Source organism: Sinohyriopsis cumingii, chromosome 6, assembly GCF_028554795.1.
Source record: "Sinohyriopsis cumingii isolate HCF-2022 chromosome 6, ASM2855479v2, whole genome shotgun sequence".
In the NCBI taxonomy this organism is placed as follows: domain Eukaryota; kingdom Metazoa; phylum Mollusca; class Bivalvia; order Unionida; family Unionidae; genus Sinohyriopsis; species Sinohyriopsis cumingii.
Window position 1 is genome coordinate 84,672,095 of NC_142966.1, and position 72,089 is coordinate 84,744,183.

General features: G+C 36.6%; 1 long non-coding RNA gene across 1 annotated transcript; it reads left to right on the plus strand.

Moving 5' to 3' along the window:
• Positions 1 to 29,835: 29,835 nt before the first annotated feature.
• Positions 29,836 to 52,333, plus strand: LOC149797358 (uncharacterized). The gene is made up of 5 exons (XR_016421800.1): positions 29,836 to 30,865; positions 31,385 to 31,506; positions 42,228 to 42,342; positions 51,664 to 51,770; positions 52,223 to 52,333. It is a non-coding gene; the product is annotated as an uncharacterized LOC149797358 (long non-coding RNA).
• The last annotated feature ends 19,756 nt before the right edge of the window (positions 52,334 to 72,089 follow it).

The window sequence follows — 72,089 nt, forward strand, 5'->3', positions numbered from 1 at the left end:
ACATTTTATACATACGTAGTTTATGTTTATCTTTTGTACTCTTTTGGTTGCCGAAGCCAGGACCTCAACATTTCTACCATAGGTTCAGGTTATTTACGTTCAAAATATTTGGAGAAAATCATTATATATTTTAATCTCGTTGTCATTGTGCTCGTACGTCCAACACATTTTTTGAAAACGCAAGATAAATTGTTAAATTTCATGCGACAGAAGTTACATCAGGGTACGTGCAGGATTTCTCAGCGGGGTGTATATTTGCTGTAATGGTTACTACGTTCTACATAACCCAGGGGCCTCAAAGCAAGATCAAAGGTCAACAGTATTTACAGTGCTTTATTTAGTATGTTCATTATCCTTTTCATCTTTTGGGGCCCATGATCAATGGACCAGTATGGAATTATAGTATACATGATATGTCTTAAAGCATTTAAGAAATGTGCCAAAAGGACATAAACATCTAAAAAGCAGAGAAAATGGCAGAGATGCACTTTGGAACTCATAACACTGCTCATAGGTTTTAAGTAGTGTAGACAAGATTGGGGGAGTATACTGTGCGTATGTGCAGGAGAGTAGATGTGGAGATGTGCTGTATTGTTCTACCTAAATATTACTTCAGAATGATTTCAGTCTGAACCGAACCATACAATATTCGTTAAAACCTGACATTGGCATGACGTTGATTTCCTTCTAGTTGTTATTTTTATTATTATTATTATTATTATTATTACTGTCACTCTTATCGTCCTCCTCCTTCTTCTGTTCATCCTCTTTCTTCTTCTTCTTCTTCTTCTTCTTCTTCTTCTTCTTCTTCTTGTTTTTCAATTAGGCAAAGAGACTTAACAAGGAAAATTAGTGTGTGTGTGTGTGCTTTGGATTTTTAACGTAGCTTTAACAATTTTTCAGTCATATCTCTACGATGTCTTCATTGTGGCAATTTGCAGTGATGTCTAGCACTGGGCATTATGCAGCAGACATGTAGCATGATGTACCACACAGTCACATTATCTTGACATCAGGCCGACCAGTCCTAACACTAACATCTTAATGCTGAGCGCCAAGCAAGGCAGCTGTTAGCACATTTTTGTAAGTCATTGGTATGAGCGGTCTGGAAAAATTAGTGAATATGACCAAAATTATAACCAGATTTAAATCGCCAAATCTGCTGGTTTCCTTATTTAAGTTATTATTATTATTATTATTATTATTATTATTGTTGTTGTTGTTGTTGTTGTTGTTAGCAGTAGTAGTAGTAGTAGTAGTAGTAGTAGCAACAACAGCAGCTGAAGCACTAGAAATGGTAGTACATGAAATATGAACATCAATGGAAGATATTGTTGAATTGATTTACGACGATGTAACAGAGTTATCAGTTTGGACGAAAACACTAAACCAGGTGCGCTGATGGGTATTGACCGGCTTTATTATTTATGTGCTTAGCCGGTGTCAGCAGTAGTGTACGCACTCTACATTTTAAATGATCCTGGTATTAGTGCTCTTGCCCCGATGCGTGATGCAAGTACCAATTCTGCTGCCTTGGCGACAGCCACGTTAAATTATGTGGCTTAACGTGTCTGAGTTGCTGTTGTTGTAGAGTTTAACGCCATTATTTCAACACAAGATATACATGGCGACCAGGATAAATGGTTGAGGAAGAACCCAGGAAAACCCCGGAAAGAACCACAGACCCACGAGAAGCTACTGGCAAGCTTTCTCATATAGACCGAACCTGAGACTCAAACCCACGCAGACAGATGTGAGATGGCTATGATCCGTAACGGTGAGCTCTTTATGAGGAAATGGACTTACAGAATCACAAATAAAATAAATAAATGATTGGGAGGAGTTTCTTGTCAACGGAGCTAAAATAAATGCTGCATTAGAAAAACGATTAAAATTTCCACTCGTGGTACAAACAATAACCGATGATGTTTTGTATAATTCAGGTAGTTATCTTGCTAAGGGTATTCCAATAGCGATTATGGATCATAACAATGACGCGTTGATTGAAGCCGTAACAAAATTTCAACGAGAGGGAACAACCAGATTTTATAACGGTCATATTTTTTGAGAAAAATTACAATATTAGGAAGCGCGACCCTGTTTCAGTCTGGCTATTTCACAGTAACGGATTGGACGGTGAATCATTATTTGATCAGTTTGTGCTACAGTCGGGTAAACGTTTTCGGAAGGAATCTCTCTAATGTATTATGAAGGAAGTGGCCTTAAAATACACCAAAAACAGATCCATCGGATTAGACAATAACATAGATAAATTATTCAGTAAGTGTTTTGCAATATCGACTGTGGTTGCACATATAGAACAACAATAAAAAATGTATGGCGTCCAACTCCAAAATAATTTATCGACGATATTTCTCGTTCATGTGTTGATGATGGATACGGTAACCTTTGGAACACAAAATATAATCCATCCGACTTGATTTTTTTATCTGGCCAGTTTCCTTGGGTATGGTGATGATAATAATTATTTTGAACGATTCTCTCATCCAACACACGAAATGACCAGAGTAGCAATAAACGGCGCACTGCCTGTCAACTACGATCTGTTTGGATTTGCGGAGATCAAGTCATTTGCGTTTTCAACAAATACTCATCCGGTTGCACCTATTTGGTTCGGTCGACATTTAATTAAACCAGATACCAGTGTTAATTTACCGCGAGATGATAAAGATATGTGCAGAAAAATTATCGGTAAGTTTTCATCTGTTTTGTCGTCTAATAGTAAACGCCACTGTACAAGACTAATTATGGACCCGACAGAACTTAATTTTGTGATCTCAATCAATGTGGCAAAAGGAGTATTGATGTCACGAAGATGTGCAAATTTACACGATCAACATATTTTCAAATAACGCTCTTAGTGTCGCCAATGGTTCTTTTGATATAAGTCGATCAAAAATGGATCTTGTGAAATCATTTATCGACACAGTTACACTGCGTCCGGACGCTACTGCTGACTTAGACAACCCTCGTTGGGATTATTGGAGTATGGCACGCTTGATCAATCGCATTTCTTTCAACTTCACCTGGTTTGGGTTGATTCTTTTCGTGAAGTCTGTTATGAAGCCGGATTCCAAGACCATAACAATTATATACCGGAAGATGTTTCTCGCCAGGATACTTAGCCCATGGAGTTCCTGGTAATTTTCCAAGTGTCGCAGTAATATCACCTCCAGTCACTGTTGGTCCAAACTTATATCTTTTTCCCACATTTTACACACTCGCCTGAAAGTGCTCGCCTGTTATGTTTCGCGGTTTTTGCTCTTAACCGAACTGTACTTGTGACCGTCTTGCATCGAACAAAATATAAACTCATGATTATAAATACAATATATTTCTACAATATGAACGTGATTGCCTTTTCAGTGACACGTGAGCCAGCACCGGTTTAACATCATCCGGCGTTATTAAAATCTATTCGAGCTATCTTCATTGGTCCATCTGGGTCTGGAAAAACTCAGTTGTTGCTCAAATGAGACAAAATGTATTTATTGGCACAATCTTTATGCTATAATGTTCTTAAGGAATTCAATGCAATGAAAATGCAAAGTATAACGAGAACAATGTTATTGAATGTATTACTGACATCGATGATGCACCATCCATCGAAGATACTGATGGGTCGGGTGAGTGGGTCAATAATTGTGTGGTTTACGACGATATCATGCTGGACAAACAAACAAATCCGGCCATAATATTTTCACGGGGCACACATAAAAACACAGCTGTTATTTACGTTACACACCGGTATACTCAAATCCCAAATGTGATCAGAGATACTTCTAATGTTTCGGTTGACACACATACGCTGTGAATTGTTGATAATTTGCCCACCCACCACGTCGAGGCGCAGGGTATTCGTTTTTGAACCCCAGGGTTTCGCCTTGGGGGGAGTGCAGAAAAAATTTCAATGATCAGTACAGATAATGAGCTAGTGGAAATGACTGCTTGGACAACCTTATGGACTTCTAGAATTTCGTTTAGCTATCTAGGAGTTCGCCGGGGTGTGTCAATGACCATGATGCGAAAAGATCCCTAAGTCTCATGAAATAAAGACAGTAACGCTAAGATAGAAATATAAAAGCTTTATTGTAATGTACCCCATGAAGGGACACCATGGAGCGGCAACAGAAAACTGGCAAAATAAAAGCATCATTGAAGTATCCTCCATGAAGGGACAATATGGAACGGCAAAACTTCTCGGCCGTTACTGTATATTATTTGCTACATATAATGAACCAGGAAAATATTAACAAGATTATTTCTGAGATTGAACTATTACAAGATTGTCTTAAGGTTAAACTTGACGTTGAAAGAATCAATGATGATTTCGAAATGATACAGCAGCGACGGGAAGAGGGTAGATATACACTAGAGGCAGAATATCAGATTACTCCAACGCGAAATGGAATTGTTATTGGCTATGTTGCCGAACACCCATGAACTCGAGATAGCTAAATTGTTCCACTGGCAAGCTCCTTTGAGAACATTCGATCAGAGCTATCTAGGCAATATGAAACTCGAGCTGCTGTACGTGAGCGTGCGAGACAGCTAAGAAAACTTGCGTTGGAATCCACCAATGATTTCGAAACCTAGGCTGAATAGGAACGTCCCCCAGTACCCAAAAACAGGAAGAGAGTGAAAAACATTTACGACAAAAATGATACTTTTTTTGTGTTGTTGGTGGCGGAATACGCTATTTTTTTTTTTTCTTGGTCTCTGGCCATTTGATCGTTGGCCGTTTATTGTCATGCAGATACAAAGCAACAGTAATTCTTTATCGCACGTGTCCAATAAATTACCATCCAGGTCGGTTAGACGAAAACGTATTCGTGACAGTCATAGATTATGACATCGTAACTAAACATGATTAACGGGTAATGACACAACCAGGTGGGACCTCCGGGGAAAACTTGTTAATAAAACTTATTACTGTTAGGCCTGCCCCGTCTGTGGTCCAGAAGCGGTATAGTTACTGTCGACTGCATCACACACAAGATTTACATAAATCAATGACGTAATAATAACTATACCTGGCGATACATGGCGACCACCGCCCGTTAGATCGCTATTATGTCAGAGAACATATGTAGGTTCTTTTATTTTCTGCCATGCCGCATAGATCTTAGGAAAATATTCGACAATTATGTTATTGACATCACGCAGCATTCCATCTGTCTCCAACATGGGTAGTTTGAATGTGCTCAGTTGGTCTTAGGTGGTCTTAAAATATTCAAGAAATGACTTTTATGATCGGGATCACTATGGGCTATTCTGACAATATATCTTATTGAAATTGAAGCATCGAGATTCACCATTATCAGATGTTTTAATGTCTTAATATTTTTTTGGTTAAGATCATCATTCGGATATTCAATCACATACTGCTCAAAAAGCGATCGTAGATGCGTTATATATCTATATGTTCTCATGCAATCGCTTCGGTGATTTCGTCTACTTGAGAAGCTACTTATCCAGATAAAACCGTCAAGAGGAGGGTCTCAGGTAATCTGGTTCTCTCATTAAACCAAATTCTCTCGGTAAACAATCATATCGCGTTGGTAGTGGGGGTAAATTATAAAGAGGTACTCTGCGCAGACACCCCAATACAGTTCTGATCGACGACTTATATGTATGTATGTATGTATGTATGTATGTATGTATGTATGTATGTATGCATGTATGTACGATCCTATGTATGCATGTATGTATATATGTATGTATGTATGTATGTATGTATGTATGTATGTATGTACGTACATATGTATGTATGTATGGATGAATGTATATATACATTCTTCTATAGAATTCAGGGATAGCACTTTCCGTTCTTTCAGGAATATATTTTTAATTCTCTATAATCAATTCTATATACCTTGATTTATTTCATAGGAATCCGTAATGACCTGGGTATGAATCTCATTAGAGTACGAATTAAAAGTTCTCTAACCTGCATGATAGTATTGTTTGTATCAAAATATTAATTCTGACTACTATTATCAACCAATCTTCTATAGAATCCAGAGATAGCATTTTCCGTTCTGTCTGGTGTATATTTATAATTCTCTATGCATGTGTGTATATATATATATATATATATATATATATATATGGCAGCCAGTATAACTGCTGGAGGAAGAAACCTAGAAAACCCTTGTAAGAACCACTGACCCCACCAGTTACTACTGGCAGCTTTCTCACCTACCCACATTGTCTATGTCCTAGACTCGAACCCACACATACAGAGGTAACATGGCAGGCAGTGATTTTAGTAGCTCTGATTTATTTACCAGTATATATATATATATATATATATATATATATATATATATATATATATATATATATATATAGCTGCGGAGTTGTTAGTTTTTTGAGTTTTCATTTTAATTCTATACATATTGCCCAAACCTCGTCCTTCAATATACATCTATATTTCCTCCAAATCTACTCAATTTCCTTTTCTTTTCTGCAGTTGTAATACTGCTCATAAACAAATTAAAGCAATAATACGACTAACTTGGCATCATAAGAATCCTTTCATAGAAAATCCCATGCTGATTCATTCCGGTGTGTATTGTCACGATTACAACTGTAGTGAAAATAGTGAATATTCAAGCAGTACCAATTTCACTAAAGAAAAACCAGAAATCAGAAGAAACGATTTAGTAAAACCCCATGCTGATATGACCATTCATTCTAGATAAGTAGGAATACCACGAGTTTCAAGATTGCAATACGATTCCGAAGAAAGGGAAACTAAATATCTTCCCAAGGCCAAACCTGGCTGACTTCGGCTGGTATTAATCTCGCAACTTCATGGATTATGAATCAGAAAACAGACTATCCAGTAAGCTCTGATCATCTATAACCAGTAATACTAAAATAAATAATGCTTTTCCTGGAACAGACGGTGCATAAGAAAGATGATTTAATATACAGTTTAAAAACTATAAGAATCCAGCACCTTATAAAGAAGAGTCAGTAGAGCCTGAACTCTACATTATCCAAATACGAAGTTGTCAAAATGAAACTAAAACAGAGATAGTAGAATGGATGAACAAAAAGTCAGCTAATAAACTGATATTAAACGATTTTTGTCAAAGGAATAACGAGAACGCTTACAACATAGCAGACTCTGGATACACTAGACTATTTATATACTATACCTTGAATGCACTAGATTCTATATACCATGCTAATTCTACATCCTGTATACTAAACTCAAACTACTCTGTATATACTAGACTCTGTATATACTGGATATTGTATATACTAGACTTTATATATACAAGTACCTGTATATACTAGAGTATATATATATATATATATATACTATTATTTAAGGTGGGTCGTGGGCAGTTTTGTCGTCCTCAGACGGTTTCGTGGGCAGATAAAAGTTCGTGGGCAGATTTCCATCTGCCCACGAAGCACGTCGTCCTTTTCTGCACTCTTGCCACAAATATCAATAAAATAAATGCATATTTATGCTGCTGAATGTTAAATATTCGATAAATATTCATCTGCAAAATAAATAATTGCCTTTTTACCTATTTATTTCCATTTTTTCATTAATGAATTGAATTGAATAGCACAACATGAGTTACCTCCCATTATGTACTAGTATATATTGCACCTTAAAAATAGATTGACCCGGAAGTAGTATGTTTCAAATTTACTGCCCATGATGACAGGGGGTCGTTACAAAGAAAATCAAGGGATGGGGTTCTAACCTGTAACAATATAATATGTTAATAGTGTTACAGGTTAGAACCCAAATCTGTTGATTTTCTTTGTAACGAGCCACTATGCCCGTGATTATTATTGTGAGAGATCAAAACTGCCCGGGAACCAGGATGTGGAGTGAATAATCTGCCAATGTCGCCAACAAGCACCATACATATATACTATTTATTTTGATATCTAAGAAGTTTTCAATAATGCTAATTAGTAACATTATAATGAGTGAGCTGTTATATGTCTTTCGAAATACCTCTATTCACTATTGCTGGTCTTGAGCCCAAACTAAGAGGATTGTGGCTGTCATTAGAAATACAAGTGATACCATTTATTTAAATCCAGGCTTAGTAAGTTCATAACTTCACTTAAGTTCATATTATATGCTGCTGCATTTTCTTCTCTCAGTCTACCATTAGCAACGACAACAAAAGAAAAATGGTGTTTACTCAGAATTTGTTCCTATATTTATCAAAAAATTTGTTTTGGAACAGATATTTTGTTGGAAAAGCTGAAAGAATAAAATTGGGGGAAAATCATGATGGTATAATAATACAATTGTTTACTTATAATAAAAGAATACTGGATTTAGTGTACAACATCCTTGCAATAATTAAATGGCATTGTGAATATGCAGAACCCCAATTCTTTAATGTACATGTACTGTTTAAGGTACAAAACTGTTTTGCATACTTCATAACTTATTTCTCTAATAGTGCAAATAATAGGAGACAGAAGACATTTAGAAAGAATTAATTTGTCAAAATAAGTTAAATATCAAGATTAGTTTAATGGACGTTTGAAAATTTACTATTAAAGTAAAATTGCCTATTTTTGAGAGAAACATCCTAATAGTAATACACGTAATTTTATTTAAATTAGCAGTAATGTAGAGGATGCTGATTTATTTATGAAATATACCATAAACGTGTGTTTCATGTTCATTACTCCAAAGTAAAATACCCAAGAACCACCTCAGAAAATCAGTAATGACATATTCACGTAAAATACAAAACACAATTCTAAAAAGGTGATGGAGATGCAGTTATCAGCTGTGAGTCACATAGCTAACACATGTTGAGTAGCAGACTGGATGATTGGTATGGAACGAATTGTATTTGCCTTGTCAGAATAGTTGGTAAAGATTTTAAGAGGACTTCCTGGTTGGAAAAAAGTGAATTGGAGAAATGTATTATTTTTTTCATCGTATGTGTCCTTGTTTCACTTCATTAATAATAATGATATGACTTTTGACAAATCTTTTTGTCCGAGTGACTCAATGCTGATAAGTGTAAAAGAATGTCGAGGCTGCGACAGATGTGTCCTCTGTAGAAATGGGTGTTTATTAAACTAGGTCAAAATTAGGTAGTGTAAAAATAGGAAGTGGAACAATACACAATATGGAAAACGCTCGCTGTGGAAGACATTGGGCGGACATACAGACACATCAAGATGTATTTAATAAGATTCATACACATATTATATACTGTTGTATAGCTCTCCTTGTATGCTTCAGATTTATACTATAAACATTGAAGTGTGTGATACCGAGACAAACGGCAATGGAAGATGCACGTATCAAGGTTATGAAGATTGTTAAATTCACAAGCGATACAGAGTCAAATATACCAAAACTTTCATATTGCATTTTCTTACATTTCTACTATCACAGATCGATTTAGACTGATGCGAAACCTATCAATTTATATCAAATTTGTCAAAATCGGGGTTTATTTACTATTGTTATGAGTTATTCACCTGTATGGAAAACGATCGTATAGGAAGACATTAGGCGAAATGACAGACAAAGGAAGATATACTTAATAAGATACATACACATACTATTTACAGTTGTACGGCTTTAATTATATGCTTTAGATATATAGCAATAGCATCGAAATATGTAGTACGATCGCAAAACGGCAATGGTAGATTCACGTAGCAAGGATATGCAGATCGGTAAAGTCGCACCCGATATTCAGTAAAAAGAACAAAACCTTCTATTTTGCATTTTCACACATGTCTATTGGCACAGATCGATTTAGTATGATTAGAAACATATAAATTAAAATCAAATTTGTCATCTGATATCAAATGTGTCAAAACCGTTGTTTTTGCGATTGTTATGACTTATTCGCCCATATGAAAAACTTTCGTATAGGTCGGATCTAGGCGCACGGACAGACAAATAAAGACGTGCTTATTAAGATATATACACACATTTTATAATATTGTATAGTTTTAATTCTATACTTCAGATCTCTAATATTAGCATCGAAGTATGTGCTACAATCACAAAACGGGAAGGGTGTATTAAAGTAGCAAGCATATGAAGATCGGTAAAGTCGCACCCGATATTCCGTAAAAAGTGGAACTTTTTTATTTTGTATTTTCACACACGTCTATTGGCACAAATCGATTTAGGCAGATGAGAACCTATATATTAATATGAAATTTGTCAAAAGCTGTGTTTGTTTACTATTGGTATAAATTATTCACCTATATGGAAACCGTTCGGATAGGAAGGCATCGGGTGCACAAACAGACATATGAAACCGTACTTAATAAGATACATACACATATTATTTAATGTTGTACATCTTAAATTATATGCTTCAAATCTATAGTATTAGCATCCAAGTATGTGCTACTATCGCAAAACGGGAAGGGTAGATGCACATATCAAGGATATGAAGATCGGTAAAGTCGCAAGCAATAATGAGTCATAAATACCAACTTTTTTATTATTAATTTTCTCGACTTTTTTTGGCACAGATCGATTTAAACTGATGAGGAACCTATACATTGATATTATATATGTCGAAATATATGGTTGTTTAAGATTGGTACAACTAATTTACCTATATGGAAAATCTTTGTGTTGGAAGGTATTTGGCGCACGGAAAGACAAATGAAGACGTACTTAATAATATATGTAAACATGTTATATGCTGTTGTTTAGCTTAATTTTATGCTTGAAATCAGTAGTATTAGCATCGAAGTATGTTGTAACCCCCCTCCCCTTAGTACGCTACTGCAAGCAGACTTTGTTAAATGCTAAGAGACACTAATTGCTCGAAAATTATAATTTAAAAATATTTATGTATTTATGGACTCGTATATTATAACCTTATAATGCGCCTTCATTTTCCATCAGGTAGGTCTCCAGGTCGAGTTGTCATGAAAAACAGGAACCAGTATCGTACATTCTTTACTAAGCGACTTCTCCGATGGTGCAATGTGTCTATAGAGCGTCCGCCTCGGATGCGAGGGGTCGCGTATTCAAACCCCGGCCGAATCATACTAAAGACATAAAAATGGTACTAGCAGCTGCCTCTTTTGGTGCCGATCATTAAGAGGTTAGTGTTCGGATTAGTCGGCCTGGTGTCAGGATAGTGTGACTGGGTGGGACAAGTTTGTCTTATGTCCGTTAAAATGCAAAAGCCTACTGAACCAAGTCGAACAGGTTACGTATTATACAACTTATTTTCGAGGTTTCAGCGCCCCCTCCCCCCTTAAATGCGTACATATATTATCAGTATACCTCCATGCTCAAGCCTATGCATTTGGGTTACCCCCACCCCCCACCCCTCTATGCGTACATACTAAATGGACGGCCCCTAACCATTCATGAGATGGTATTGATTCAAATTTACGAGTGCGATTGTGATGTACGCATTTCCCTACACAAACACGGGATGGTATTATTCAACCGTACATGTCCACAAAACTATATATATTTATAGATATATGTATACAACCATGGTACATCAATTAGGTATCTAATTACATAATGACAGTGTAGTGGTTAGCAAATTTGAGAAATATACTTTTTTATTCAGACACCATGCCAAAAGGAAAGAACTAACTTACAGTTTACGCTGAACTAAATTAAATTTACTATTTTTGTTTCCAGCATGGTCGGAATATGTTTACATGTTTCATATTAGGAAACAATTTGCATTATGGCTAAGTATATCTAAGAAGGAAATAAGATGTTCTTACAAACTCTTATTTTGTTGGTGTATTGGTTACCTCTCAACATATGAACCATTCTTTGCCATCTCACGATTATAATCCGTATGTACTTAAGCGTTGTCTCATTTGTAGTGTTAATTTTTAAATGTATACTTTGCTTGTAAAATGATCCCACTTTATATAAATGTACAAACACCGCAATCGTGATGTGCTTACAGGAATACATTCTTCTGAGTTCTACTGAAGTCAGTTATTCAGTATAATTTGTAAAACGATATGGACTGATTGATAAAAGTGACTGTTTTCTTTACTTTGGTTTGTCGCAATATTTTTCTAACACAGTACTAATATACACTGGTCACACATGATGCCCCAAAGAAGCAGTTGTAGTTAATTCTTTTTTACCTGTAGTAATGGGATTTTTACAATATATGGCTGTGGCAGATGTACGTCGATTATCAGACAATGGTCGGCTTTTGCACTATTCGCTTATTTCCCTACTTCGAGTGCGGACTGATTGACCGTTAAGCAAAATCTCAATTAATCTCTGCGATTTATGTGCAACGTACGATATTGTCCCCAGTGTTTATTTAATTCCATCATCGTTTAACAAAACTTCTTTTCTTATCCTCTCTAAATCAACTTTTGTTGACCAAAGACAATACATTTTATAAGCAAGGCAGAACGCAAAATCACATTACCCATCCACGAGTACAATGAAAATATGTAAACAAAAATAGTTAATAAAATTCCAAGGTATGTATAATATTGTAATATATTTTGGAGTATGCGCATTTGTTTACCGCTCTCCATTTTAAGGATTCCTTATATACTTGCTTGAATATGGGAAGTCGGTGCTGGGATTATAGTCTTTAGACCAAAATAATTAGCCAATTACTAGGGGCAAACGTTACGGAGTGAAGTGTAAGTGAGTTTCAAGATGACATGGTTTACTTTTGGTGAATTCAGGTAAGAGCCGCATGAGTATCCCTGTCACTCAGTAGTCCCTATTCAAATCTAATTGCGTGAATTGATCGTGTGACTCCAGGTGCAGTATTTATGACTGGAGATTGGTAAATTATACAATGGAATCAACAGAAAAGGACTGTTCCGCCGTCGGCGGGCGCCATTTATTGTTGCTGTGGTGGTAAATATGTTACAAAGTTACAGGCGAAATGAAGCTAAAAATCATGATTTAAAAGGCCTAAGGTGGCGTAGTAAAAACGGTTCCCTGTATTAGGTTGTTGAGTTGTATAGTTTCACGGCGTGAAATACTGGCGGTAAGTTACGGAAAGTTAACGAAGAGAAGCTTTGCAGTTGTGACATTGACATACAATTGGGAAGTTGGGATTTGTGGTCATGTATTAATTAGAGTAACATTACTGATAGATTGGACGCGTTGGACTTTCCAGTTTGCAGAAGTAGTTGTACAGGATTCCTTTGAATCGCGGAAACCTATGACTCGTAGCGGGATTCGCGCAAGGGCTTGACATCGCTCGGTCAAGAAACCCATTTGGTTGATACAATATTTCTTGCGTGAGCATAATGCAAATGTGTATATTGGCTTGCACTGTTTGCAGCTATGATGTACGATGTTAAGATCTCAGTCGGTCAGGATATTCTTTAACAACGGTATCTTTTATCCTAACACGTCTTTCAATACGGTACCATTTACCCCTTGCAATAAAGTATATCAGTTGGAGGTTGAGGATGAACTAATCGATATTGAATTTCTCTAAGTACTGTTTGGTCAATGTTCGGATCTCATTATCTTGTTATTGCAAAAAATATATATTGGTTATAATCAATTACACCTTTAGTTTTATGATTATTTAGACATTCTATATAAATCCAGCATGGTATCAGTTAATATTTCGACGATATTGTTATATGTGACCAGTACATTTGAACATGTATGATTATAAACAGTAAAATTAGGCATTTAAACTGTAGGAAAAAAAATTCTACTGAAAAATGTTTCATCAGCATAAAAAACTAAGGCTTGTCAAATCCGAGACTAGCAATATTTTATAGTACCTATATTTGCTCTTTTCAGGCCAAGTTCTCACGTAATGGCTTGTTTTAGTAAATTGCTTGTTTTTGTGTGGGTTTTTTTTTGGTGCTCCCACACAAAATGCGCATGCGCGGAATTTATTTTCCGTTGCCATGACGTATAAAAGTTACCGGCCATGCACCAACATTTTTCTTTATACATCAGATTTGCATAACATGATTAAAAGTAGTTATACTTGAACAAAAAGAACCAAAAAAAACCTATAAAGTGTACAGAAAAAATAATTTAATTTCTCGAAATAAAAGTATACATCACTGTTACTTAGATACGATTTTCCACCTATAGAGGACGCCAGCAGGAAATGACGTACATTTATCCCCACAAGACAAAGTACTGGGGGGGGGGGGCCGGCACCAGACAGACCCCCACCCCACTTTTCCAAAAAATTATAGTGTTTTATGTGTATTTATCCCCCCCCCCATGTGTTGTATGTTTTATATTATGCAAAAGAATTTAGGTCAAAAAAATTTAATTCTCCTTTTTAACGGGGTATTTCTTTTAAAACCTAGTTTTATCTATAGGGTTGTTTTTCCGAATAGGTTTCCATCTTTCCATCACCTGACTTGAAATCCCTTCCCTATACTCTTGGTTGACCTTGGCTAGAGGTCGCCTATATCCCGTGTGTGCTATATATATATATATGCTATAGTTTGTGTATGCTATATTTTGCTTCCATGTTGGGATAGCCTTTATTTTTTCCCAAATCTCCCCAGTAATCTTAGGACCTTATAATCGGATCAAGAAAAGGTTTATTTTTATTTATTTAATATATTTTTGAATTTTGGCTAAGTAACGGTGTATTATAATTTAATTAAGAAAAAAAAACTTAATGTGTTCTGTGTGCAAATATATTGTGTCATTATTCACATATTGGATTTGTAAATTGAAATCCGCTGTACTCGAGTTGGAGTCCATACACTTTTTTATTTGCTTGTATTTCTCCCACCTAGAGTTAGGCCGTCTCAAATTATTTATTGGATTTCTGCCAAAATCTCTAAAAATGGTTGTTCTTCCCACACACACACACACACACACACACACACACACATACACACACACAGTGGGGATTTACCGTGCAGTGCGAGAGCTGCACATTTTGAGCAAATAGAATTAGAAGAGAGACTTATTAGATCCTTTGTTTTCGTGTATGTATGTAAAGTTTCCTATATGAGGTGTTTTTCCCGACTCTTTCATAGCCCCATGACGTCATTATCTCGTTCTTTTCCCATATAGTTTCTCTGTCCCGATAATTAGGATTTGTGATAGTTTACGTAATATAATTAAAGTCTATTTAATTATTTAATTTTAATTGTAATGGATAATAAAAAGAAACTGAAGCTGTTTAGGAAAATTTATAAGAATCTAAAAGGGTGGCGGCTACAGCAGATTCCAATCCGGGGTGGGGGTATGAGGGCAAGGGTTCACTTTGTGATGGTCCCCTTTAAGGGGAGATTATCCATTGCCCCATCTCCCTCCCCTTCTTTTCACCCTTTGCAGCCCCGTCCCTCCCATTCACAAATCTTCCTAGAAGTTCTTTTTTCTAATTAATTTGAAAGGATTACAAAAAAATTTGCCTATTCATTTTTTTTATGTTTATGACTTGGTCACACGCCATCATGGTTTTAGTTATGTTATCTGTTATTTTTCCTATTAAAGTTTTGTTAAAGTTGCCGTCTTGATATAAAACTTGGTTTCTTCTGTATTTTTATTTCTTGGATATCTCCATAATTAATTGTATCCTGTCTTGTTTCCTAAACTCGCACTGTGCCATCGCATGATATTTTGTGAAGTTCGCACATTTGCACATGAGATAATTTACATGTATGCATATGTCGTGTAGATATTTGAATATCAAGCTTTGTATTTTTGGAGAGCCGATGTTGGTCCAGTACCTCTAAGGTCTGTCCCAATTAACCGAGATATTTCCTCCTCTACTTTATTTTTAATTTTAGAGGTTAAATTTTCCCTTATCCAATTATATGTTTCCTTAGTTTCAATTCCCCAAAGTTCCTCATTTTCCCTATATTTACATAAAAGTTCCTTTATACTTCTAAAGGTCCTTGTTGTTTCTAGTCTTTTTACCAGTTTATTATTTTTGTAGATGTCACTTATGTTTTTCATGCTAAAACCAAACCAGTAAATGTATAAAGCTTCCTAAGGGGTTTTGGGTTGGATATTTACTTCTTTTACATTATAAATTAAATACTAGAGAGGAGGCCTAACTCGAATCGGGAGAAACACAAATAAATAAAGAAAGAAAGTGCGGACCCTGACTCGAATACAGCCTACCTCATTTTGAAAATAGACTTTAATGTGAGAAACACCACACCATAGTCAATCACATAAAACAAAAGGTTTTATTTTAATTTCAAATGGTAGTATACCGTTCATCTCGCCGGAATTCTAAATTGCAAATTAATTCAAAAGCAACTAAATTTATACCAGGACAAACAAATAAATTTGAAAAGTCCATAGAAAAATATATATTAAGACAACAGAGACAAATTTGACATAGTATTGCTGTCCCTACACACAGACTATATAGCATACACACACCATAGCATTGATACACATAGCATACACGGAACATAGAAAATTCTTGACAAAGATCACTAAAAGTCAAGGATATGAAATCTGAAAATGGGAATAAGACCCATGTTTCAGACTACTACCCTTTAGAAAACACTAGGACTAATTATAAACTAAAAGTTTGATCAAAATTCCTTTTTTAAACTTTAAACAAGCACACACATCTTGGGGTATACAAGAGTACATGAAAACACTTTATTTTTTATGTGGTGGGGGTCATCTGTCTGGTGCCCCCCCCCCCCATGATACTTTCGTAACTCATACCTGCGAAAGATTATCATTTGCACTCACATTGTATGTTCTTTAAAATAATGATTTTTTTTTTTTATTTGCGAGATATCGTCGTATAGTTAACCTGGATACAATATAATCTTGGTCCGTTTGCACCTTGAAACTTATCATGCGTGAATGGCAGGCGCCTTCAAGCAATCTGGTGATATTTTCGTCTCTTTTGCGATATTTTTTTTATCTGACATTAGCGATACACACACAGTAAGGATGCATACTCATGCCGGCATCCGCTACATTTACGGAGTTCGTTGATATATTTTGTTCTGTAAATTTCGCATGATGAAAAAAGAAGGAATACATTATAACAATGCAAGGTTAGTTTCTTTTATTTTATTTTCAATCAAGTGTTTGTTTATTGTACCGTGCCGGGGCGGGGTGGGATGGGGGGGGGGGGGGGGGGCACAAATTCAACACAAAATTAGTTCCTTTCTTATCTGCATGGAATAATGGAGCAAATATGATTGACGATATTGACTGGTAATAACAAGCTTTCAATTTACGCGCGCACACACGAAGACAACTTGAAAAATAGAAACAAACAATAAAATTAACTGGTAACTTCGCACTTGCTCAAGGCTTTGTAGTTACAATGGGGGTGGGGGGGGGTCTGTGCTATTATCTGGTTAGGCATGACTATTTCGCAGAAATACAAACAAATCTTTTGAGATGAGCATAAAATACAATTATTTCTTTTCCTCCATACATTTACGATGCTCTCAAAGGACCCACATATTTAGGTAAAAGTATGACCGTTACCAGGCGTTACCGAGTTGAAAATATGCCGAGTAAACTTACGAATTACGCCACGTACAATGTATAAACAACACTTGGCAACTTTTAATGATAAAAGATGGTGTTTTTATTTATTTACTTATTTATTTAGTTATCAGAACTCTTTCAGAATAACAATGTAACTGCCGATTATACAGCTCGCCTCTAAGAAGATTTTCGTAGTTTCCAACTGCCATGCATAAAATAAGTTTATGCCAAAGTGATCGTGACCTACAAAATGTTGGCCATTGTCACAGGGCATAAAATTCATAAAACAATAAAGAACATTCCTTTTTGTTCTACCAAAGCAGCGGAACCATAATGAGTTGATAAAACACAAGGATATTTGTTGTTATTTTGCAAACCATTGCTAATAAAATCAGCTTCAGAAACTATTATTATTGTCCGCCCTAGAGGAAAGATTTTACAAGGTGGAAATCACTGACTGTCAGTATCCCTGGAATGACAACCAGTATGACAACTATAACTAGTTTGTGCATCAGTAAATAATCTTGAGTAGCCACTGCACCTGAAATGCGTGCAGTCCATTCATCGAATACCTCCTATTCATTCATTGTATAATACACATTTTACTTACTAAGAATACCCTATCACAGTATAAATGTTTAGTCATAAATCGGGAAAGTTTACAACTGTATATGCATATTTATTTCTATTTTAACCGTACTGTCATAAAGGTACTTCTGTGGAGGCTAGTGTGTATATGTCATGATGAAAGCTTATGTCATTAATAGTTTTCTTTCTTTGCTCTTTACAAAAAATCAAAATAATAAGACTTTCGTTATCTTTTGTCAGATTTCATATTTTCTTGAGAATTTTTTTAAAAATGTATCTGGAAAGTAAACATAAAAAATACGATAATTTAAAAAATGAAATTTGGGTCTCCATCTAAAGAATTTATATATTCTTAGTTACTACTCAGTAATTTTTAATTATTCATAAATGATTGTAAGATAAATTAGTTTTACAGTGTAAAAGTGCGAGTTTGCTCCATTTACAGAAGGGTTTACTTGCTATTCTCTTTGTATAATTCTCCCAGCTTTAAACTACAGATACAGAACATTACATAAGACAGCGAATTTCAGTCTTAACCTAAAGCTCGAGGCTGGAGAAGAGGTCACTAAATTACCGTTTCCATAGTTACACACTGGTCAGATAGAGCAGTCTCCCGCAGGTATCATTCCCTATAGATGAATTAGAGGCCAAGTAAACTGCCTTCATTTCATGAGCTATACTAGTGTAGTATAGATGAAATAAGTTTTAAATTGCAAAAGTTGTCTCTTTTGTAACCAAAGTGCAAATCAATAAAGAAATATAATGACATGTAAAATTACATGAACAGCAATGAAGGATCTTTTCACATGAGTCGCAAAAGATTGAAACTATTTAACGAATTTCATAAATTTCATTTTAAATAAACTTAAATGTAAGATTATGTTATGTGTATCACATGACAGAAATGATATTCAATAAAAAGCATAAAAATAGGTTACATAATTGACTTTAAATTGCATTCGTCATTACACCTTCAATTCATATGTCGTCATGCCGGCATTTGCTGAGTTACTGGGTGTTATTAAACGTATCATATAGTTACGTATGATACTGGAAAATATCATATGGGTATATTAATCTTAAGAGGAGCAACATTGGCTCAGTGGTTAGCGTCTCAGACCTGCGACCGAAAGGATGCAGGTTCAACCCCTGCCATCGGATCAAATCCTCGACCTTATTGGAAAATAATGAGATAACAAGTACATTCTACAAAGACATGGAACCTATTACCTCCACTGAAACGTACGAAATGATCATCTAAATTTGCAACAAGTGATCAGGAGAAGTGCGACCTGTTGAACTCGGAAGTTTGATATGTTACACGTTTAAAAAATTATGATAAACAGTTACCGCATTTTGAAGTTAGAAATGAAACTTTTATTTCTGCCATCATTATATATAAACAAGAAATTATAGATGTAGTAACTAGTCTTGACCTAAACAAAACCGCTGGAACCAATCCAATAAGTAATAAACTTGTACAAGTATAGTTGAAGAAATGTATGTTCCATTGCAAATACATTTAAATAAATCACTCCCAGCCAGCGTGTTCCTAACACAGTGCAAGCTAGCGTATGACATACCGATGTATAAGAAAGGAGATAAAACACTACCGTCTAAATGCAGACTAATTGTTGACTTCAGCTAAATTATATACACTATTCATAAGTCCAACCTTAGAATATACTTCTGGAGTCTGGGATAATTGTTCTATTGAAGATTCGGAAAGATCAGAATAAAGGGGGGAAAATCAGATGGAAGATGCACGGATCGTTCCAGATCTATACCCATTAATTCTTCTAGATAGTCTCTTTATGCGGAAACTGCTTGGTTTGCACAACGAAGGAAAAGGAAGAGATTATGCATTATGTATTCGATTATAAATACTCAAGTACCTAACTATTTAAACGAACTTCTTCCACAAAGGAGATATGAGGCATCTAATTATCGTCTACGTTACTCTCAAAGTATCACACCAATCTCAACCAAACTTTATATTTTCACACGACCTTTTACCATATACGATTCGTCTTTAGAACTCTCTGCCTGATGATATCCGAAATCCTCCAAATCTTTCTATTTTTAAGAAACGTTTCTCTAATTTAACTAACGGGTCATCACACAAGCAGAAAGACATCTTATTGTAGGTGAGTAGTCACGTCACTTTTCAATGATAAATCTAGACTTAACCAAGAAGTGTATTGAAAGGTAGAGCGAAAGAGCTGGGATCTTTGGCATTAGGTAAGGGGCAATAGACAAAGTGTTCAACTTCTTCATTATCATAAGCACATGCACACGTGAAAGAGTTAACTTAAATTCACCATGTAAAGGTCGGATTTCAGGAGACTACCTGCTTGTCTAAGTTTAGTATGTAGGATATTAAGGTGACATTTGTCAGTAGTGTAATTTTAGCGTGATGACCCGTTAGTTGAATTAGAAAAACGTTTCTTAAAAACAGAAAGATTTGGAGGATGAGAAACCTATAAACTAAATATCAAATGTGTTAACATCGGTGGTTCTTTACAATTGGCATGACTTATTTGGTTATATACAAACCATCAAAAAACGGCAAGGGTAGAAGCGGGTAGCAAAGATATGAAGATCGGTAAGTCGCAAGCAATACCGAGACAAAAAAGGCAACTTTCAAGGTAGCATTTTCACACATTTATATTGACACGGGTCGTTTTAGACTAATGAGAACCAATGACTGGATATCAAATAGGTCCAAATCTTTGTAAGCTTTTTTTACGATTAACATGACATATTTAGCCTTATAGAAAACGATCATGTTGCAAGGATATAGGCGCACGGACAGAGAAATGAAGATGTACTTAATAAGATACATACACATAATTTTTTACTGTTTTATTGCTTAAGTATATGCTTCATATCACTAGTATCAGCATCGAGGTATGTGATACCATCGCAAAACAGCAAATACTAGAGGCACGTAACAAGGATATGAAGATTGGTAATGGTAAAGTCGCAAAGGATACTGGGTAAAATATATAAACTTTTCTAGGTTGCATTTTCACACATTTCTGTAGGCATAGATCAATTTAGACTGATGAGAAACCTACCAAATAATACCAGATTTGTCAAAATCTGTGTGTGCTTACGATTGGTATGACTTATTCGACTCTAAGATAAACGTTCGTGTTGTAAAGATCTAGGAGCACTAACATTCAAATGATTATCATCGAATTATATGGTACCATCTCAAAGCGGCAAGGGTAGAGGCACGTAGGTAGAATATAGAATATGATGATCCGTTGATGATCCGTAATATCGCAAGCGACACCAAGTAAAAAATATCAACTTTTTTACTTGCATTTTCACACATTTAGATATTTCACAGATCAATTTAGACTGATGAGAAACCTATCAATTGATATCAAATTCGTCTAAATCGCGTTTTTAAAAATTACTAATGTTATAACTTATTTGCCTATATGGAAAACGCTCATTGAGGAAGACATTGAGCGGACATACAGACACACAAAGATGTACTTTATAAGATGCATACACATATTATATATTGTTGTATAACTTTCCTTATATGTTTGAGATCTATAATATTAAAATTGAAATATGTGGTACCGTGGCAAACTGCAATGGTAGAGGCACGTATAAGTCGCAACCGATATCGAGTCAAAAATACAAACTATTTTATTTTCATTTTCACACATTTCTGTTGGCACATATCGATTTAGACTGACGAGAAACCTAACAATTGATATCAAATTTTGCTAAATCGGTGTTTATTACTATTGTAATGACTTATTCACCTGTTTGTTAAACGATCGTATAGAAGACATTAGGAGAAAAGACAGACAAATGAAGACGTACTTAATAAGATACACACACATATTATTTACTGTTGTACAGCTTTAATTATATTCTTCAAATTTGTAGTATTAGTATCGAAATATGTGGTACAATCGCAAAACGGCAATGGTAGTTTCACGTACCAAGGATATGAAGATCGGTAATGTCGCACCCGATATTCAGTAAAAAGAACAATCTTTTTTATTTTGCATTTTCACACATGTCTATTGGCAGAGATCGACTTAGAATCATGAGAAACGTATCAATTGATATCAAACTTGTCAACATCGTTGGTTGTTTGCGATTGGTATGACTTATTCGCCTATATGGAAAATATTCGGTTAGGAAGGCACTAAACGCAAGGACGTACAAATGAAGACGTACTTCATAAGACGCATACACATTATTTACCGTTGAACAGCTTTTATTATATGTGTCAGGTTTATAGAATTAGCATCGAAAAAATGTGATACGATCGCAAAACGGGAATGGCAGATGGACGTAGCAAGGATACGATGATCGGTAACGTTGCAAGCGATACTGAGTGAAAAATACCAACTTTTCTATTTTGCATTTTCACCCATTTATATTGGCACAGATCTATTTAGACTGATAAAAATTTATCAACTGATATCAAACGTGTCAAAATCGTTCTTTGCGATTGGTATGACTTATTCGCCCATATGGAAAACTTTCGTATAGGTCAGATGTAGGCACACGGAAAGACAGATAAAGACGTGCTTAATAAGATACATACACATATTTTATAATTATGTACAGCTTTAATTCTATGCTTCAGATCTATAGTATTAGCATGGACGTATGTGCTACCATCGCAGAACGGGAACGGTATATGAACGTAGCAAGGATATGAAGATCAGTAAAGTCGAACCCAATATTCAGTAAAAAGTACACTTTTTTGTATTCTGCATGTTCACACATGTCTGTTGGCACAGATCGAGTTAGACAGATGAGAAACCTATATATTAATATGAAATTTGTCAAAATCGGTGTTTATTTACTATTGGTATGACTTATTCGTGTATATCGAAACCGTTCGTAGAGGAAGGCATTGGGCGCACGAACATACATTATGAAGACGTACTTAATAAGAAGATACATAAACATATTATTTACTGTTGTACAGCTTTAATTATATGCTTCAAATCTATAGTATTAGCATCCAAGTAGGTGCTACCATCCCTAAACGGGAAGGATGGAAGCATCAAGGATACGAAGATCGGTAAAGTCGCAAGCGACAATGAGTCGCAAATAGCAACTTTTTTATTATTCATTTTCACACATTTTTTTTAATTATTTTTTTTTTTTTTTTTTTTTTTGCACAGATCGATTTAAACTGATGAGAAACCTATAAATTGATATCATATATGTCGAAATCGGTGGTTGTTTACGATTGGTACAACTTATTTACCTATATGGAACATGTTCGTGTAGGAAGGCATTTTGGCGCACGGAAAGACAAATGAAGACGTATTTAATAAGATATATAAACATGTTATGCTGTTGTTTAGTTTTAATTTTATGCTTCAAATCAGTAGTCAGCATCGAAGTATGTTGTAAACTCCCCCTCCCCTTAGTATGCAACTGCAAGCACACTTTGTCAAATGCTAAAAGGCACTAACTTTCTTGAAAATTATAATAATCAAAAAAAATTCCGGATTCGTATATTATAACGTTATAATGCGCTTTCATTTTCCGTCAGGTGGGTCTCCAGGTCGAGTTGTTATGAACAACAGGAAACAGTATCGTACATTCTTTGCTAAGCGATCGCTCAGGTGGTGCAGTGTCTGTACAGAGCGTCCGCCTTGGATGCGAGAGGTCGCGGATTCAAACCCCTGCCGAATCACACTAAAGACATAAAAATGATACTAGCAGCTGCCTCTTTTGGCGCCCATCATTAAGATATTGGTGTGAGGATAATGTGACTGGGTGGGACAAAATGCTGTATGTTTGTGGCATGATGCCACATTGCTAGACATCATTATAAACTGTCACAATGCAGACATGGTAGCGATATGATTGCATTTTTTTTTAAAGCTACGTTAAAAATTACACACACACACACACACACACACACACACACACACACTTTGCTTAGTTATTTGCTATTTGAAGAGATGGAATATTGTTCATATTTCAACCGCTTTTTATTAATGATCATCGATGTGACCAACATATACGATAATAATACTCCCGATGATGATGATGATGGTTGTTGTTCTGATTTCTGTATTACTACTGCTCCATGGGTATATTATATATCGAACTTGAAAACAGAAGCACTACAAGCAATAAAGCAGCTTTGAAAACAAATCGCACTTAATCGATATCAATATATATTGACATCAAAATGAACGTCAAATGCTCTGTGCAACTGTATCGAAATGAACTATTACATGCTGGGTTTTTTTTCTTTTTTTTTTTGGGACAGTTTTAGACCGAAAAAAGTAGTACTTCAAGGCTCTGTCTATGGTATAAATATGTTCATGTACACTTTTCCATTGTAACTTTAAGTGTATAGACTGCAAATACGATGAAGCACAAATCGAGGACGTCGAGTGTTAGCATTGGAACAATGTTACTACTTCGGTCGAGAAGGATAACGACCTATATATGTATTCCTGCCCACTACCATGTAGGATGTATCAAACTGTATATTACTCAAGCGCTCTTTGTCGAGCGTGCTGGTGTGTGTGTACAAAAACAAATGGAATATAATAACTTTAACTGAAATATATACAATTAAATTCTATATAAAAGTGATGCGGCACCTGGGAGTAAAGCAAAAATGGAAGAAACAAATTTCCGGATCGCTACTATCAACAGCAATGGGATAGACAAAGCGAAAGCAGACAAAGTAGCCAAAGAAACAAACTTTGGTGTAATAATGATACAAGAAACACACTATAGAATTAAGCCAGAGTTCGAAATTTTAGTAGAAGACAAACTTAACGCAATAAAGATATGCAACAATTTTGCAAATAATGATATTAGAGTTGGTTGCAACAATAATATTTTTAAAAAGCTGGGAAAGGTTTGAGGAGGGGGGAATTTTTTAAGGGACGGTTGCTACGTGTTAAAATGTTTAATTGGCATATTATAAATGTGTACATGCCAGCTAATAGAAATAAGAAACTAATTTTAAAGAAAACTTATACACCTACCTACAACAATATTCGATGGAAAATCTAATCATAGGGGGAGATTTCAACTGGGTAACTATAAATTAAACCAGTCTAGCAGGATTGATAAATTTTACGGAAATTTTTATGATCCATTAATATATATTAATACTGCAATAACCAACCAAAAGCTATCAGACCATTTCATGCTCACTATTGACCTAAAAATGAAAAAAATAGAAAAATGTGGGTCAGGACTATGGAAACTAAATAATAAGATTTTAAATGACAAAGAATATGTCGAAATAATAATTAAAAAAAGAAATTGAAACCGTCAAAAATGAAGAAAATATTAATATAATAATTGATTGGGATGTTTTAAAAAACAAAATAAAAGGAATAAATATTCAGTACTCAAATAGAGGGCGGAAAAACCCCAGAAAAAAAAGACAAACACGAACTCAAATTAGAACTAAGCAAAACAACAAACGACGATGGAGAAAGAAAAAAAAAACGATTGACAGACAAAATTAAAATCGTTGAAGAAGACGAAAATCAGGGGAGAATAATAAGGGCGGGAAAATTTACAGAGATCTACAACGAGGCAAAAAACGTATATAAGCGAGAAGAATTTAGAAAAGGGGGTGATACAATTTTAAACAATATCAAAATAAACAATGTAACCCATACTGTAAAAGAAGATATCCTAAATAATATTTCCAAATATTATAAAGAACTATACACCACACACCACACAGAACATATACTTCAGCACAATCGACAGCTACTTAAAAAATGTCGACTGTGAGATGACATCAGCAGTACATAGAGACCAATGTGATGATGTCATCTCAGATGAAGAAATCACAAAAAGTATATCAACACTCACAAAAGTCACCAGGGAAAGATGGACTCATCGTGGAATTCTACCAAAAGTTCCACGGTGAACTGACGCCGATCTTAAACGCTTTGTATAATAATATAGTTTTAAGTAAAAATAAAATGACTAAATCTATGAGGGAGGGAGTTATCACAATTATATACAAAGGGAAAGGGAATAGAGACGAGATTAAAAACTGGAGGCCTATATCACTTTTAAACACGGACTATAAGATTTTAAGTAGGATTTTAACAAATACAGTAAAGGGTAGGATAAACAAGATAATTAATGTAAATCAAACTTGTGGGGGAGGGATATACAAAACAATATTTTAAACATTAAAACTATAATTAACTACATAAATGAAACTGGTATGATGAGTGCTATGGTACTCTTCGACCAGGAGAAAGCTTTCGACTGATTTGAACAAAACTGTATAAAGAATGTTTTTAAAAAATTTGGTTTCGGACCCAATTTCCAAAATGGACCAAAATCCTACACACTGGGATAATTAAACGGGAAATGCACGAAAGAATTTGAAATACAACGATCAGTGATACAAGGATGTCCACTATCAATGCTAGAATACGTAATGGCAATATAAATCCTACGTCACACGATAAGAAACAACCCAGATGTGCAAGCAGGGGCGTATTAACCATTAAGTAGACTAAGCACGTGCATAGGACACCAGGGCCAAAGGGGGCACCACAAAGTTGAGAAAAGGGTGAAAAGAAAGAAAGAAAAAAGAATGAAGATTTGTAAAAAAAAACTGATACAACTAGTGCAAATTGATCATGATGTTCTGTTTCTTGATCATGGTACACCCTAGGGTTATCTTCTCAGGTGTACGTGGAAAAGAGGGGCGCGCCAAGATTTGTCAGTGCTTAGGGCACCAGTGAGCCTTAATCCGCCCCTGATTATACAAGGCATACAAATACCAAACCTAAAAAAGAATTAAAAAATGCTCTAACATGCATATGATTGCAACATCTTTATAAGAGAGGGGAAATGCTATAAGCGTCGGGTTCCAAAATAAACCACAACAAGCACGAAATCTTAAAAATAGTTAACTGGAGGGGCAACCACCCTGGATTATCGCCCCCCCACACACACACACACACTTACTGAGAGACACTGTAAAGGCTCTAGGGGTTTACTTTGGTAATAAAAAAAAGAAGCTGTAGAAAATTATGAACATATTATCAATAAAATAAGAGAAAATGTGAAAATCTGGCCATGGCGCCATTACCTATCATGGAGCGGGCCCAAGTGGCCAAGACTTATTTATACTCAAATATTAACTACATAATTAAATCCATAGATATGGATAATACAATTTTAAACAAAACAGACAACGAAATAATAGATTATATATGGAATCATAAAATGCATCATGTAAAAAAAGAGACATTATATAGGGCCAAAAGTAGAGGGGGCTTGGGGTTGCCGAGCCCTCTACTACTATAATTAACTAACATAATCAATAGATTAAAAAAAAAATGCACTCAGACCCGGCTACAGCGTGAGAAGCACCGTACATCTACTGGTTCGGCTTCACCTTGAGAAACCGACCAGAGATATACAAAAATAACAAATTAATATAAAAAAATCGAAGTGCCACGCAAACATATGAGAACTAATTTTAAAATATAGAGACAAAACAGATTTATGCAAAATTTAATAAGTAAAAGTCACGCTTGGATTAGGGAGGAGGTAACCAAAAATATAAAATGTAGAGTAGAGCAGGACAACTGAGGGGGTAAATTGGACAAAAAATTGGAAAAATTGGGGAAAATAAGATCTGTCAAAACACAAAGTATAATTTTTAAATACCTGCACAACACCTGGCTAACAGGCGAAGAAACAATCAAACATCGTATGCTGAGGATAATGCCGAAATGCCCTTTATGTAAAACAGCGAACTTCACCAAACTACATACGATTGTCCAATGTGATAAATCTAAACATAATAGGATAAAGTTAATAATGAAAATTTGCAAAAAATATAAGTATAACAAAAATAACATTTTATTCATAGATTTAGACTACGAAAACAAAATCGTTCTAAAATGTATAGACTATATAGTAACTACGATGATATCCTGTGGACAGGTGATAAAGATTTTTAAATAAGATACGTGGTAAAAATAAGAATATTAACCACAACAAGAACTCAGTACGTCTTACGACGAATAGATACTTACCGTCAGGTTGATATAACGCAATTGATGTTGGAATTGGGGGAGAGAGGGGGAGGGAGGAATAGGTATTACAGACCGAAGGGTCGCGTAGCGCAATTGCGAGCTGATGCCATACCCATACCCCCTCCTCGCACCCCACAACAGCCATATTTCAAAGAAAATTTCAAATTCTATTTCAAATATTTCAAAGAAACCCATATAACTTTTTTTTTTAAAAGAGAAAAGGGAAGAAAGGAAGAAAGAAAAAAATAAAAGAATTTTGTAATTTAATTTTTTTTCTTCTTTCTCTGAAAGAAAATTCTAAAGACATATATAGGAAGGGATACAGGGAAAATATAAGGGGGAAGTAAATGGCGATGACATCATGGGGCTAAGTCACAGGACTCAGTGAAGTGCATAGGCCCATCATGAGTCTTTGAAAACACCCAATGTAGAACATAAACAGACAAAATAAAGACACAAATACATACTGTATAACACTTAGTTTAAAACCCTACTAACTTCTCCCGCACTGCATGGTTGACCACTATAGAATAATGTGGTCTCATAAATACGTTTGGATCTTTCAATAAAGCATAATCAGATAAACTAAATAAAGGAGGCCTAACGCGACCCAGGAAAAACACATAGAGAATAAAGAAGCGTGAACCTTGGATCGAGCGTAACCTACCTATCAACATCTTTAAAGACTATTATGAGGAACGACACATATTATCACTCGAATAATAAAATAGGAAATTATTTTTTTTAAACAAAGTCTAAATAGTACACCATTCCATCGTCAAAATTAGAAAACCATAAAACAAATTAAAAGATACAATATAACATCATAAAGGAAGAAATACAACTGGGAAAGATATTTGATCTATACTTGCTGTCTCAAACATAAAGAAAATATAGCATACACACAATATAACACCATTACATATAGCAAACACTGAGACCTAGGCGACATATAGCAAAGGTTACAAAACATTTCAAGGGAATGAACTTCGAGCAAGGTGAGGGAAACCAGACTCGGACGAACAACCCTTTAGATAACACTATGGAAACATAAATACCCCATCAAAAATTCTAAAAACTAAATTTTTTATATAAAATTTTGTTTTAATAAAACGTAGAACACATCTGAGGGGGAAATACACAAATATAAAATACTTTTTATTTTTTTTGGGAAATGGGGGCATCTGTCCGTTGCCCCCCCCCCCACTCCCAAAAAGTGTGTGTGTGTGTGTGTGTGTTATTATACCCATTACATTACTTGCAAAATATATATGGTGCTGACATTTTCGGCAAGAGGTAGACCTACCGATATTCTGCATATAATTATTTTAATGTTTTTCAGAGCGAGAGTATTGGGGCCTGATCTGTTCAATATATTTCTCAACTGATACAGCAGGTATAATCAGAGGCGTAGCGGGGGGGGGGGGGGGGGGGAAGGGGAGTACATATGTCCCCGGGCGCCAAGGTACAGGGGCGCCAAAATGAGGCTTACAACGTTACATTATAATAAGTAAACAAGGGTAATATTCAAAAATGCGATTAAACGGGGAGGGGGCTGGGGCGCCAATTTTATAGTTCGTCCCCGGGCGCAAAATATCATAGCTACGCCTCTGGGTATAATAGAGACCCCCCCCCCCCCCCCGAGTTTGCCACAGAGCGCTCGTGTAATATACGGTTTAATACAAAATACATGATTGTGGGCAGGAATATACAAAATTTGGTCGATATACATGATCGTTGGTATCTATTCAAACGAGGGCCATGAAATACATTAGCAAATTCCTACAGTATTTTAAGGCAGGCGATTACGAATTATTTAAACCACGTTTTTCATCTGTCACAGATTTTATAATCATTTTGAAGTGGCTGCTTTATCTCGAGGAAAACGAGCGGTAAGTGTTATACAAAACAAAATCTTAATAGCAATTTGATCACTTTTGCGTCATTTGACAGTAAGAATAGTAATAAATAGAGGATAATTTCTTTTCCTACGTTAGGCCTAATACCTGGTATGTTTTTTAGTGTGGTACACACACAAAAAACAACCCCAAAACAACACTAACAACATTTTAAAAAACCCACAAAAACGAGTGCCGTGCCGAAGCCACGGGCTAAAATGCTTTATTATCATTTTTTTTTTATTTATAGCATCAATCACAAATTGAAATATATACAGTATTAGCGTTGGAAAAGAAAGTTTTCTTTTTGTTATATTTTTTTTTTCTCACCCTAGCGAAACACTTTCTGCAAATGACCTTAATAAAGAAAAATAATAAATTAACCTAAACCACTTTGAATGTCGACCGTATCTTTTATTTACACGGCATCATGCGCGGAAGAAAATACCAACTGAACCGGGATTTCAGACAGCAGATGAATTGAAGTTGATTCATTGAACATCATTAGCAATTGTACAATCAAACAGATGCAACAATGAAAAGTGGAACTATGAAAAATCGAGAATGTTAGATTTGCGAAGGATTTATTCCGAATCATTGTCTGCTAATAGAGAATTCATGTCAGTTGCAGTGTCGGCGATGCCCACACAGCGCGCCGTCCAAATGTGAAGTTGCGTTTTGCTGACAGACATAACACTGTGCCATAATTTATCTGATGGCATGTAAAGAAGCTGCTTAAATTATAGTATTTAAAAGTTTCTTCATTTTGTAAGAGCTCAAGAAATTAATTCTGGTTTGAAAGACAAGATGACGGTAAAACTCAGAAGACGTAGCTGTACAGTACCGTTGGTGTTGGAGACGTCATAATAAAGGTAACTGCGTTAACTTCGCTTTTTGTTTGGTAATTTGTTGGATATTATCTTTTGCTGATCTTCTTTGAGCTTGGAGTAAATTTTACATTCTGAACATTTTTATTTGCACTTATCTGCTTAATATGTATTGCTGGGATATCATATAGAATATGAAGTCAGTATAATGGTACTATATTACATATTTGAATGATAAAAGACTGGTAAATGATATAATGATAAACTACAAAATAAATAATTTGCCCAATATCCCAAATATGTTAATTAAAACAAACATTGAATGTAAATTCAGATATAATGAGCAGTTGTAAGAAGTAAGAAATAACATTTTATCCATTGAACCAGTTATGTGTTATCATCATCAGTTTTAAAATAAACACATGGAGACAAGTTTGCTTAAATTCTAAAATTAACACACACACACACACACACACACACACACACACACACATATGGTATTTTAATCTAATACAGAAATGGTGACATTGATATATGCAGACCAATAGTTTTTTTCTTCTACAGATATAAATTAAAAAGCCTAATTCTGAGAGTTTCACCTACAACATTCATGATGGGAAAGGGCCACTAATTAAGAGCTGACATATGTGGAAGAAAAATACCATCCATGTTGAAAAGGGCTAGAGGTAATGTGAGAAAACATAATTTATCAATCTTATTTAACATTATTGTTGATATTTTATCTCAACTGGTCAAAAGGCTAAGTGGGTTTATGTAATGGTCCAGAGTGTGTTATTTATTTCACATCCCCTTCTGTCTTTCAACAGTAAGAAATTAGCTACTTTGGAGTCCATAGTTCTGATCAATTTGTTTATATAAAACTTGGTTTTGGGCTTAAATCAACATCTTGGATAAATCTAATAATGAGCAAAATCCAAGTATATACATGTGATCATGTATAAGATTAGTTGAGTTTTTTAACCAGCCTAAAAGCCATACTTCCACAATATAGGCTAAAATCATTAAGTTGTCCTTGAAGTTTGATGAGTGTTAACCATTAATAATAATAAGGTGATCTTTCATCTGAGTATGTTACCACCGCATGCAATATTTATACATGTAGTGCAGTTTTTACTAAACGTAGAATACATGCTTATATAAATGAGATCTAGATTGAAGAAGTGAAGATGCATACAAATACATGAGGTTATAACCACTACTGCTGATTCAAGTTTGATCATGCTTGGCCATTGGGCTTATAGAGTCAAGTTTCACAATGATGCTTATTATGAGTGTGATAAAGGTATGGTAGTGAAGTGACCTTGCATCTGATTGGCAGAGTTTCTTATGATTTGCACAACAGTGTTTATGATCCAATTTAGATCTGACTTGTTTAATTATTTGCTTGCATGTCTGAGGCTATAAGCAAAATCTATGCATATAATGTGGTGGTTCTACATCTCACTAGCCATTCTTGCTACTGCTCTTAAAACTATTTCTCATTAATTTCATCAGACTTGGTGAATAGATTTATCTCATCAAGATATAGCAAAAGAGCAATTTTGTAAAAAAAATATTCATTCATATTAAACTCAAATTCTGCATCTGATTGGTTGACCTTGCAAATACTATAAGGGCTCTATTTCTGACAAAAAGATTATTTTGATCTAATGTAGCAGAAATGCTTATATGATCAAAACATTGAACATATTTGATGACAAATAAGAAATAGTTTTTCATGCAAATTTGATAAACATTGATAAATCGGTTCATATCATTAAAAGCTTGGAAGAGTTTGATTACATGTGAGACCATCACATATTAATCATTCTTTATTTAGAGAATTATTTTTGTCAGGATTTAGTAAAATATGTAAAATCAATATGGACTGGTTTTGTTATGTACAGCAACACTAGTTGTTTACTGAGTACTGAGGGAATTGGAGTAAGGCAAGGGTACATTGCAGTAGGTAACCTGGTTGACTTGATAACAGGATTTTAACACAAACATTTTTATCAGGAGTCTAGCATACTAACCATTGATTCACTGCAGATCCTGCCCCCATTAGTTACCTTTTAATACATAAAGCATTTGGGTTTTTTATGTCACAAATCCCATAGGGATTAAAATTAACATCATAGGTCTCACTGGATAGTTTCGTATTTTGACATCCCTCTAATTTTTAAGGTAGAAGGCATGAACCTAATTATCACAAGCCTAGCATTTATAAATTTACACATAAGCTAAATCTATAATGTGGTTCAGATTTACTTTGAGTTAGGCATGGAAATAGGTTGGCTTGTTGGTGACTGCCTGTCACAGTTAGATGAGCATTGGAGATCATATGCGTAACTTAGTCTGCAAATGAGCTGCCGACTTTTATTTGTGTCTGCTACAGAGGTAAATATAAAAAAATCTTGATGGTAGAGGGGTGATGAAAAGTATGCTAATTTGTTATAGTACTAGTGAACTTTATTCATGCATAAGGCACATACCGATTCTTTTAGTTGCCTTGTCACAGAAAAATATTGAAAATAGCCATTTCTAGTAAAAAATGAATGTAAAATGTACCTGCATCCTTTGACCCTACCAGAACCAAACTAAAAGCTCAAATTTGTGCAGCTGCTTTTGCTCATCACAAACATAATTGGGAGTATAACTGCTAACCCTACCCTCTAGCACACATTTCATTCATTCATTGGATTAAAGTCACGTGCACCTTTCGGTATGTGCGACTGTTTAGTTTGTACACGTTTGTGTACTTTTTGAATTTAGCGATTAACTTATACAATGCCCCCAAGCAAGCAAGCCGAAGCCCAGGTGCCCCAAAAGGTCCCGCCCAGGCTCTCATCGCTGCAACCTTCTCCATCGTTGTACTCCGTTGGTGGTCTGTTTCTGCATCCTGCATCTCCTTCCTCTCTCATTTCAGGCAGTAACCGAAGCACACCAGCAGCAGTATTATGAAATTTTCGTTGCAATCAATGCCCAGTTCCCTATATTTATTGGGCTATTCCTGTACTATCTTGCCAAACATGTGATTGTCACATACGCTTCAGATATTCCTGAGTTGTGAATTTTCCTATCTTTTGTAAGGTCTATTAAATTTTGTGTACTTTGCGTACTTGAATTTTCCGAAAATTTTTTCACATCTAGTAGGCTTTTAGTAGCCCTTTATTTTGTTTTGGAGATCTCAATTTGGTTAAGTATTTCGTACGTGTGGCTTTAAACCAATCAGTGTGTTTCAGGGCCAGTAAGTTGTTGGTCAAAAGAGGGCTTTCGTGGGTCAGAATGAAAGCCCTATGTGGTAAAATTTGTTTGTAAAAAAGAAAAAAAAAAAGAAAAGAAAAAAAAAAAAGGTGGGTAGGGAGTGTGTATGCTATATTTGTGTGATGGCTATAGACATTTTTGTTCGTTTTTCTGCTTTTCCCACATATCCCGACAACACACATTCACGCTCACTTTCTCATTCACACTTATAAGTAGATGTGGGGGGGGGGTGGCCTTATTTCTTTTGTTTGATTTCGGGAAGGCAATTCTTTTCATACTGGGGGGTGGGGGTGGTTTGATTATTTGAGGCATACTCTTTTCATTGTTTCTGCCTTCATTCCCCAAGGTCTGCAAGTGTCCTGTTCTTTCTTCTTTTACTGCCTTAGAACGTTTAACTTCATCCTGTGCCTTTTCCTGCTCTTCTTTATTTCAGCTCTTTCTGCCTTATCCCGTGTCCGTTTCTATTTTGGTCTTCTCGTCCTTTTGATACTGCCATGTTCGCCGTGAGATGTTTTCTTCGAGGGAGGTGGTTTGATTGCCTTTGTTTCCCTTCGCTTTGACCACTTGGCTATTTACCTGTTATTTTTGTTTAGCTTAGCTATTTGTGATTTATTTTAATGTATATTTTTTTTATTTTTATTTTTTTATATTTTTTTTATTTTTTTTTGATCCTACGGGACCTAGCATGCCGTTATAATTCCGAAACAGTGATTTTGTAATATTTTGTCCTTATCTGGTTTTTATTGTTCGGGTTATGATCGGCTGTGCCAGTCTGTGAACCCACGATACCGAGCCGGCCGTCACAATTCCCAAACAGTGATTTGTAATATTTTGACTGGTCTTTGATTTACTTTTTAATATTTTTTTTTTTGTTTTTTTTTTTTTTTTTTTTTTTTCCTTTTTTTTTTTTTTTTTTTTTGAACCTACGGGGCCTAGCATGCCATTATAATTCCAAAACAGTGATTTTGTAATATTCGTCCTTATCTGGTTTTTATTGTTCGGGTTATGAGCGGCGGTGTCAGTCTGTGAACCCACTAGCCCGAGCCGGCCGTCACAATTCCCAAACAGTGATTTGTAATATTTTGATTGTTTTTTTTCTTTTTTGGTTCGATCTTTTAGGTTTATTGGTTTTAATTTCTTTACATGGTCTCTCTTTATACCCAACCCTTCATTCGGTTTAGATTTGTCCCCTTTTGCCTATTTTGTTAATGAATGTCATGATGTTATTATAGGTCATTCCTATGTTATTGTTTTTTGCCACAAGTAACTCCGGGTATGTCCACCGTTCTCCTATTTGTTCCTGTTGAGATTTTAGTTCGGCCCTTTCCTGGTTGTATTTGGGGCATATATTTATTAAGTGTGCGATTGTTTCTGGAGTTGGGCAGTAGGGGCAGTTTTCGGTTGGTCCCCTTTTTATGTGTTTCCCTGCGCATCCTGCCAATAGTGTTTTACCTGTTCTTATTCTATTTATTATTGTTATATCGTATGGATTTTTGAAGGTCGGACTTTCGACTTTTCTACTTACTTTTTTCATCATCGTGTGTATTAGACTGTTTGCATCCGATTTTTCCCATAGCTCTTGCCACATGTCATTGATCTTGTCCCATGTTATTGATTTCAGTGACGCTGTATGCTATATTTTGGGCTTTTGGTTCGTTTGTGGCGTTTTTTGCTTCTGCATCTGCTTTGTCATTGCCTGGGATTATGGATGTGAGAGGGTATCCATACGAATTCAACGTGTTTGTTGTTTTTTTCAATCTCTTTAAGTAGCGATCTTGCATGATTAATCATATTAGGTCTGCTCTTGGATTGGTCTGTTGCTAACGATTGTAGTACACTGTAAGAGTCGCTTAGAATGACTGCCTTAGTTGTGGGGTATGTTTTGACGTATGTTAATGCCATTAGTATTGCCATGAATTCTACCGTGTATATAGCGCATTGGTCTGGGAGTCTTTTTCCAACGGCGACATCTAATTTTGGGATCACTATCCCTGCTGCAGTTTTATTTGGATTTTTGGTTTTTGATCCATCTGCGAAGATTTGCGTGTATGTCTCGTATTTGTTGTCAATGTACGTTAGTATTGATGCTCTTAGTCCTATCGGGTCATTTTGTTTTTGTCCTAGTTTACGTAAGCTAAGATCTATTTGTGGTGTGGGACAGGTCCACGGGGGGTCTGGGTAGTACCTTATTTTTTCTGGGTTGATATTTGCGATTTGAAATTTCCTTTTTAATTCTATAATTATTTTCCCACTAGGTATTTTTTTATTTTTTCCTTTTGTATCGAATGGTTTGTCGCATGCTAAGAGGGCTTGTAGCGTGAGGTGGTTGGGTTGGTGTATTGATATTCGAGTCGAGTATCGCAGCATCAATTCCTTCCGCCTTAGGTCTAGCGGGGGTTCTCCTACTATTATTAAGATATCTTGTGTGGGGGTACCATTTAGGACGCCGGTGCATACCCTTAGCGCTTTTGATTGGACTGTGTCTAGTTTCTTTAGTAACGTGGCGTTCGCCGCTCCATATACCTGGCAACCGTAGTCCAATTTTGCTCTTATAAGTGCTCTATATAGGGTAACGAGTGTTTTTTGATCAACCCCCCAATTCACCCCTCTGAGGTTTCTGTGGAGGTTGATGTCTCGTTTGCACTTCGTTACGAGTTCTTGGATATGAGCTGCCCACGTGAGTTCGTGGTCGAATACCATACCTATGAGTGTCGCTTGTTTTTCGAATTTGATGGGTACCCCCTTTAGGGTTAAGTTTGGAGTGGGTGGGGGGTGGCCACCTCCCGGATTGAAAACTATGCCTACTGTTTTTAGAGGTGACAATTTAAATCCCCATTTATCTGTCCAATTTCCTATATCGTTTAGTCCTTTTTGTAAGTGCTTGGTCGTTTCTCTGCTGGCTGGGTTGCCAGTTTTCCATACGGCGCTGTCATCGGCGAATTGGGATAAGTCAAGGTGGTTGGGTTTTACCGCTGTTTCCAGGTCGTTTATCATTATATTAAATAAAGTTGGGCTGATTACGCTTCATTGTGGCGTGCCATTTTCCAGTTTGTATCGTTCGGAGTAGTCTTGTCCTAGTCTGACTTGTATCTTTCTATCGGTTAGGAAGTTAGCAATAAATTTGTATATATTGCCAGTTATTCCGTATGGTTTAAGTTTACTTATCAGTCCCTTAGTCCACATTAGATCATATGCTTTTTCCATGTCTAAGAAGATGGCTGTAACATATCTGGATTTTTAAAATTTTTCTCTAGATGCTAATTTGACAGCGGTTTCTAGTCTCATGAGTTGGTCTATTGTGCTTCGGTAGTTGCGAAACCCGCTCTGTGTATTAGCTAGTAGTCCTTTGCTTTCTAAATGGTATTTCAGCCTGTTGTTTACCATAGTTTCCATTATTTTACATATATTGTCTGTTAGTGATATGGGCCTGTATGATTTTATATCGCTTGAGGGTTTTCCAGGCTTAAGAATCGGGACCACTACTGCCTTTTTCCATCTTATAGGTATGGTACCGGTTTCCCATATTTTATTAATGAGGTTAAGTGCAATTGTGACAAGTTTTTTGGGTAGGTTCTTGTACATTTCATACCCCAAAGTATCCTCCCCGGGGGATGTGGTCTTTTTGCCGGCGAGGGCCTTTCTCCATTCGGCTTCTGTAAACGGAAGGTTTAGTGGGCCGTCATTATTTCCTGCTTCCTTTATGTTGTCAGAGTTGCTTTCCTCAAATTGCCTTTTATGATTTTTAAACTTATCCTCCTAAGTTGGTATTGCTACACATGTTGGCGAAATAGTTTGCGAATAATTCTGCCTTATGTTTGTTGTTTTGTCCAGGTATGTTGGGGGTTATTGATTTAGTTTTGCCTCTCATTTTTTTAATTCTTTGCCACACCTCCTTCGATTTTGTGTTAATATCTAGTTTTGAGCAGAATTCTCTCCATGAGTTTTGTTTAGCTATCATAATAGTTTGTTTGGCAGTTTTTTCCTTTTCCTTGTAGTAGTTAAAGTCCCTATTATTTTTAGTTCTTTTGAATTTGTTTAGAGCTCTTTTTTTCTCTTTAATTGCTATTTTACATTCATTATTCCACCAGGGCACCGTGGGTTTGGGTGCTACTCCTTTAGTTTTAGGAATTGTTTCTTGGGCCATTGTGTTAATGGTTTCTATTAATTTGTCATTAAAGGTGTCAATGTCCCGGTGATATATGGTTTCTGGGTCGATTGAGTCACCTATCTGTTTGAACCTAATCCAGTTGGCCTGTTCGTATTTCCATCTTGGTGTGAAGGACGCTTTATTTTGAGGTATTCTAATTTGTATTTCTATATTTATAAGGTAATGGTCACTTCCCATAGGGTCGCTTTCATCAACTTGCCAATCAGAAATGCCTGTTAATCTTGGTGTGCATAGAGATAGGTCTATTGCTGATGTGTGGCCTGTTCTGTCATCTATCCGGGTGTGCATTCCGTTGTTTAGAAAAAACTAAGTTGCATTTTTGTGCCCATTTTTCTACAATTTTTCCTTTAATGTCCGTCTTTTGACTCCCCCATAGTTCATTGTGCGCATTGAAGTCCCCGCATATTACCACCCATTCTCCACAGTCTTTAATCATTTTGATTGTTTCGTCTGCACTTAAATTGCGCTGCTCATTTGTTTCATAGAGGTTAACGATTAGTACCTGCTTAGTTTGAGCGGTTATTTTGACTATCTGTATTTCGAAGTCATTGGGCGGTCTACTATCTGTTAATTTATGCATTTCTGATGTAATTCCATCTCTAACAAAGGTTGCTAACCCCCCTCCTCTTGCTGTGGGGGATCGATGCTTTAGGTATTTGGTGTTGTAGCCTATGATGTTTGGGATACGTGAGGTATCATTTAGGTGGGTTTCCTGTATGCATATAACATCTGGTTTTCTTTCCTGTTCAAGTATTTTGTTATTTAGTTGGTCAGCGTGGGCCCTAAGGCCGCGTGCATTCCATTGCCATATTTTGATTTCTGCTCTGGAATCCATCTCTAGTGCAAAAAGTCTTAATAGTTTGTTTAATTTACTGTTGTTTTCGTTTTATGCGTGTTTCCTACCAGTGAGGGTGCTACCTATTTATTTTGTTTTTGGTATCCTGATTTTTGTTTTGGCCTGCTTATAGTTTACCCCATGGGAGATCATATATTCGACTATTAGGGCTTCTCTAAGAGCCCTGGGGCATTCTGCGTGGTTTGGTTTGTGGTTACCACTACAGTTAGCGCAGTGCTGATTGGTGGCGCTACATGTTTTCCGGTCTGGGTGGTGAAGACCACATTGATTGCACCGGAATAGGTTTCCGCAACTCTTAGAGTAATGCCCCCAATTTTTGCAGTTGCCACAGAACCGTGGTTTGTTTTTGAAAGCAAAAATTTTTTTAGCCTCGAGTTTTTCGGCTATTTTGATAGTTTCTGGGGTGGCGCCCTTAAAAAAGAGTACCACTGCAGTGCTATCCTTTCCCCTTCTTGTTTTTAGGCGGATTGCTTTCTCTACTTCCTGTCCTTTACTCCTTATGTAGTCTACTATTTCATTGGTTTTATTTTGAGTTGATACGTATATGACTCCTTTGTTGTGTGTTTTTGGGGGGTTTGGGTCTATGTGTTGTTTTGTTCTGTTGTGTCTAGTGACCTGAACATTTATTTGGTCTATTCTTTCAATTTCCATATATTTGGCAATCTGTTGTTCAGTGGTGCATTTGATTATCAGCAAGTCGTCTCTAGTGCTTTTAAGCATGAATTCTCCTTGGTGATGTTTGTTCAATTGCCATGATATGGTTTTAAAGGCTAACTTCGTTATTTTGGAATTTACTCCCTTGACGAAGAGAGTCAGTTCAGCGGGGTGTTTCTTGTTTTGGATATTTTGCAGACTGGTCTTTTTTCCCCTGGTGTTTGTCTCTTTAGCTGACTTTGTTTCGTTGTCCATAACCGGCTTGCTGGGTCTTGTATTCTGACAGTTAGTGTGTTCCTTATTCTTTCTAGCTGGTATTTGGGATTTGGTTTTCCTATTATTCTTACCTTTTGTTGAGTCGTGTGTGACTGCTTTATTTGTGGTAGGGTGAGGGCGTTCTGTTTCATCTAGTAGGTTCTCAGTTTGAGTCCCCTGGCTGCTAGTGTTTTTAACCAGCGTGGTCTGGGTTGTTTTTGTGCTTGTTGAGTATTGTTCCTCAGTTTGGGTACTCATGTCGGATGTAGTTTTGCGGTTACTCGGTAGATTGTCCACATTCTCGTTTACGCTTGGTGACAGGTAGAGTCTACTCATCGAGTCAGTTGGGGTCGAGTTGAAAATTGGCGTTAAGAACTGTATCTGTCGTTTTTCTCTTAGGGGGGATGAGACTGCTTCGGAGTAAGTTTGCCTTAGTTTATCTGCCTTTAGGTTGACCAGGCAGCTGAGATAACTATTTGATGATGTGACATTAATTTTGTTGTTATCCATCTTGAGTTTCTTTATTTGATGTAAGGTATATATGACGGGATATTTCTTTAGTTTTATTCCTGGGTTTGTTTTGATTTCTTGCAATTTATTTGAGTTTAATTCTAGCTTAAAGCTATCTGTCTTAACTATACTTTATTCTACTTAGTACTATGAAAAAGCAACAGCTGTAAGGGGATATGCAAATAGCTTTTATTCTGATTTGTGTAATTAATTATTATATTACTATTATCCAATTTAAACTTATTGAAAATTATTTTCTAGCCAAATGGTCAAAGTAAAAGGTTTTACTTACCTCGATCCAATTTTCTTTTTAAGATCTTTAGAGTTTTTAAATACAGCCTTCTAATTATACAAGTTTCATTACATTGGTCAATAATTAGTCACATGTGATGACACTTGTAACTAATCAAACCACAGCAACTGAGAGCAGACTAAGCACTGATATTTATATGGTACAGTGGCAATATACAGTCTGTCTGCCGCAACACATGAAACAAACTGGACAAATCTGAAAGCCTTGAATTTGACTTTATTTATCTGTATGGTAGAACAGAACCTGAGTTGAAAAGCTTTTAAAGAAAGACCTTGATATCAAACCTAATAATAACTGCAGGAGTTATATTATGGATAATTAACCATTCTCTCAGTTTCAAACTGGGCATTCCATCCCATGGGGTTCTAAATGTAAACCAAGTGTAACTGATATCCTAATGAACTGTAAAGACCATAGCAGCACAACAGCAGGGGACCAGGTATGTCCAGATCCAGAAATCACAGACCAGTTTCAAACTGATGATGAACCACATAAAAATTACACATCTGCTAGAACTTATGTTATGAAGATAACTTAAATTGCGTTATTATTAATCCTCCTCCTCACATTCATCATAATTGAGATGCATCATATATGTTTTATTGTAAAATAGTTTATGCAACATAATTCAGTGAAGACCTTTGCTGCCAATTTACCAGTGAACCATTTGTTTCAATGAACATATTTTATGTTGTAACAAGGAGCATCATTTAAACATTATGATACACTTATCATACCTGTATATGAAATCTTAATACTAACACTTATACTTGCAATACTACTACTAATAAAAACACCTGCATTGATAATTTGATTATGTTCAATTGGACTTGTATCTAAATGATCACCAGCTGTATGAAAAGACATATTTTAATATATAGATATTGGATGGAATACTAGTTACCACAATTGAATAGTCATATGATAAATTATATATTATTTTAAACAATTTATATTTGCAGTGAAACATACTTTTACATTATTTTCACTTAAATTTCATTTATAGAGCAGTATACTCTGCATTCATTAAATTACTGAAATGGTTATAATACAACAACAAATACTGCAACTTCCAGAATCACAAAAATCAAAAGATATAAACAAAAACTTCCCTACATGTATCAACAGTTGTCACTTAATAGACAGAACTCTGAAGATTTAGAATAGGATGTTAACAAATTAGGTATTCAAGTTAAAAAGAAAAAAATACCAAGTAAGCTTACTACCAAAAAATCAAACAATAACAGTGAATTTTAGTACATTCCCAGGAAACAGAATATATGATTTTTCTTAACTTGATCTGATACATCTTAAATCTATAGAAAATGATTCATATTGTATGACTAAAATATTATGTAAACAAAAATTCCATCACTTTTTTCAGATGCAACATGCATACCCCAACCCATCCTTCTTGATCATAAAGTATACCAGCATTCCACTATAAGATGGGGAGCTGTAGTGGCTCAGTGGTTAGCTTTCTGGACCTGTGAAATAAGGTAGGTTCAAATTCTACCATCAGACCAACCTGGGTTAGCTACCATGGTGTGTCCTTGGGCAAGGCACTATACTTAAAGTGCCTTGGCACTAAATAACTTACTTGTGTTGGTTTACCATAAAAGGCCAAACCAAACACAAAAAAACAACAACTTTAAAATATGAGTTTTGTCAATACTAAGTAATTGAAAATCATACTGAAGAAATGTTTTTGTTAATACAGATTAATGGATCTAAAAAATCTCTTTCTTCTGCAGGAGTTTAAAATGTTAAATTAAAAAGGTCATGGTACACATTGCTTTGTTCGTACACATCAGGCTCCGTAACCCATATCCAACTAAAAATTTTAGTAGAGTCTGAATAAAACATATTTTAATCTGGATGATAATATTCTTTCTCCATTCATATATTACACCACCAAGATTGATCCAAATAAGATTACATTTTACTATAACACTGAGGATGAGTATGCCTCTTAACAACTTACAAATGTGGAGAGAATGGAGTTAAACTGAACTTTGATTTCTTTTCAACCATAGCACAAGATGATCATTTATTATGAAAAAACCTGAATAAAGTTGGAGTTCATAACCATGACAGTCTTGATACAATATAAATTCAATATATTATTGTTGTCTTGAGGTATAGTTCTGTATATTACAATCTCACACAAGATCAGGGTATATTTTAGTACCATACAGTTAATTCGGGATTGTATTAATACCTATTCTGGTGAATGAACATTAAATAAGATTTACTATTTTGGAACCAGTTGCAATAAAGTTTACTAAACAAGAGAAAATATGACTTTACTATAATATCTAAAATGTAAAATCTGCAAACAGAATACTTGCTTGACTTTACACTTCAACTATATCATAATATTTATTTGAAATGAATTTATACAAATGGCATTAAATTTGGTTTCAGGCTGGTAATGACAATGGTAGTAGTGAATAGGGACTAGGGAACTTCCATGTTAAAAAGGGTATATCCACTCTGGGGACTATGTAATTTAACATGGGAGAAAAAAAAAAAATATCCATTCTAGGGACAAGGGGAATTTAACATGGGAGAAAGAAAAAAAACTATTCACTCTAGGGACAAGGGAAATTGAACATGGGGAATAAATCGTGGGACTGTCTTGGGACTAGGGGAAATGGAACAGGGTCGGGACCCTATTTTAATAAGGTCCCGACCTGATGGGTCTATGAAAATGGAACAGGCGAAAATTGAAACAGAGAGGGGTCTCTATTTTTTTATTATTTTTTTAAACAAAAAAATAAAAAAAGGGGTAGGAAATTGAAAGTCAAGATCTTTTCGAGAGATAGGAATGGCCCTGAAAAGGGCCTTTGGTTTTATGTTAATATACCCTTAACATAAAGGGCATCTGTGACATGTTCTTCTTGACCTTAGGCTGTGCCTGACTGCAGGACCATAGATTAAGACTCTTTTGAGGCATCATTGATGCTCCACATAAGATTCTTCGCATCCACAGGCTGGTGTCTGTCCTGTGGATAACTGTCCAGTTGGATCGGACATACATTGATATGTCCGTCCGGAACATCATCGAAGACACAAGCGTTGAAGATTGTACATCGGTCCACATGTTGGGGTGCTGAGTAACAGGTGAAGGAATGCAGTGAACTGTACTTATTTATAGGGGGAGGAAGGATTGAAACGGATTGAGTTTGTTGACCAATCCAAACACGCGTTACAAAATTCAGTCAGCCCACGTCCAATCCGAAGAGAGCAGTCTGTGACGTCACATAGTCTATATAGATTCACTAGCGCCTGTGCGTAGTCAATCTAAGCGACAGTTTTTCAACATGACGGAAACTCAGAAAACGATCAGTTTGGGTGCACTGATGGTGGAGACTACCCAAGGGAACCCAGACTTACTTTCAGAAGAGGTGAATTGGGATTTTGTGGATTTTTTTACCTTGCAAGAATTTGTTCCTGAACCTTCGTCACCTTCTCCTTCATTACCGCACATGGAAAATTTTAGACAGAGACAGAAAGAAGAATTGGAGAAATTTATACAACAGCAAAAGGAAGCGGAACAAGCTTTTCTCCTACAGCAACAGCAGCAAGAAGAAGAGGTAAGAAAAAAACAAGAAGAAGAAGACGCAGCAGCAAAGAAACAAGGGTGTCAAAATCAAACGGTCACGGTACTGTTAGACATTTTAGTTAAGAAGTCTGAAACAGATGTATCAGACTTCTTTATTACGGCCGAAGAGAATACGACCTTCCCAAGCTAAACACTCCAACCCTGTGACTATGCCTACTGCACCATCCTTAGTGATTTCAACGAAATCATCATCAACAGTACGCAGTCCAGAAGTAGGCCTTGGCCATGGCAAAGGCTTAAGACAGTTAAAGTTGATTGTTTAAACTCACCCCTTACACCAAAAAAGGCCCTTTTCAGGGCCATCCACGTCTCTCGAAAAGAGATAGGCTTTCAATTGCCAATAACTAAAAAAAAACATTTTACCCAATAGTACCTGTCTGTGTATGAGTGTGCGTGAGTGTAGGTTCTTATTTTAAAATCAAAACCCAAAGACACTTACCTTTTATAATTAATTTATTCTTTTATAAATATTTACAATTCACAATTCACAACAGAGCACTTTAAAAAGTTCATAGACTTATTCTGTCTCATTGTTCACTCTCTGTTTTTTTAATTTCTTCACCGTCATAGTCTTTTCCTCCTCTTCCTCCTCACTTTCTTCCCTTCTTTTCTTCTCCTGTTTCTTTTTCTTCACCTGTCTGTTTTCTTCCTCTTCTTCTTCCTCTTCCTCTGAAGAATCCCTCTCTTCTTCTGACTCCTCTTGTTTCTTTTTTGGGCAGTCTGGTGACCAATGTCCTTCTTCTTGACAATAATAACAGGTATCTTGACTTTTGTCTCTTCTAACCCCTTTTTTTTCTTTTTTGACGGTCTGGACACTCTGAAGACCAATGCCCTTTCTTCTGACAGATATAGCAAGTATCTTGACTTTTATCTTGAAAGGAAGGAGAGTAGTCCCTCGGCTGGTCTGAAGAGAATTTTCTAATGACCCCTCGCAAAGCTCTGATGAAACGTTCAATCTTGGTAGTCTCTTCCATTGTTGTGCTCAGTTTGAGAGTGAAATGAATAGTGAAAGGACAAGACACATACCCTTTATATACGCTGGTCTGCTATGACTATAAATTAATCCATGGTGTTTAAACTTTAGTCATTTGACTTTTTGCTATCGAGATGAAATGATCCAATTCATTTGAGAAGAAAGAAGAAGAAAGTAAGAGGCAGAAACGTGATCTGTCGCCTCGTACTAGGGCTGAAGTCTTGGCACAAATTCATGCCAGTGATTTTGAAGAGGACATGAGTGAACCAGAATCCAAACCCTCTAAACAAAGTTTACCACCCTTAGTCAACCCTGAAAAGTACTATGACATTCGAGAGACGGAAAAGCGTCCCTCTAGAAAATTTAGAACTACGGCTTACAAATACACAGTGAAGTTTAAAGATTTCAAGTCTGAAGTACTGTTAGAGAAAGCAAAAGGGTTCATCACCGACATGTGGGATTCTTTGCTCACCACACTCAAGCGACAATGTCAACCCAAAGAAGATGATCGCTTGAGACTTTCCATACAACATGACGGCTTGAAATCCCCTGTTTGGATCGAGTTTAGCAGCCCTGCAGAATTGACCACTTCCAAAGTCATGGACAAGATTCAACACGTGCAACAATCTAATGACCAGTTTGACATCACCGATGGAAAAGCCACACTGGACATGACCCACGTCTCTCCTCCTCAAGGGACCGGACAATGCAGAAAGACCTTATTGGTCAACAACCTTCGCATTACCAAAACAAGTCTTGTCCAAATTAACAATTTTCAAGACCACATGTGTTTAGCCCGAGCCATCGTGGTGGGATGAACCTATGCCGACAAGAACGACACGGTAGAATGGAAAAGAGCCTGGGAGAACATTCGAAAATCGAACCGAGCCAAACAACGAAATGAAGCAGAACTTCTGTTACAACAAGCATGCCTGTCCAAAGACACATCCTGTGGCATTCCTGAGATGCAAAAATTGCAAGATGCCCTAGCTCCACGATACACCTTGAAAGTGCACCCTCAAGAAGTGCGCGGGTCTCTGTTGTTTCGAGGGAAAGACTTTAAGGATGGAAAATACATTCACCTCTATCATCACGATGACCATTTCGATACCATTACCACTATCACTGGATTCCTGGGATACAAATATTACTGTGAGAAATGTGACTTATGATGGTTATAATAATCGAGAGCAACACAAACATTGTGGATCGAAATGCTCAGGATGTTTGGCCTCTCAACCCTGTCTGAGCGAAGGGCAAGAACCAGTGCATTGTCCTGCTTGTCTGCGCACATTTGTCAGCCCTGCCTGTTACCAACAACATCTGAAGATGCAAGGTTCACAGAAGAAATGTGCTTGTCAACTCCTGAGATTGTGCCCAATGTGTGGACAAGGTCTATGTATCAACAGTACCAAGGCACACGTATGTTCAGGAAAGAAAAAATGTCACATTTGTCACTGCATTGTGGACTTGGAACACCAATGCTACATACAAAAATACCAATCCCAACCAGAGAAAGAGGATGGTCACAAGAAGAAGAAAGGCAATTTCATCTTTTTCGATTTCGAATGCATGCAAGAGATCAGTATTCACATTCCTAATTTCTGCGTGGCTCATCGAGCGTGCGAGAAGTGATTCAAGAACCTATCTTGAGTTATTGCCCTCACTGCAGTAAGATTCCTGGAGGGCGTGAAAAAATCTTTCAAGGACCGAACACACTAGCCGATTTCACACAATGGGTCTTAGACCCCATCGACAAGACGTGGAGCCAAGAGGACATCGAACATTATTATGGAGATTGTCATTGTCATGCCACGGTGATGGCTCACAATTTCTCCGGATATGATGGACAGTTTCTTTTGAGATGTTATACGGAACGTGGCATCGAGCGTCCTAAAATCACTTTGAACGGAGCCAAAATCATTTTCATGCAAGTGGGACAAGTGCAGTTTAAAGATTCGATGAGCTACTTAGCCATGCCTTTGAGTCGAATGCCTAAAATGTTTGGAATGACAGAAATGGCTAAAGGGTACTTTCCACACTTTTTCAATACAGAAGCCAATCAACACGCCGTTCTACCCCATTTGCCTCAGGCTCACTACTACGACCCTGACAACATGCGTACCGAACGAGAAACTTTCTATGCTTGGTACCAGGCTCACGCCTCCGACCCTTTCGACTTTCAGGAAGAAATGCTAAAGTATCGTCGTTCCGACATGGACATTTTACGGCGATGCTGTGGAAAATTTCGAGAACTGTTCATGGAACACGGAGGGGTTGATCATTTAAAAGAGGCTTGCACCATTGCCAAAGCATGTTCCTTAGTCTACCGACAACAATTCATGCTTGAAAACACTGTGGCTGTCATCAGTCCTCAAACGACCAACTATGTCAAACGTCAATACTCGGTCAAAGCCCCATGCTGGTTGCATTACTTGTGCGACAAGGAAGACAAATGGATTCAGCATGCCCGCAACGGACAGGGCGAAAGATCATCGGAATGCATTCGGTCAATGGCTGGGACTTAGAAAACCCCAAGATCATGTACGAGTTTAACGGTTGCTTATTTCACGGATGTCCCGTCTGTTACCCTGACCGCGGCACTAAAAATCAGTTCTTACAACGAACCATGGAAGACTTGTACCAGGCCATTTGTCAGCCACGCCTAAAGTTAGAACAGGAAGGATACCAAGTGGTGGAAATGTGGGAACACAAATACAATCACCGTTTGAACACCGATCCCGAGTTTAAACGCCTCATGGAAAGTTACCAGTTCATGGACCCCCTGAACCCAAGTAATAGTTTGTACGGAGGAAGGACCAATGCCACCTGTTTGCTGTACCAAGCTGATGAAGAGAAAGGAGAAGAAATCATATACTTGGACGTGTGTTCACTGTATCCCTACGTGTGCAAATATTGTTGCTTTCCTGCAGGGCACCCACAATTGTTCACCGAACACATCGACCTAAAAAACATTCGACAATACGAAGGCTTGATCAAGTGCAAAGTTTTGCCTCCCACGAACCTATACCATCCCGTCTTACCTCGCCATTGCCAAGGCAAACTTATGTTTCCTTTGTGCCATACTTGTGCTGAAACGTGCAACCAAGATCAACCTTGTCATCACACCCAGGAAGAACGGGCCTTGACGGGGACATGGGTCAGAAGTGTACGAAATTTGCCACTTTCCCAAGACACAATAATTCCACAAGGGTGACCCCACGCAGAAAGGCATTTTCGCAGACTACGTGGATGCCTTTTTGAAACTGAGCAAGAAGCCAGTGGCTATCTGTCCTGGTGTCACACTCCCGAAGACCAAAAGACATTCAGAGAGAAATTCTGGGCACAAGAAGGCATTACTTCAGATCACATTGAGAAAAACAAAGGCAGGCGATCGTTTGCCAAAGTGATGTTAAATTGCTTGTGGGGTAAAATGGCACAATGACCGTGTTTACCCAAGACGGAGTATTTGACCGAACCTTCCCGCTACTTTCAGATGATTCACGACAAAGCCAAATTCATGAAACACGTGGACGTCGTTCGTGAGGATTTGATCTTGGTGAATTACGAAGAAGATCTGAACTTTGTAGAAGATGACCCCTTTGGAAATGTCATCATTGCAGCTTACATGACAGCTCATGCTCGCTTAAAATTGTACGAAGCTTTAGAACTGTTAGGGGAACGTGTCTTGTACTTTGACATGGACAGTTGCATTTATATCGATCACCCGAGTCAACAGCACCCTGACATCGAAGGAGACCGTTTAGGAGCCTGGACAGACAAGCACCCCGATGACAAGATTCTAAGTTTCGTTAGTGGTGGTCCCAAAAATTACGGCTACGAATACTGGGCCAAACAAGGAGAAGTGCACATGAAGTGTAAAGTGAAAGGACTTACTCTGAATTATCGTACCAGTCGAGTGGTCAACTTTGGCATATTGAAAGAAGCCTTGCAGTCTAGAGATAGTGACCACCTATCAACCCAACAAGATTGTACGTTTACCCACACACCACATCGTCAGTCGACCCTTGGAAAAAGTCTATCAAATCGTGTAGCAGAAGCGAGTGCGGCTTCCCACCTACTTTACTTTGCCGTATGGACATGTCGGTATAAAACATTGGTTGTAAGAGGATAGCCACCCACCAGAAGGATGACTTCGCCGCAGCAAGAATCGAGTGAGAAATCCAGTGAGAACTCCAAGTTCAAACCCTACCATTTTCCAGTCTTCTTACCTGACTATTGTGATTGTGCCCGTCGATTGGACATGTTTCAAAAATGGCCTACGGATAGGGAAGGATTACCTTCTTCGTATGTTTTAGCTAGAACAGGATTTGTCTACTTCGGACCCGAGTCAGGATTGGGATACGAAGTACAGTGTTTCGCTTGCGGACTGAAGTTACGAATGGATCTATGTATCTACAAAGATTCAGCTATTCTGGAACATACTCGATGGTCTCCGCACTGCCCTTACCTTTCAATGGCCTTTCCACCCATTAAACTACGGTACAATTATGACGGTACCTTAGAGACGGTACCTTCCAAAACTAGACGTAAACACATTGCATCCTATTTCATTGTTGTTTCTTTTCCACATAATAGCTTATTTTTTATAAAATGTTAAACTTTACTAATCTTTTTTCAAGATCACTTTAGTTTGCAAAAATACATCTTGTCATTTATTGGCATTCTACATTGAATTTTGTAAACTAGCTATAAACCTGACCTAATTACTCAACTTAACTGCTGACAGAAACAGTCTACAGTAAATGTATTTCATTTCTATAGCTCGATGGATAAACATTACATCTTTTAAAGCTGTGCACAGAATAGGCCGACATATCACGAGTCAGGAAAACATGGGGGTGGTATCCCCTGTGTCCAAAATTAATATCATTTTGAATAGAATATTCTAGTGACAATTGCCTCTTTTCAAATGGTAAGCATTGCTTTTTTTTATTTTCATCAATCTGTCAAATTCGGTATGCATTTTGCTTTAATATTTGAGATGGAAACCTTAGGTGCATAGAAATGTCAGACAGCATTGTACATCATGGATGGTGTCCAACATACTTTTATGATCATAAAACAAAATCCCATTTTTTAGTTATGGCCACTGATTTAAAAAATATTCATCCAAGCTAAATATAATAATAATAATAATGAGGACTTTGTATAGCGCCTAATCTTTAGAAGCTCTAAGTGCTTTGCAACATTAGACAACATAAAAACATACACAATGATATGATTACAAAAACAAACACCATGAAATTAGAAAACATAAAAAACATGCTGAGAATATTTAAGGTAGTTAACATTATTAAGTCATTAAGTTTGTTTTTGTAGTCAGAATAAGTAGTTTTGAGAGCACTCTTGAATGGGATCACTGCGTCTTTGTGTCTAAGTTCAGTGGGCAATTCATTCCATGTTGCTGGGCCCTGGTATGCAAAAGAATGCTGTCCATGTGACATTGTTTTCATAGTGAGAATAATGAGTATATGATTGTCGGAAGAGGAGTGTAAGTATCTTGCTTGTGTGTACACATAGGTGAGGTCGGATAGGTATGTTGGACTAGAGTCTGTCAGTGAAACGTAGCACAGAGAACTAATGTTGTGTTTGATTCTGGATCGAATGGATAGCCAGTGTTGGGTACAGAGCAGCGGGGAGGTGTGCTCTGATTGTGGTACTCTAAGTATGATCCAAGCAGCTATGTTTTGAACTTTTTGAAGTCTCTGCAGTAGATATTAAGATGAACCAGACAGAATTGAGTTACCATAGTCCAGTCTTGAAAGCAGTAATGAACACACAAGTGTTTTAGTGGCATCAACTGAAAGATATCTGAGAATGGAGCTGATGCGTCTCAGCTCAAGATACGCAGCCTTGCATATGTTCATGACATGTTGGTGCAATGTGAGAGTACTGTCCAGAGTAACACCTAGGTTTTGTACTGATTGTGTGAATTTAATGTTGGTGTTGCTGATATTTATTGTGTGAGGTAAAGGATGTGAATGAGAAAGTCTTTGATAAGTAAGTATGGCTTGATTTAAATTGTGTTTTTCATGTGACTTGCCAGAGATTTTTAAATGAATTGATAAAGTAACTTGAGACACATTTCAAAGTACATGTTTTAAAAATATTCCATTGATTATTGCTGGCATTTAGAAAAATGCAATGCATCCTTTGTTGTGAAACTTATTTTAAAACATTGTATTACTCATGCAGAAGCCTGCTTGAAAACTAATGGCAAAGCAAAGGCAAATGGAATGGAAGAGACCATATCAGAGACCCTCAAATATGCACCCAACCAACGCAGAATGATAAAAAACAAGGTAATCCAAATGACTCTTATTTCATCAATATTGGATTCAGTTTCGTCTTTTAAAGCATAGTATTTGCAAAGCGGATGCATTTCTAAACTGATAACAAAATCAGCTTATCCTATTGCCCAGGACTATCAGAGCTAGAGTCCAGCTAACTACAATATGCATATATCTTGTCTGATCGGACAAGTGCCTCCATTTGGAATTTTTATTCACATGAAATATTTGGATGAAATAAATTCATCTTTGTGCAAATTGATTGCACCATCCACTTGCCAGAAATGACAAGTAAGTGCAAAGTTATCTTGTATCATGGCTTAACGATAGTAAGGGAAGCACAAGTGCAGTGAAGAAAATTTCATACATTTTTATAATGCTGATTAACATGACTTCTGCATATGTAACTAGTGCTGAGATGATATGACTTTATTTAAGCATTACAATTTTGTTTTAATTTGCAGGTGCCTGAGCAGAAGAAGTAATAGATAAACTTTACAGTGGAGTTGGAGACTGATTCTGATTCATAATCTTAATTAAATCTAGAAAATAAACATTAAAGTCATATTAAAATATCTGTTGTATTGTTTCCTTCTTTCATTTTTCTCTTAAAAACAAATGTCTGAACCTTTAGTCTGTAAATTCAGTGGATTCCTTATCAGCCCATCTACTTTTACTTTACACCATGCTACTTTAAAAAAAAAATGAATTATCCCCATTGGGGTAGGTCCCCCCAACCCCCCACCCTACTTTGTCAACTTACCTGCCACATTTAAATCTAATGGAAGGCCCTGCTGTAAAGCCTGTTAGTAAAACTACCCAACAAGAGGATTTCATACATTTGCAACTCCTAGATGGATGGTAATGTTTTCATTTTTGTAATGTAGATTTGGACATTCTTGCCACCAGTATGGAATATGTGTTTCAGAAACACAAGCAGCTTTCATCAGATTTGCATATAGGTTTTATATGTTGTGAGTATGTTGTAGGAAGTTTTTTTAAATAACATCATATGAGATGATGCCAGTGGAAATGGCAGAAAAGTGTCTGTATTGTTCACCAACTACACCTTGTTCTTACAAAATGTGGCTGTTACACATTCCCATGATGATGTCACTGACAGCCATCAGTGAGGAATGCCCCAACAAGCATAATACAAATTGCTTCCATTGTAATTGTTACAATTCCATTCTGACCACTCCGGTGTCCTAGTGGTTAGAGCGTCCGCCTCAGAAGCGGGAGGTCATGGGTTCAAACCCCAGCCAAGTCATACCAAAGACTTACAAAAATGGTATTAACAGCTACCTCGCTAGACGCTCAGCATTAAGAGGTTAGTGTTAGGACTGATCGGCCTGGTGTCAGGATAATGTGACTGGGTGCAACATCATACTACATGTTTGCAGCATGATGCCCCAGTGCTATACATCACTATAAACTGCCACACTGCAGACATCGTAGCAATATGACTGAAAAATTATTCAAGCTACGTTAAAAATCCAATCACACACACACAATTCCATTCTACGATCCAGAACCAACACTAATTCCGTACTACAGTTCTTGCATTTCAATCCAATTTTGCTTTTGAAATGTAGTGCCACTCAATTCATAATGAACCCATTCATTTCAAACACTCGCAAATACTTATTATTCCTGTCTACAACTGAAAAATATCTATATAAAAAAACGTGTAACTGTGTTTTATGCAAGGGCATGGAGATGCACAAAAACTTGCACCTGAAGCTTGAATAAAACCCCGACTGTGGATAAGACTTTACCCATCAATTACCCCAGCTTGGGGATAAATTCCGACCGTGGCGATTTATTATATATCCTATGACTGCTCCAGCTTGAGGGCAAAATCCAAGCACATCCCTAAAAAGATAACAAGTATAGCGGCTCTTTACCTTCTGTAAATGCCACTTGAGCTTCCTGATGCTGTTGTATCTGCCATTTGACAGAATCACGAATGTGGATATATTTCTTAATTGCCTCTAGTTGTTGAGCTAGTTTAGCTGTATGAAATTCCTTTGTGCAGACTCACTCATTATTAATATTACAACAGTGATTTAATTACACATCACCTGTCAGCACACCGATGATAAGTCAGTTATTTTATAACACACCAACAAGCTTGCCCCTTGCACCCCCCCCCCTTTTTTTTTTATTTGGGCACCTGTGGACATGAATCTGCAAGGCTCAAATTGTCATTTTTAATATAAGATCTCAACATTTTTAAGGCCTTAATTTTAAAGACATCCTTAAAACCCCCAAAAGGTTATCAACTGGATCACCAGCCTTCGTTTAGAGTAACAGCAAGTATATATATATATATTTAGGTCTAAGGAAACACAATAAAAATGTTTGATTTAACAATGACATATTTGCCTCAGGTCTGTGATCCTGAAGTGAATATTAACTGTCCATTTATTTTCTTGGCTTTTCTTTACTAGGAAATTGATTATAGAGATTTCTGCAATGGTGAAGGCAATGTAAAAATTGGTTACTATAACATACTTTTTACGCCATGTTTGAAAAAATAAATCCAATGGAAAGGTTATAGTCTGAAAATCTTCATTAAATTAAGTTAATATAGGGGAAAAAACTTTAAGAGTTCATAAATATTTTTCAGTGCTGAATAAAGATATAACATAACACTTTCTGCTGTGATTTTAATAGTTTCTGAGAGCATGAAAAATTTCTAGAACTATAATGTATAAATGTTTTCAAAAGATTATATTAATATGAGGGAAAAATCTGTTATGAAATAAACTGACAAGATCTTGTATGAATTCATGTTATCTTTAAATATGATATTTGTGTGAAAATATCTGGAAGAAAAAACAAGATGGTGCCACTCACACATACAATGTGGTTGCCACAGTAGCCATATTAAGAAACTTTTTATCGCTACTTCTGAATGGATAATTGTGTCAGCGTGTCAACATGTGTACAAAATACTTATGTTGATGTCTAGCAGGTTCTGAATGAGAATTATGGTGCTGTACAGACATCCTATAAGGCCACCAATGTGGCCATCCTGAAAATCTTGGTATAACTACTTCTCCTGAATGAATCGTCATATCAGTGAAAGACTTCTTATGTCTAGTTGGACGTAAATGAAAATAGTGCCAATCTAACCTCCAATATGGCTGTTTTAATGGGCATCTGGAAAACCCCTTCCTTGCTACTTCTCCTAGATGGCTGGTCATTTTGACATTGTGCTTTCACTAGATGACCTATTTGATGTCTGGTTGGCCGTAAATGGAACTATGCATATGGTTTTGATGTCTAGTTGGTCCTAAATGTGGTTTTTGCTGCTCATAAACTTCTAATGGTATTATAGTTGGTTCCTTAATGAAACTGCTGTACAAAATTAAAAGGCCTTCTCACTTTCTGTCAAGTTGGATACAATTATCTTTACCAGCTAGGATTTCTTGATCCTCTTTTTTATACATCAACCCTTCGCATATGTAGTTAGATAAACAGTATTTTGAACAATTAATTGCCCTCTTGCAAATACAATCCCAATTGCATGCTTTTACCAGTGTGAGAGCTCCTTATATAAGTAGCTAAGTATTCAGTAACTGAATTTCCACATCCACATGCATCAACTCAGAATTAAAAGTTGCAAAACATATACAAATTTGAAAATCTTGAGACATGTGTCACTTTGCATGGTGGGTGTTATGATTTAAATGCAACAAGGAAATCGAATTAGGGTTAATTTCTTTAAGCTGTATTCAATCATGGGGCCCTGGATTATAGAATGGTCTAGGCATACACATCACTAATCAACTCTCTCTAGTCCAACCAATGTGTGTATATGAGAAAGCTTGCCAGTAGCGTTATGTGTGTTGATTTCTTCCAATAAATATGTTGGCTGCCATGTAAAGTCTATGATGTCCTGAAAAATGGTGTTAAGCTCCATACAAGCAAGCTAAACAATCAATGATATAATGGAACAGTAGACACCATTTTAGCTAAATATGCCAAGAATTGATTTAGAGACTTGGTTAGTGATGATGACTTAAAATTGGCAAGGGATTAAAAAGATAAAAGAAATGACCTTTCATGGCACTGTAATATAACAAATGAGGAAAAACAAAAGTTTATTGCATTTGAACCTTTTGTTTTTTCACAGTTTCAATTTAAGTCATAAGGCCCCTTATTTTGCCTTACCAAACATATAGCAAGTTATTACCTCAAGCCCTAGCACTAATAATGCCTCACAAGTAAGCAGTCTTTTATGAAGTCTCAGGTCTGAGTATATGTCTAGCAATACTTATGTCCAGTTTGTTTATAAAATTCTTTCTCACATGGTACAGTTTTCAGAGAGACACGATAAATTCAACAAGTGTGGTAATGAAGGGACAGGCATTCTTTATTTATGCACACATCCCAAAGGGACATTGCTATGTTTGAATCAACACTGAACTGAAGAATGGAGCATCAGCTGCATCAATTAAAATATTGTGGCCCACACAAAATACTGCAAGGACTATAATCAATTTATGAGTGCAATGGGCATGAATTACTGTAGCAGACTGGAGGAAGTAATCCGAATTTATTAATATCTTGAAGCTAAATATAGTAAAGTTTTCATCTATAATCTGTGGAATCATTTTTGCACACAGTTTGCAGGATTTGTCTTTGGGTCATCGTTTTTCTTTTTCTTCATCTTTCTAGCTTATGGTATCTTGATAAGTCTTATGGTGCCGTGCAACTGCACTTGATGATTACCACAGCCAGTGACATTGTATCAAATCTTCTGGGATCAGATGATTCAATGCAAATTCCACATAACCTATCACCATCCTCATGTTTGCCATCTGACTTACTAAGTTATTTTGCCTAAATAATAATAAAAACAATCTGGTCTGATGTATTAATAGCGTTCTGAATGACCATAATATATTCTCTGTATCTATCCTAGAAAATCCTGAGTGGATTGCTGTTTGGTTTTAATAAACCAAAGTAATCCAATGAAAGGCATTTTACAGACACAAGTGTCTGTTTCCTGTATGCAGTGATTAAATGATAGTATTATGTCTTTATTTTTTTAAAACTGATGATACATATGATCACCTTCAATGTGCAATATTAGTTATGTTAATTAACGAGTGGGCAATATTTGAATTTCAAAGATAAAAGTGTATGCCATGATCACTTTAGTAGGATGATTTGTCAAGTGAGGTTATCTTTTCTGTTTGAATAAATATTGTTAACTAAACTATTTTCGCAAGTTATGACATAAGAATGATTCAAAGAAAGAAAATTCATTAAATTGAACATATAAAATGTAATACTGCAACAGAGTCTAGATGAACTATATCTTCAGAGACACAATCCAGACTCTGTGGCAGCAAAATTATCAAATAGGACACAACTAAGAGACAATCACATTTTCAGTCACAGTGGTTTGACAATTATCAATGGCTTGAATTCATTGACTGTGAAGGCAAAGTGATTTGCAGTTACTGCAAAAAAAGTTCCCAAACTGTCACAGATTTTAAATTCTACCAGTGGACTTGTAAGTGTAACTGACAAATTCAGGATTTAATCAAGCAAGTCTCATGATAGTATTATACCTAATAAAGCAAAATGTAGCACAGTATATTCATGACACTTAGGCCAGCATGTACAAAATATTCCTCAAGTTACAGTTGCTAGCACTCCACTAAGAAATGTCATTTTATAATAAATAAAAATGTAATGGAAAAAAAAATCGATAAAGTGATTGCACTCTTTAACATAGCCTACTACCTAACTCAATAATGAAAATGATTTGGTTCATTATATCTTTGTGTTTTATGGAATAAATGCATACATCTGATTGAATTTTAGGCAAGAGACTGAACTTTTGGGTTAAGTTAAAATGTATGTGGAACAAATGCATTTTCTAAAACTACTTGTATCAGTGTGCATTGTGACTTTTCTTTAAGATAACTCTAAATGGTACTGGGTATATATCATTTTCTTCAACTGCACACTGTTGTCTTCCATTTGATTTGATGACTTACAGCTATACTGTCTACACAGTAGGCCTCAACGTCAGGAAAAATTCTGTATACTTCAGTTACAGCTGAAATAAGTTTTGCATTAGTACCTGAATCAGACAAAAAAGGTTGTGTTCTGGTGTGTGAATAGAAATGGCTAAAAGTAATATAGACAAAAGCCATAAGAGTACACAAGTTACATATGAAAACCACCAATTCACTTGCATGTGTGGCATACAAGTTCAAAGATTTGCTTCATGTTTATTTCTGTACACACATTGTTCAACTCATAAGATATTTTAAGAGCTATTTCTCTATTGTATGCATAATTCATTTACAAATGTGATTAGTGGACCACACCGAAGGCCATACTATTAGTTCACTTGGCAATATGGTAACGTCAGCTGAAAAGCATAATCATCCATTAAAAGAGCATTATGATATGAACATTAGGTATTTAGGACATATAGATTTTTCTTTTCCAAATGGAGTCCAAGTAATTATTGCCCAATCCAGGTATAATTTTGTACACAAGTAAAGAACAAAATAAGATAAATCTTCATTTATTTGCAATTGACAATACACTTCTTAATGAATATACACTTTTGCATCTATTTTGTATCACTTGAATAAACAATATTTCTTTCAGTTCATTTTAAACTTTTATTTTATATCACTTGAGTAAACAATATCTCTTTCGTTTCATTTAACACTTAGAAACAGGTTCTTCCAGTTACAATAATCAACTCTGGAAACAATAAACAAACTGGAACTTTTGACCTAATTATATTACATTTACTAGGGTTAAAACAATAAATTCCTTAACATAATAAATTAACAGTTCCAGTTAATCAAACACAAAATCACCTTTTATACAGGGTGTGAACTGTTAATATTTACAGGATAAAGCTTATAGTTTCCAAACTGATTGAAGCTTACATGTTGCAGTTGCTGGCACATATCTATTTCCAGCATGGTTTGCATACATTCCACCTTTAATAATTTTGTTACTTCCCTACCCCACCCCATTCAGTAACAAGTATCAAAAATCAGGCTCATTCTAAGGCAAAGTCTGTAACTTGTGTACCACAGTCATCAGAGAGACAAAGATGCAAAACTTTATGATGCCTGTCAAAGGAAGAAAACAGTTTGTTGTTTACCCAAGTTTTGAACCAGTTAACTTGAATTCTCAGACCATCAATTGCTACAGCCCCACTAATTACAATTGTTAGGGAATAATGAGAACTCATCTTCAGTTATCTGTGTATATATATAATTTTAATAACCAAGAATACCGGATGTCTGGGAACATTATAGCATTCAATGGTAACGTCAGAACTGAGATGAGAGAATTAAACAAGCATAGTACATGACATAATATATCCATAAACTATTGACTGGGAAAAATACTACAGAACACCATTTCTGCTGGCAGTAAGATGTTGAACCTATATGTCATAAATATCAGGTTGGACATCTAGGACCAGTAATATTCATAATGGGCAGTACCCACCCCCCCACCCCCCACCCCAAGTGAGAAGGGCCTGATTTGTAATCTAAGCCACCCAACCTATCACAGCCTTTATAGTACTTGAAACAAATATTGAGTAATAGTAAAACAAACTCTGAAAGTTATTAAAACCAATTTGTTATATTTCCATAACTCTGCATAGTTAACTGTGCAAGCAGACTTAAACATATCAGTGTATGACAGTTAAATTGAGCTATAGCATCGATTAACAGAAGCTACGAATTCATCAACAAGCAGTGAACAATCATCTTCACAATAAATGTCAAACATTAGCATCCATAAGCTGTCAAGACAAGTTGTTACACTGGATATATAATCATCCATTTATTTCAAACAAGCTGTGAAAAACGAACCTCACGTCCGCTATATGTACGCTGGCCATTGCAAAGGATGCTTTAATAGATTAATGTTGATCGTCGTGTCTTGACAACCATTTTGCGCGCGCACACCGGAAAGTCATGCTATATATTTGTTACTTGTGAACGTATTCGTGGGCAGTACGCTATATATTGTTCCCGTGACCGTATTCACGGGCAGAATGCTGTATGTTTGTTCTTCGTGAACGTATTTTTGGGCAGTTACTTTGTCATCTTCAACCTAAAGGTCAAAACTGCCCATGAAATATATATATCTGCCCACGAACCGAAAACATGAATAGGACTATAACATAAGTGTATATACTTATTTTCAACATATACATAATTACTATGTAAGAAATACAACCTATGTATATGTATTTTGATTTGAAATGTAAACTATATCATGTCCTTCCCGTAAACCCACTTTCGGGATGACTGCCCACAACGCACCTAAAACGTGTATATATATATATATATATATATATATATATATATATATATATATATATATATATACATGTAATAAGCCATGAGTATTCCAGACCTTGTATATAATATACCATATATACCCTTAATATTCTTGACCTAGTATATAATACATCCTGGATAAACAAGCATATCTTATATACCATGCAAATTATAAGTCCTGTACATATTAGACCTTGTATGCACTAGATTCTATATAATATGCATATTCTGAATATTGTATACACTTAACTCCTAATACCATGTATATACTACACCTGTATATACTGGATTTTGTATATATTAGACTTTATATATACTAGAGTCTAGATATAAAATGCTATATATATTCCAGACCTTGTATATACTATATCATATATACCCTTAATATACTTAACCTAGTATATAATATAACCTGGATGTACTAGATTATGTATATATTGTATATAATTGATGATGTATATAATAGACCATGTATATATCAAGCTCTGTACTTGTACTCAGCAGTGCTCCGGTGATGCAAACCTTCCATAATCAGGCATTGGGTATCCAGAGATTATGCTCTGACGATGAAAACATCCAATAGTCAGAGCCAAGAATCCAGAGAATATACTCTGACGATGAAAACATCCTATAGTCAGAGCCAAGAATCCAGAGAATATACTTTGACGATGAAATAATCAGGTAACTAGAAACTAGAAAGTACATTGCGACGATGAGAATCATTCATAGTCAGGAGATGAAAATCCAAAGAGTATACTCTAACGATGAAAATGTTAGGCATTTATAATCCAGAGGGCATGCTCTAACAATGAAAACATTTCATAACTCGTCATTGAGAATCCAGAGAGAATACTCGGACGATGAAAGTATTCCATAATCAGTCATTGAGAATCCAGAATATTCTCCAATGATGTAAACATTACATAGTCAGGGACTAGAATCCAGAGAAGCTTGAACCTGTATATTCAAAACTGAAAAAAGTCCATGAAGGGTTGAAGAAACTTGCATGATCCGTAAACACACACACACACACACACACACACACACCAATTCATATCTCATACACCATATATGAGACAAATTCGGCCACAGTGGCAAGTTTTAGAAGTGCAAATATGGTCATATTAAAATGGGAACACCTTTTTGCTTATTTTCTGCTATCTTCATCAATTTTAGAAGATTAATTAGTTTTGTAGAACAGGCGCATACATCACCATTCATTCATTGTAAAGAACAGACGCGTGTGTCATCATTCATTCATTGTGTAGAACGGACGCATTGGTCGAAAATTATTCGTTGTGTAAGACTGACGTAAGAGTAGCCGTGTATTCATTGTGCAGAACTGACGAACGATTCGTCATTCATTTATCGTGTAGGACAGATGCACGAGTCGTCTCGCATTCATCGTGTAAGACAAACTCACGAGTTACTATTGAGGCATTGTCTAGATCAGACGCATGAGTCACCATTCATTTAGTGCTTAGTACAAAAACATTGGTCGACATTCATTACTTGTGTAGGACAGACGCACGATTCGTCATTCATTCGTTGTGCAGGACAGACGCATGGATTATTTGTTCACTCGTATTTATTTCTTCATTCAGGAGATTGAAAGCAGCATAGATAAAAGGTGTTGAGATGAGAACAACGAGGATATAACGTACCGTTATATATATATATATATATATATATATATATATATATATATATATAAACTCATAGATACATCAGAACAGACCAAATGGTATGGTTTTTGTTTTATTTACTTGATCCCTCCTGACTCTTTGCAGCTTAAATATTAAAATGTCATGTATTTTAGTACCACTAGCAATTGTCTCGCCAAGATTCCATACACATCTCATATGATATAGACAAAAATTACAACATCCAATATGACAGACAATATGATTTTATAAATGATTTACATTTGAAATGCCGTGCTCGAATTATATTTCCTTTTTAAACAACTATATAAAGATTTTCGTACGGGATTGAAGGTTTAATTGAGGTACCAAAATCGCAGAGGAGGTATGTTTTTTATGCAAGGATGATTAAATGTGCGATTGAATTGAGATAGTCACTGAGTCTTTTATGTGAGGTTTTAAAAGAATTCAATATTTGCATGCCATATTAAGACTGGCAAATCATAACTCCACCCCTCCTCTTCCTTTCACAAATATCCCTGTACCGATGTGAAGGTTTATGAATCATAAATTACAGGTATAACATTTAGATTTTCCTTTGATTTATTTACACATACATTGCTGTATGATTACATTAAACAGGTTCATGTCACGCACGTATTCATGTCAGGGAGACCGGGCAAACATCCTGCTCTGAGCAAGACAATATCATGCTTTCTTGATGACTTGTATTAATAGTGATAGAAAATAATATATTTTTAACCGTTAGCATTGTGTCTTGGAGTGGAATACCATATTTAAAAATGTGACCTTTACAAAAGGGGATTGGACAACAAATGTATAAAGAATTGTACTGCCAAGATTGGAATGTCTGAATTGTACTGACTAGATTGGAATGCCTGATGTATCACTCTAAAAGGGATTTTTATTATATGTTTTGCAGGTTTGCTATATCCTTGTCGAAGATAACAAAATATGAACAGGCTGCTCAACCATGACTAATAAGACACCAGTACCACCACAACATTAATCCACTCCCTACCATTTGATGAGGGCTGATTATGAAGATAAAGACTATCTATCTATCTATCTATCTATCTAACTATCTATCTAACTATTTATCGGCCTTCTTCCTTTTGCCCCTTTGTGCTAGCGCCCCTGGTCATGATGGAATTTTTATGAAATTTAATATTGTGTCATATGTTTCACTAAGCATCAGCACTAATCGATCTTACAAAGCCGTGTGTCCAAATCACACGGTTTACTTTATACCATCTTCTAGAACAAAATCGAAACTACTGGTACAGCATAAATACCCCAGTGCCAAAAGACAGCCATTGTTACCACTCATGTGTAAGGTAATTCCCCAGTGCCCTAAGACAGCCATTGGTACCACTCAGGTGTATTGTAGTAAGTTGGTGCCATAAGACAGACATTGACACCACTCACATGCATTGTAATACACCAGTGCTATAAGACAGCCAATGGTACCACTCTCATGCACGGTTGTACTTCAGTGGCATAAGAGGGTTATTGGTCCATTCACGTGTATGGTAAAACCCAAGTGCCATACCATAGCCAATGGTACCACTCACGTGTATGGTAATACCCCAGTACTATACGACATAAGTGCCATAAGACAGCCAATAGTACCACTCACTTGGAAGGTAATCGCTATTGCAATAAGACAGCCAATGGTACCAATCCCGTGTATAGTAATACCCCAGTGCCATAAGACAGATAATCAGATAATGGTACCATTCACGTGTATGGTAATACCCTAGTGCCATAAGATAGTCAATAGTACTATTAGATAGAACATGGTACCATTCACGTATATATTAATACCCCAGTGCCATATGACAGCCGATGATACCATTCACGTGTATGGTAATACCCCAATTCCATAAGACAGCCATTTGTATCACTCACGTGTGTGGTAATATCCCAGTGCCATACAGCAGCCAATGGTACCATAAGATAGCCAATGGTACCATTCACGTGTATAATAATACCCCAGTGCCATATGCCAGTCAATGGTACCACTGACATATACGGTTGTACTTCAGTTCCATAAGACAGCCAGTGGTAGCACTCACATGTGTGGTAGTACTTCAGTGCCATAAGTGATATCACATACAATTGTATTGCTCATATAACCACCATAACACTGCAAATAGCAAGCCTCGTATGTAAGTTGGTAGTTCTTCAGTGCCATGATATATAAACTGATTGGACTCGTATGTTGACCAAAGCATTGCTACAGGGACGACTCGCATGTTTGGTAGTACTTCAGTGCTATGACGCAGCCAATGGTACGACTTACATGTCACATGTATAGTTATACCTCAGTGGCACGCGTTAGACAATGAGACTATTAACATGTATGACAGTACCTTAGTGGCATAGCACAGCCACTTGCACGACTTACATGTATAGTAGTACTTCAGTCCCAATACACATAAGAGAGTGCAACTCACATGTATGGGTAGTATATTAGTGCCATGACACAGACACAAGCATGACTCACAGGTATATTGGTACTTCAGTATCATGACACAACCACTGACATAACGCATATATATAGTTGTATTTTAGTAGAATGACGCAACACTAGTACGACCCACACGTATGTGATAGTTATTTAATCCCAATAATGCACTGGTATTTCATGATTTCGTACTAATAAGGACCATCTTAAATATCCGGGTTGTAGGGCTGGAATTTTGCTGAAAATGGAATATTGCCTCTTAGATAACTGAAATAAGTAGTTTTTTGCTCGTTTATAGCAACAAAAGAGTGTATAAATTATATTGGTTTATTAAATTATCATCTTTAGATGAAAGAAAAAAGTCTCGGCTTGAAAGTAAACCCAGGTCACCCACCCCTACTCGCGATAAATATGAAATGGTCGATCTCCAAACTATCCATTGTGTAGTGAAACGTTACAGTCAGTAGTGCGTTATTAGTGTTTTAATTCGTCCAACACACACACACACACACACACGCACACACGCACATACACACAGATCAATTACAAGAGTTATATCAAACCAATTGTTACAATTAACATGATCTGCCACTACAAGACCATGAAACAGTGAAGTTTTTAATTAATTTAATTACTTATACCACATTCTAACAGCACTTACCTGGACCATTATAACAACTCCCATGATGCATTATAATAGCACTTAGATGGACCTTTATAAAAATTCCGATAATGCATTATAATAGCATTTCCATGGACATTTATAATAATTCCCATAATGCTTTCTAAGAGCACTTTCATGAACCTTTATAACAATTTCCATAATGCGTTCATATAACATTTTCATGCAGAGTGCTCACATAATTTATTTACAGGCGGGGGGCGGGGTGGTCAGCTATTGCGTTTTACAGATAAAGGCAAAAACATGTTACAAGGTGAAATCCAAGAGGGGAGGAGGAAAGTGCCCCCACCCGCCTTGCCCCTATGTACGTGCGCCCAGGCTTCCATTTACCTTTATAACAATTCCCATGATGCATTGTATTAGCACTTCCATGGGCTTTTGTATCAATGCGGAGAAATTGACATCGTTTAATTTTCCAATAGTAAAACTGACATGAATCAATTTATGTGTGATATATAGTACCAATAATTATGACTGATTAGGCGGATAGATCCGGTTTCTAAGTAATTTATAGTTTCAGACGTTTTAACTTGTAGATTTGCTGACTTCGGCAATGCAGAATTAGTTGTATTAATACACTATTGATTTATAAATCTCAAACTTACTCCGCGAAGGTTTGTTTTGACTTCTTTAGACGCTGAATAAATCAGCAAATAAAGATATTACGTACACAAACCGCTCTTCAGATCTTCAGAATAGATTTCAGATCTGTGTGACACTCCACTTCACTCCCTTTAAATCTTGTGGCAATTAAATGCTTAAACAAATATCCCTGATCTATTTTATTGAAAAAGGCACCATTATATTACTTATAAAACAAAAATGTCTTAAGGAAAATAATGCAAAATATTCTTGGTCAAAGGAAATCTCAGGTCCCTAAAATTACATTTGCTTATTATGACATGAGAACGACGTTACAATTATGTTTTGGCCTATAGTTAAGCGGTTTCAGGCAATTCGTGAAATACATGATAATTATCTGCTGTCACAGATTAAAACAAATGCAAATTGTATGGATCGATATGATACAGATGTATAACATATCGATACGACACAGACGTCAAACGGATTGATGAGACAGACGTCAAACAGATCGATACGACATAGATGTCAAAGGGATCGACACGAGACATACGTTGAACGGATCGATACAACAAATGCGTCAAACTTTTAAACGAGTTCAATATAACATACCTAATTCCAAGGTCATTACTTCAAACAAACACATTTTATTATATAGCAAGCTTGCAAGGAGTTGCGTACAGCGCACTTTGCGGATATTTATTAGAATGTATCATGCCACGATATTTAGAACACGGTGCAAGTCTAAAAATTGGGCAAAAAGTGGTGAATGTCTGTTCCGAGTCACAGACGTTCGGATCATAGATTTAAAAATTAATAGACAGATATTCACTTTTATATCATTATATACTTAGTTTCACATCTAGCCGCCATTAACGTTACTATATTTAGTACATTCTAGTGATTCCCCGTTAATTCTTGATAAAAGAAGCAACTTCTTTCCTCTTGAGGCAAATTAATGGCATGGTCGGTACTCCAAATCACGAATGTTACAGCAGAAGTCAAGCTTCCAAACGCATTTGTTTCAAGTCTTTCCATTCTCACAATTTACAGTAAGCACGTTAGTAGTGTAATGGGGCGATTCAGCCTCAATGGGAAAGTACATTACTGACCCCCCTAGGCCTGTTTAGCGTCAAGATTTATAGCCTCAGTGGGAATTAGCATTACAGACCCCTCTGGGCCTGTATAGCCTCAAGACTTTGAAGTACACCCTGGGCCACTATAGCCCCAAGGGAAATTGAACATGGGGAATATTGGATTTGTATAGGGACAAGTGAAAGAGAGCGTCTGACGTCACGGTATGGGAGATTGGTAACAATGTAGCAACTAAGGGGCAGGTGACGTCACAGTACTGAGTAAAGGAGTGGGACTTATATTTATATAACACAGACAAGAGACAAACACAGATACAACATTTTAAAAAATGGGGGGTGGGTAGGCAAGAAAGTCATTTCTTTTCGAGGCAAATGAGTGGCCCTGAAAAGGGCTTTTGGGTTCTTCTTCTATTTCCTCCATTTTTTCATCCATATCCTCACTTTCTCAGTTATTCATTTCTTCTTCTTTTCCGCCTCTGGAATCCAGTCTGGATGGCCCAAAGCTCTAAACTTCTCCTGGACTATCATCCAGTTGTTGTTGTGTCTCTCAAATTCTTCTTTTTTCTTTATGTTCTCTTGTTCTTTCCTCTCCTTTGCCCATGTGTCTTTAATGTTCTTGACTTCTTCTTCCAAGACATTTTACATAATCTCTTCTGCTTTATGGAGTTTGTCCAGTCCCCTTTTGCCAAATGGCCACTCTGTCAAATTGAAGATATCATCCAGAAAGCACCTGACTTTGATAACAATTTCAACAGCTTGCTTTAACGTTCATACTTTGACATTTCAGGATGGATGAAACCTCTCAACTTCTTCATCTCTTCTTATATCATCCCTTCTATGTTCTCCCTGGCTATTTTCATGATGTTTGCGAAGTCCAAGCTGCCTAGGAACTTCCATTCTTTTTCTAGTCTTTCCACTACATACTCCCCCTCTGTCATCCAATGTCAACTCTCCTTGAAGTTGTTAAACAAGTCTGAGACTGCTACCATCTTCTTTACGCTTATTCAGTAGAATGGCGCGAAAGATGGACGCTGTGACTTTATTTCTAAAGCACGGACGTCAAGGTAAACATCCCCTACTTTGCTCTTCACATATTATCTAATATCCACACAGAGGTGATGAGCCATAAAAACTAACTACACATCTACTATCCACACACGGGGTGAAGCCAAAACATAACCAAAATATACAATCCACTCACGCGAAGAAGTAAAAACCAAACCCAAACTATACTATCCACACATGCGAAGAAGCAAAATCACAACCATAATCTACTATCCACACACACCAAGAAGCAGAAACATGACCAAAATATACTATCCACACACGCCGGAGAAGCATATCAAACTCAAAATATACTATCCCAACACGGGAAGAAGCAAAATCAACCATAATCTACTATCCACACAAACGTACGTGATCACTTACAAACCCCAATAATCTACCATCCACACAAACGCTTACAAACACAATCACACATAAACAAATACAAACACACACAGTTAAACCAGGAAAGGAGTGAGTGTTTATAATTACAGTACTCCACATTCACACATTGGCAAATTGAATAGTGTTTATTTTCTAGAACTTTGGTTAGCCCTGAAAAGGGCTTTTTTTAAAACTGTACATGTACCTGTTAGTGATGACACCTTCCAGGTCTTGCTCCAGAAACACATCTTCTGTTTCAGTCATTATCCCAGTTGATGATTAGACTCAGCACCCTTATCTTCTGTCTCTTGATATTGAAATAGTGAAGACTTCCCTCTCTCTTCGCCTATTCCTAACTCGTGGATGAATTGGCATCCTTGCCTCCTGTGTACGTTGTACTGGGTGTGGCTGTGGTGCTGCCTGGTATTGCCTGCGGAGGTGCCCTCACCATAGGCTTCACCTCACAATTGTGTCTCAGTGTGAGGTGACACAGGATCCCTCTCTTCCTTTCCTCCTCCTCTTTCTTTCTTCTCTGTTCCTCATCCTCTTTAATTCTTCCTTCCTCTACAATAGAATCCGCTGCTAGCTCATTCAGGAGGCGCCTGGCGTATTCCAGGTGCATCTGGAGTTCCAACAGTTTTGCGAGTCTGCTACTCATTTTCACTGATGTATCGTTGACAAGGGGTAGCCAGACTGACAACCTTTCCCTATAAATACGTTAAGCACGTACGTGAAGGAAAACATTCCCTAATACCCAAACTTACATTATCCATATTATCACCAAATAAACGTGCAGACCTAAAATAAACACTCACTCCCTTTTTGTACTGACAATCTCTCATTGAACATTTTTTTAACAAGCGACGGAAACGAAGGACTTAGAGTTACACTTTCTAACCAAGATGAAGAAATCATGTGCATATACACGCACTTCTGTTTTTTTTTTTCTTTCTCTAACTGACTAACATACCATTGGCAATTGAATGATTATTTCTTTTCTAGAGTATGGGGTAGCCCTGAAAAGGGCTGTTTTTTGTGAACGAGGAGCTAGGGCTATCTTTTATGATCTAAGATTGCGACCTCGTCTGGCGACAGACTTTCCCACAGGATAGGGTCTGCTTCTTCGGAAAGAGAAGGATAACTCTTTGGTGTCGACACGGCAGTCGATAAAACTTCTATCTGGTTCCTGCTGCTCTTGTTGCTGCTGCTCTCTTTGCTGATTCTGAAGTCTGTACTTCTCCGTCCATTCTTCTTTCTCCTTCTTGATTTCCTCTCTGAAGAGCTCTTCTATCAGATCTTCAGTGACTTTCAACATTCTAACATTGTCCATCTCTTCAGGTCTCGGTATCAGACTTGTCATGACCAGATGCAAATACATAGGCTTCGTTCAGCTTGGCTAGTCTTGAGAACATTTTCGTAGGAGGATGAGTCAACAACGGATGGTCAGACTGGAGACTGCCCCGCTTTTAGGTAAAAGCGCGGACGCGAAGGAAAACATCCCTACACGGTTTCGAGTCGGAACGCTAAATTAGTTTGATGTGAGAAGTCAAAGAGCATGATTCATGATACCTATTGCAAAAACAAACGACAAACGCATTTTTTTCAAAACAACATTTTTTATTCAAATAACTCACAATTAACAATTAACAATTTTGTTTAAAAATTAACAATTCAATCAACTAACTAACCTTTTTTTGTCAATTAACTATCCATTTTGGACAAGGCTGATCACGTTGTGAATGAAATTGAGATGTCCACTGTTGGAAGTCATTGGACCATTGATGTACACTACGTTTCCTAGCTAAAGACAAAAGACAACCATAATGGTCACGAAACCATCGATCTACTTTGTCATCGTTTCTAGAAGAATGGCGATCAAAATAAGTCACTAAATGTTCTAAAGAATAGCCTAGACTGCGTTGATGCAGAAAATATACACAATACTGTCCACACACCAATGAATCTGTGCCTTGTAAAATCACATTATTGAATCGTGTTGTCTGAGCATTTCTTCTCATAAAGTCAATGATATCGTCTTTCAAAGGGAGCAATCCATACGAATTGAAATATTCCACACATCACTGTGCAAAGTAGACGGCTACCCAGTGGGATCCTGGGAGATGACTGTCGTCCGTGTTCATCACATAAGCTTGATGTTCTTGAGGTTTGCGATTAGGTAGTTTATCTTTAGCACATACGACAGGATTCCAAGAAGCAGTGTACGAACTGTGGTTCAAAAGGTAATAAAGTTCCCAGGTATCCATTTCTGTGTTGCTTTTCTTTCTTCACAGGCAATAATAAGTGATGAATTCGATCCTGACTTTCTCTTTGAAAATGTTTGACAAGTAACCGTTTCTTCGCCACGTCTCCCAACTCTGAGATAAGAGAGCTTCGATGCGATGGATCTCATGAGTTGTTAATGGAGGACAAGAATGTTTATGCAAGCCTTTATGCCACTAATGCAACACGTTTCTTCCGAAATGAGACTCCAAGCTTCGTCCAGATACTCGTCCAGTTTTTCTTCTTGACTCAACATCAGACATATATCGTGTTGAATTTGACTGGGATGATCGTTTTGACATCCATAGCAAACTTTCGTGATCAATTTCTTAATTTGTTCTGACAGGCATGTAGCAAAACAGGAGACTAAATGTTCTTATTGTTCTGGCTATCATAACTTTATCACGATGTCCTTTTCGCCTCTGTCTTGGGATTCTCCTTCCACAGTCTCCTCACATTCAATGTCCAAAGATTCTCTGCAATGTAAAGAGGGATAACAGTCTTCCATGGCTTCTAATAGTCCAGAATGACTTCTCTCAAACTGTTGATTTCTACGGTATTATCGAATTCTGCACACAAGATGACGTTCACCGTTTGGTGTAGAACTTCTACAAACTGAAGTTCCACACGCAGTTGACCAGATTTTATAGGGTGGAAAAGTCCCTCGTCAATGCCTTGGTCTGGAGTGAAATCAAAAGCCCACAAAGTGTAACCGCCTCTATAATCCTCGTACGAAATGCCGTGAACGGTGTTGGTTCCTAACTGTCCCGTGGCTTCGTACAGAGACAAGTACTATCTCAAATAATTATTTTGGCTAAAGTTAGGTTCGAAAGGTCGGGTACACAAGGCTATGCCATCGCGACTGACTTCGATTTTGGACACTCTGTAGTGCTTAAACTGGAATGGATTTTGATCGTGGGCTTCTTTGAGTGCTGCATTGCTCACGATGCCAACGATTAAACGTTTGGGTAACTGTCCTTAGAACAGATGATCTTCGATCATGGATCGGAGTCCAGAGGCAATGGTGAAAGTTTTCACTTCGACGCGTCGTATCGGATACTTGGCGGTCGTTCTGCTCAAAGTGTGACTGTTGTCGTTTCCCACTTTAGCTAACACTTCCACGCGACGCACGTAGAGTCTGGCGTCTTGGATGATGGTTTTGTACTTGTTAGCATGAGCCATCAAATGGAATGCAGTACTAGTAGGATTCAGTCTCAGTCGGATATCCACACCGCTCAGCAAATACTGCTCTTGGAACCACATGTCTAAATGCAAACGATCCATCAGTTCTAAACTTCGTCCTTGCATGATTTTCTTTCTACGGTCGTTAAAACCTACATTGTGAGGATCGCCATCTGCTGTCAGGGCTGTGTCGTTACACGTGTTCAAGCATCCAGATGAGTGTTTTGGCTTCTTTTCCGTACATCAAGAGATTTTCCAGGTACGCTTGGTAAGGGTAAGTGTCCATGCTACTGCTGACCTGTTTGGTATTCAAATACAAATCCATTTGGTTGAACAAGGAATGCATGAAATTGTTGACGGGATCTACTGTAGTATCGGCTCCTGGAGCAGTGTCGTCCGTTTTGATCACTTTGACTTTCGGGTACAAGTAGCTGCTATTCGATCGGTGTAATCTTCGAGTTGTCCTTTGATTTCAAACTCGATGGGAGCTGAATCTGTCAAAGAGGAGACAAGATGAAATTCGACCCGTTGGGATTCTTGCATCGTCATCATGGTGGGTGGCATGGCAAGCAGATCAAGTTTCGACTTGCAA